The sequence below is a fragment of the Dasypus novemcinctus genome, chromosome 19, assembly GCF_030445035.2.
Source record: "Dasypus novemcinctus isolate mDasNov1 chromosome 19, mDasNov1.1.hap2, whole genome shotgun sequence".
Lineage (NCBI taxonomy): Eukaryota > Metazoa > Chordata > Mammalia > Cingulata > Dasypodidae > Dasypus > Dasypus novemcinctus.
This window is the reverse complement of record NC_080691.1, coordinates 24117075-24189163: the sequence shown is the minus strand read 5'-3', so window position 1 is coordinate 24189163 and position 72089 is coordinate 24117075. Positions and strand designations below refer to the sequence as shown.

Sequence of the window (72089 nt, the reverse complement as noted above, 5' to 3'; positions counted from 1 at the left end):
CCCCAACTTTCCACTAAGACGTTCTCGCAGGCAATTTATGGACGCTGAGACCAGTGTTTGGCAACTGCCTGTGCCTGCCTCGCTGGGTGCTGGGGAAATGGTGCTTTGTCTCATTCCTTGATAAACAAGCAGTTTCTGCACTGATTTTCGATGACATTAAATCCCTCCTGGCGTTGATTTCCCAATTTCTTTAGAAGTCTTAATCTCCTCTCAGGTGGGGCAGAGAGCTTACAACAGTTAGAGGGAACTGCAGTCAGCCAGCACTACCTCTTCGTTCCTTCTGGGAAAAAGTGTTCAAGCTACCTGTTTTGCAGAGCTCAGGGTACGAAGGGTACAGAAATTGAAGGATAAAAACCTCGGGGGCAGCTGTGCGCCCTCTTTAATAGGGTGTGCCTTTGCCGCCATCTTCTGGTTTGGTGAGGATGTGCAGGGGGTTTCTGCAAGACTGCAAGGGAACTGAGGCCCGTTCACTCACTCAATCAGCAATGCATGATTGCTGAGACCCACAGGTTTCATGCCAGTGCCCTGAAAGTGGGATACAGAGGGAGGGAGCATGGGGTCCAGGGGAAGACGGCTGGATTTGGAGGCAGAGGGTAGGTCTGGATTTCCTATTTTGCCATCTCCATGCTGGATATCCTTTAGGTGGCTTAATTTTTCTGGGCCTCAATTCCTCAGAAGGGAAAATGGGAGTAATGATACCTACAGACAAGGTTGTAGGGAAGCACGAAGGACATAGGACGTGCCCTGGCAAAGGGCCTGCTCCATCAATAGTTCCTATTCCCGTCCCCATTTGGAAGGACGCGACTGATTCCAGCAAAAGCACAGTTTATGTCATTGACTTTTCTTTCCTCTCAAATACCCTGGAAAATTCCTTTCTTAGTCCAACTGCAACAATCCCCAGCAATTTAATTCAACCGATATTGATCGAGTAGGACTTATGGGTAACTTTTCAAAGGCCTCCAGGATGAATGAAATGGCGTGGTCTTCTAGCTAACCGTCTCTGACCATTGTGCATCCTCTTCCTGGTCACACCCTAGCTGAGGCGCCTCCTGAACGCCTAGGCCAGTCCCCGTTAGCGTCATTCCCCACCTGTAGTTAACTTATTCCTCCTGGGCCCCCTAAGTCCGCTCCTGCCCCCCTCCCCCCAAATGCATTTTTCGTGCTGCAGCAGAAGAGATCCCATGCCACCCTTCTGCTTCGTCGTCCAGTGCCTAACTTCACCACGGCCTCCAGGGGCTTGCCTGAGCCAGCCCCAACCTCTCCCCGCAACCTCACCTTGCCTGATCCCTTGAGACCAAATGACCTTGGCCAAGTCACCATACTCCTTCTACCCAACTCAAGGCCTTTGCCGGGGTTTTCCAGCCCCGGCACCATTGCCATTTTGCACTGGGTAATTCTTGGTTTGGGGGGGGGGGGCATCCTGGGTATTGCAGGATATTTAGCAGCATTCCTGGCCTCTGCCCACTACCAGGTGCCAGCAGCACCCTCGCCACCAGCATGACCATCAGACATGCCTCCAAGACATTGCCAGCACCACCAGAGGGCAAAATCACCCCTGGTTGGGAACCATCGCCTTCCCGAGGTCCCTGGGTTTCGTTTCAGCATGTGTGTCAACGCCACTGCCGTAAAGCCTTTCCCGACCCCCTAGACTGGCTCAAGGGCCTCCCATCACAGGTTCTCACAGCCCCTAATACCTCTTCCCCCCAACAGATAAGAGCTATAATTTGATAACAAACTGTGTCATGAGATGTTTAGTAACTGTCTCTCCTAAGGGAAGAGGGCAGGGAGCTGGTTGGTTGCCTTCGTTGCCCGCTGAACTGCTTAGCTGCAGCCCTTGCAAATAGTCGGCAATAAAGGCTTCTTGCCTGGTTCTATGCCACTGATCCGGGCTACCCGGGATCCCTTTGCTTTAGCTGAGTTTCATCTGTTTTAGACGATGAGGACAATTGGGACCTCTCCCACCTGTCACTCCAGCCTTTCTCTGCTGTCCTTCACAGCCTTGATGGGTCTAAAAGCAGAGGTAGACAAACTACCACTGGCAGGCCAACCATTTCCATATGGCCTATGAGCTAAGAAAGGATTTTACGTTTTTAAATGGCTGGGGAAAAAATCAGCAGAAGAGAGATATTTAACGACATGTGGAAATTACACAATAGTCAAATTTTAGAGTTCATAAATAAAGTTTTATTGGAACCCGGGCATGCCCGTTCGTTTACATATTACCTGCAGCTGCTTTCATGCTACAATAACTGACTTGCATGGGTGCAGTAGAGACCTATGGCCCGCAAAGCTGAACACATTTACTGTTTGGTCTTTTGCTGAAAAAGTTGGCTGACACCCCCCCCCCCCCCTTCTAAGGGAAGATGTGGCTGCTATAGCCCTTTTGCAAAATGGGAAACTGTAATACAAGTCACCAGAAAGTTCTGGGGAAAGTTACTGTTCCATTAGAGAGAACAAAAAATGCAGAGTAGGAGTCCACTGGTGGTGGAATTACCACACCTCTCTGAACTTCCATTTCCAAACGAGGCTAGTAATAACAAAGTTGCTTTGAAATGGAAATGAGCGACATCGTGGAAAGACACCCAGCACTTAGTAGGTCCTCAGCGAATAGCCTTTGGTTCACAAAGGGTCACCTCCCAGGGGTAGAGTGGCCCTCGATCTTAGAGAAAGGCTGCTGGGCACAAGATGAAGGCAGTTTCCACGTTTCCATTTAAAATGACTCAGCCAAAGGTTAAAAATAACAGATTGTGGGAAACAAAGGAACTTGAATGGTGGAGCGTCCTGCAGACTCAAGGTGAAATCAGCTTTGTTTTAGATTCCTCTCCCGATGAAATAAAAGCAGAATGACTAAGGCGGAAAGACAAAAGCCGGGCTCCAGTGACTGTGATTTGTTTTTCTTTAGGCAGAATGGAGGAGACGTAAGGTCATGTTTATTCCTTTCTAATGCTTGCAGCAATTCAGTGCACACAAAAGAGGCCACAATGATTTTCCTCTTTCTTTCTCTCCCCCTCATTCTCCCTCCCTCGCTCTCTCCCTTCTTTCTTTTCTTCCTTTCTTTTCTATTCCAGATAACAGCCTCACTCTGAGGGCCAGCTCAGGAAACTGAGGCTCGGGGAAATGTAAGTGATTTGCCCAGGGTTCCCCATGGATGCGTGACCTGATCACAAAGCCTGGGGCCCCCCCTTCTGTGTCCCTCCAGGCCGCCTCTCGGCTTTGGCTTAAATGAGAGTCTCCTTATTTATCATTTTGAAGCGCTAGGATTTGCAAAACTCAAATCCAAGCTGAAAATGGAGGCAATTACCCAGATAATTTAGGTAAACGTTAGGGTTGTGTTGTGAGTGTTTTAACATCCACGTCTGAATTATTGGAGTAATTGTTTCCACTCTTACTTCTCATTGTGCTGTTGAAGAGGCCAATTCTCCCCTGACAGCCCCTGTTTGTTTTGTCCGGGTTGCACAAGGCCCAGTAGCTAAGGAGAAAGAGCTAGAACAAAACCCCTGGGGGAGGACGGCAAGCCCGCAAACTCTAGAGGGCCAAGCCAATTTGCTTGTGAGGTCACTAACCTTTGTGCTTCCATAAAAACTCTGTCCAGGAGGCACGCTCAACCCCTAGCAATCTCTGCTCTCTGAAAAAAAACGCTCCCGACCTATGCAATGTCAAAGCGGCAACGTTGTGTGTGTATAAGCGTACACGTGTTAAAAAAATAAAATCAAGCAAATGAAGCAGAATTTTGAAACCACAGCAATGTAAATTGACAATGTCTTCTATAATTTCTTAGAAAAAAAGAGTGAAGTTTGGAGTCCAATACTTCTGTCGCCCCACTTCCCCAGCCCTTCCAATTTGCTTATGAGCTGTGTGGCTGGGAAAGGGCCTGAGCTCCTTGCAGTCTTCACTTCCCTCCTCTTAAAACCGGGCTGATAATGATCCTTGCTTTATAGGGTGGTTGCAGATAATGGAGATCAAGCACAGAGCGCGGGGACTGGCACCTGGGAAGTTTGATGCACGTCTGCTATTATTGTTAGTTATGGGGTCTGGGACCCAATCTGCTAAAGTGAATGCAATCACATGCATGTCCAGAAACAAGGCAGCTACCCCCAGACCTTCCAGCCAGCTTCTTTCCTGGTCCACACACCATAGTGAAACAGGAAGGCTGGTGCCCCACGGATACCCGAACAATGGGAAATCCATGCATTAAAGTTTTATAGACTGCAGTAGCCCAGTTCAAAAGAAAAAGGCTTGGAAGAAAAGCAAACTGGTGTCCGATGACATCAAGTAGAACCAGGAGCCCAGAGTCCATCAGTTTCTTGCCTGTGCTCTTATTTATTTATTACCGTGGCTCATGCCTGGCAGGCCAGCAGGGAGTTGGCAGGCTTACCCCTGGTGTGAGATAAGGAAATGGAGGCCTAAAGGGTCAAGCCTTGATGTCAGGACTGAAGCAATTTCAAGGTCACTCAGCTTTCAGGAAACACAAGGCCAATCCAGCAAGCAAAAAGGAGTATAAAAATGTTGAGTGATGCTAAAAATCAAACATGTGTACGATCTGCAATCACTCAGTGCTCGTGCCAGCCTTCCACGCAAGAACAGCCATTCACAACCCCGCTGCACCTTAGGTTAACTGAGGGGGCTTTTAAAGAACCCCGGTGCCTGGGTTGTGCCCCAGTTGGATGGAATCCAAAATTGGGTGACAGCCCCTGGGCTCAGTATATTTTTAACTCTCCCCAGGTGATTCCAAACAACATCTAAACCCCTACTGGGTCCTTTTAATCTCACCAGTCAGCGGTTTGAAAGAGGGTAAAAGGGGAAGCTAATCTTTCTCACTTCTTGAAAAGAGCAAGACAGGAGTTGAACCCAGCCCTAAAATCTGCTTATCAGGCTTCTTACCTGAAGTCAGATCAGGGGTCCATGATCGCCAGAACTCTGATGCCACGTTTGCTGAGGATCCATAGATGTTCACTTTTTTCCTAGGGATGATGGTCCCTAGTTTTCATTGAAATGTCCAAGCAGGTGGAGAGCTAGGCACCCTCCTCCTGTCAGTTTAAAAGTCAGTGCTGGAAGTTTAAAAGTCAGTGCTCCAAGCTTAAGTCAAATTAAATTTATTCCAGTAAAGAGATTGTGGCAGGCTCAAGCTAAATCTCATGTCACTAAATCCACTGCTGTCCAACTTCCAGGACCAACACTGCACAAAAAGGGCTCACGATCATGGCCTTCTCTTCCTTGATTCTCCTGGCCTCATTGACCCTGGTGAAAAGGCCTCCTTAAAAGTTCTTTCTTTCCTTGGATCCTATGGCCCTGTGGTTCTCCCCCTACATTTCCAGCCATTTTCCTCCTCCGCTGAGTGCCCTTGCAGGTGCTTCTTCCTGTGCCCATCCTTAAATGAGTCTGTCTCTCCGTTTCTATCTTGAGTTCTCCTCTCATCTTGACCTGTGGCTCCCTAATCATCAGGCTGTTAACAGTTTCAAAATCTGGGCAGATCTTTCTCCTGCACTCCAGGCCCGTGGACCTAGCAGGTGTCTCTGCTTAGAGATTTCAATCTCTTCTCAAAGACAATATATTCAACCTGAATCCATTATCCCTTCTCCCCACTGCTGAAAACCAAGTAGTTCCCCTACTGCATTTCTTGTCTTATTGCCTGATAATCCATCTGTCCATCTATCCATTCCATCCCGTCCGCCACTATTTACTAAACTCAGTACCAGGCATTGTGCCAAGTGATGAGCTGGAGTTGAGTCTGTAGGAGGGGGCAGTCATCAAGCAAGAAAGCACAAATGAATGTAAACTTACATATTGTGAGAAATTCTCTGGAAGAAGAGAATCAGATTCCAGGTAAAAGAATCACTTGAGAAGTATATATTTTTAAGGGTAGTCTGGGAATATTTCCTTGAAAAAGTGTCACCTGAACTGAGACATGAATGACAAATTGGGGTTGACCAGGTGACCCGTAGCGCGATGACTGAGAGATGCCCAGAAAAGCAGAGCAGCAGTCTGTCCATCTCTGTATCCCAGCAGATTAGATGTCTATTAAAAAGGCACCTGAGAATCCAAATGTGTCCCGGGCCCAAGATGGAGAGGGAGAGTTTGACTGCAACCAAATAGTGTGGCCATACCATACTTACAGAAAGATAGGGCAAAGTTCATTTATTTATTCAGTAAGTACTTATTAAGAGGATGCCTCAGTCAGGGAGCTTAAGAAACTGACTTCCTTGGCAATTATAGGATTCCTCATAGATTCATAAATTGGATTTTTGATGGATACATCTGAATCCAGTGGGATGTGAATCAGTTCATTCCATGTAGGTATGTTGCTCATTTAAAACACTCCTTCCATGGCCCCATTTCACCCAAAGCTCCTGAATCAGAATCTCTTTGTAGGTGTCCTGAGGATCTGAATTTTGTACTAACATGTCTAGTGATTCTCCAAATGAGGGGTCTGCAGATTTCTTCTGTAAATGGCTAGAAAGTAAATGTTTTAGGCTTTGTGGGCCTTATGCTCTTGGTTGCAACTACTCAGCTCTGCTTTTTTCGTTACATAGACAATATGTGAACAAATGGGCATGACTGTGTTCCAACAAAATTTAATTTTAGACACTGAAATTTGGATTTCATATAACTGAAATATGATTTTCTTTTGATTGTTTCCAACCATTAAAAGATGCAAAAATCATTCTTACTTGCAGGCTGTATGAAATCAGGCAGTGGGCCTGATTTGGCCCCTGGGCTGTAGTTTGAAAACCCTTGCTCTAGAAAAATGCACATTTTGAGAATGCTCTTTTCTGCAAAACTCTGAAAGACAGATTTATGCTAATGTGATATGGGAGTGTCTCGAGAATAATTTAATTGTGGATCTTCCTAGGTAGGTGCTAGGTATATCTGTCATACAATATCAACCTTAATCTTTCCAATGACCTTGTGAAGTCAGTAAAGAGATCCTGTTTTATAGGGGGGAAGACAACAAATTTGCAAAAGTAGATTGGTTGTCTAAACTCATACAGGTAAGAAGAGCATTGAAACTTCAGTGCCATCACCCTGTCCTGAATCCCGGTGTGTCACCAATAGAGTAAAATCCTCTAATTGTTCTTCATTAAAAAACTTTTAAAAAATGCAGTGGAAAGCTTTGGCATAAGAAGGCCTGTAGTAGAAGCAAATGACATGTTTTGGGAGATGCTGATACATCTCCCAAGTGTTGCTCCATGGGAGCTAAAGTCATGACACTTCCTTTCCTCAAGTTCTTCCATTTTCATCACTGCAAAATGGGCGCCTTGAACCAGCGGACCCCCCGAGGTCCTTGGTCACAGTCTCGCAGCAAGATGCAAGGCCAGTGTCTTGCCCGCCTCGGCTGGCTTCTGTTTCTGGTAGATTCCTCCTGCTTAGAACCAAACTCTTGCCTCCCTCATGGAGCACCAATGTTCAATTGGCCGAAGGCCATGGGCTCTTGGAGAAAAAAAAAGGAAGACGCGCATTTATAGCCAACGAACCCCATAACCATCATCTGCTCTTTCCTCTCAACTTCAAAAGCACCCCCGTTCCATTTCCTCTCCCTGGCAGCGTTCCCTTTACGAGCTCCGAGGGCACCGAAGGCGTTCCCCTCCCTCGTCGGGAATGCCAGCATCTGCTTTGTTGTTGAACGTCAGGATGCGCGCCCACAGATGGGGGGCGTCTTTGGCAGCAGGTTTAATGAGTTTTCCGTCGTCAGGGTGGTGGGTGCTTCCTCCAGTCCACGCCCTCTTTCTCCCAGGCTTTGAGCGCCGTCCTCGGCCGGGCCGGGAGAACAATCTGTCCTTTCTGGGGCAGAGCTCAGTTAATGAGAGAGAGGAGGAAGAGCCCGGCAGCGGGGCGGGGGGCGGTGCTGCCGACACCACAGAGGCCACAAAGGCTGGCCCTCCAAAAAAGAGCCTTGTTTTCCTTCCCCTCTCCGAGGGTCACTGGGAGAGCGGGCTGGCGGAAGCGGGGTGAGAATGCAGAGAGCCATTGTCCGCGCCAGGGCGCTCAAGTGGGCCCCAGCCGGCCCCGCGAGGCCCTCGAGGGCCTCTTCAGACAGACCCCGCGTCTTCAGGATTAATGAAAGGCGAGTGGGAAGAGGGACGGGGCCCAGCTCCTCCAGCTCGGGGCTCCCGAGGGGGTACGGCACGAGGTTTTGACCCAGAAGCAACAAGAATCCACAGTGTGGGCGCTTTTTACAAAATGTCAACTTTGTTTTTGGAAAGGGTCCCCCCACCCCCACCCCACCTTTACATTCTCAAGTGGTGAAGGGCTGTAGCCAACGAGCAGACTTTTGGAAACGGGAGACGGCCAGGGTTGGAGACAGATTCGGTTTTCTGAATAGAAACAACTTAATGTGCTGTTCAAGATAATACCCTGAGATAACCTGTATTGGGGGGGGCGGGGGGCATGGCAGCCACAAATTTCTTCCCTCCCCCTAAAACCAATCTGGCAGTGCGAATGGAGGAGGTCAAGTGCGGTTGTTGAGGGAGGGATCTGGTGCACGTGTTCCCAGTGGAGGACCAAAAATCTTGCTCTTTTTACGTGTGAAGCACAGATAGGCTTATAGTACATAGACCGATATGCAGCAGATCTAAAAGGGCTCCAGGGTGGGGGTGGGGGGTAAAATGGAAAAATAAAAGGCTGAGAAACACTGATCTAGAAGTTTATAGATTCTGGAGCCAGAGGATCTGCACTCAAAGCCCAGCTTTTGCAGCTTTCTAACTGTGTTTCCTTTGGCCAGTTACTTAACGTCTCTGAGCTCAGTTTTTTCCCCCCGTAAAGTGGAGATTCTGATTCAATGATATCTACCCCCACAGGGCTGTGGATTTAAAGCTTCACCACAACTAAAGTGGTTAGGCGTCTCGCAAGCCTTCAGTCATTGTTAGCTGTTTTAATTATCAGAAATGTAGAGAATCAGCTTTATCCCTTTCTTTCTTTCCAGGGTTTGTAAGAGGGATTACTCTGGTTGAGCCACTAAACTTGAATCTTGTGTTGTCACTCCAGGAGCTCAATGCTCAGATCCCAGCGAAGAGAGGCAATCTTTGGACAACCTTAATCCAAGTGTTAATATCAGCTGTGCTGAACTCCAGGCACTCAGCTTTGTGGGACCTATGCTACTGCCCCAGTCTATCAAATTTTCCCTAAGAAGAGGATGCTGGCAAGGTCATAGCTAGAACACACAGTCCTGTTATCAATTGTATATCTTCATCATCCTTAGGAAGCATGTCCTGTTTCCAGCCCAAATTCAGGCAAAGCTCTTGGGCCACTTTTAGCTATGGTGAGGCTGCAACAGAACCTTCCATTCTACCATGTGCTGAGCCCTTTGGGAATGTTCTAATTTAAATATCACCACTTCCTGCCAACTGTCATCTCCATTTTGCAGATGAGGAAAGGGTCTTGTCAAACTTACACGACCTCCGTGTGGTCACAGAGCTAGTTAAGGCAAATGCGATTTGAACCCAGACTCCTTCATTTCAGAGCCGAGACGATGCCGTCTTCAGTAGCTAGCCTCTAATTCCCAGAGAAAACCAAAAATCACCTCTGTTGACTGCAGGAGGTGCCGTAAGCCAGGCATTATTCTGTGCCAGACACTGTGCTGAGCATTACTGGGCTTTAGAGTATTTAATCAGCCTAGCAACCATTTTATTCGTATTTTTCAGATGGAGAGACGGAGGCTCAGAAAATTAGTCATTTGTCTCTGATCACGTGAACGAGGACTTGGGAAAGATGGAGACTGAGTCCAGGCCTAGCATCAAAATGCCGCTCCCGACCCTTTCACTGTGTCTCGTTCATTCATTCATTCATTCGTTCATTCGTTCGTTCGTTCATTCTTCATTCAAGCAAATTGGTCCTGAGATTTACTGGACCCTGTGGTTGCCGCTCTCTTCCTAAGACTCCCTCTCGGAGGAGTTTCCATCCCGGCTCTTCGTGCCTGTGCTCCCCCCTCGCCCACACTCCTAGATATGAAGGGAAAGTGAAAAATCATGTTGCGGGAAGCGGACTTGGCCCAGTGGTTAGGGCGTCCGTCTACCACACGGGAGGTCCGTGGTTCAAACCCCAAGCCTCCTTGACCCCTGTGGAGCTGGCCCATGTGCAGTGCTGATGTGCGCGAGGAGTGCCCTTCCACGTAGGGGAGCCCCACGCGCAAGGAGTGCACCCCGTAAGGAGAGCCGCCCGGCGCGAAAGAAAGTGCAGCCTGCCCAGGAATGGCGCCGCACACACGGAGAGCTGACACAGCAAGATGACGCCACAAAAAGACACACAGATTCCCGTGCTGCTGACAACAACAGAAGTGGATAAAGAAGAACATGCAGCAAATGGACACAGAGAACAGACAACCGGGGTGGGGAAAGGGGGGAGGAATAAATAAATAAATAAATCTTTTAAAAAATCACATTGCAAGGGTCAGATGAGGCAGTGGTTGCAGGAATGCTGCTCCTTCTCTCTGAGAGGCATGCCAGGCATGGAGGGCGTTGGCTAGGTCTGTGAACTGGGACAGAGCTCTTCACTTCTCGGGGAGTCAGTTTCCTCATCGGCTAGAGCAGATATCACATGGGTCCCAAAGGGTCATAAAGACCAAAGGAAACCCTGTGTGCAGAACATTCATAAGGAGAGGTGCACATGGGGGGCCCTGCCTTGGAAATGGAGGTCCACTCCTGTTGACATTCCCGGAACCTTGAGCGGGGTCCGCTGTGAGAGAGGAGAGTGCTGGGGCTGGGCTTCCAGACTCTTCTAGCCAAGACTGTACATGGGGACCCTGTCTGGGAGTGACCTAGCCCAGCCATGCACAGAGAAGGTCCCTCCCTGGAGAGTCCAATTTCACTCATTCACGTATTCACTCACTCATTTGCTTACTTCATCGCTCATGCATTCACTTATTCAGTTGTGCATTTGCACACTCATTCATTCACTTGCTCACTCACTTACTCCATCACTCATTCACGTGCTCATCTGCTCACTCATTGACTCATTTGCTCACTCACTCGTGCACTTGGCCATTTATTCTGTAGTAGTTATTAGCAGAAGTGCGCTTGTCACAGTACACCTTTCGTAGAGTTGCCTGGGACTTGCAGCTGGAACCAAGCCAATCAAGGTCACTGCTCACATCCAAGGGGTGGGGTGGGGGGGAGGGGGGCCAGGAGAGCAGGAAGAGCCCCAATCAGGTAAAAATGCACCACCTGATAAATAGAGATTGTGATAAGTGTTATGAAAAAAAGTAAACAAGCTGATGTGAGAGACAGTGCCAGGGAGGGGCCAGTTTAGATAGAGCTGTCCAGAAAGGGCCTCTAAGAGGTGACATTTGTGGCAAAATCTCAGAGAAGCAGACTGGCAGGTGAAGAGCTCAAATCAGAACTCTTTCTCATCCTCTTCCCAATGGCTTCGCTGCTGTTGTCATTAAAATGTAATAAGGGAGGAGCTGATGCGGCTCAAGCAGTTGGGTTCCCATTGTCTCCTAAAGAAGACCAACTGACGCAATGAGCTGATGAACAAGCAGACAACGAGCAGGGAGCAGATATGGCTCAAGCGGTTGGGCACCCACCTTCCACATGGGAGGTCCCAGGTTCAGTTCCTTGTGCTCCTAAAGAAGAAGAGCAGACAACGAGCAGACAGATGAGGGAGCCATCTCAAGGGGAGGGAAATAAATACTTTAAAAAATAAAATATAATACTGGGGGACTAGATGTAGCGCAAGTGGTTGAGAACCTGCTTCCCATGTACAAGGTCCAGGGTTTGATCCCTGACACCTCCTAAAAACAAAGAAATTAAAAAGCCGACTTTCACTGGGGAGCTGATGTATCTCAGTCACTTGCTTCTCATGCATGAGGTCCTGGGCTCAATCCCTGGTACTTACAAAAAAAAAAAAAAAGTAATAAGGGCTCTTTGGTAACTGATTTTTTTCCTTAACAATATTAAGGACATCTTTTCTCATGTCCATACCCACAGTCTCCCCTCCCCCATCACTTGTATACTTGAAAAGCCAAAGCATTCTATGACTATCACTATTATATCTAGACAAATAGCCCACAATTTGCAATTTTTTTGCTCTTTATGCTCTTGTCCATCCACCTTAGCATGCCCATCTTCTAGATTCCCGGGGATAAATTCTTAGAGGTGGAAGGGCAGAAGATGAGCCTCTGTCTAAAACGTAGGATACCTTGCACCAAACTGGCCTTCACAGAGTCACACTTGTTTCAACCCTGAAGGAGCAGAGGGAGCCCTTCCTCCTTCCCTTCCCTCTCTCCTAAGGAGGAAGGAATAACGATCTTCCTAAGCAATCCCAGTCTGGCAGCCGGGAGGAGTTAATTAGGGCTAATGATTTCTCATCTTCATAAGGACAGCAAGACGCCACCGGGTCGGGAGTCCCAGCCTGGGAGGGAGACTTAGAAGACGTTGAAATGCAAACGCCTCTCTTTGAAAACAAGGGTGGGATGGCTTTTTAAGCAACTGGGGACAACAGGGCCTGAGTCTTAGAAAAACAAAGATAGGAGACCTCTGGAGCCAGCGGCTGCTTCTAGGGCCAACTCTGCAAAAGACCTAATTTATTCATTTACTGCCTCGTGCCTGCAGGAATTTTAAAGGAGGAGAAAACAAACATTGGTTTATTCATTCTTCTTGCCATCTCCAGAAATCTCAAACCACCTCTAGATCTAGGGACCTCGGGAATGGACTCAGTGACACAGTTTCTTAGAGGGAAGAATTGGTGAAGAAACGGTATTTGGAGGAATATGAGCATTTAGTTTTGTTACTGAAAACTTGGAACTTATACAGTATAATGAACCCTCCTGCGCCTATCACCCCGTTCCAAAAATTTTGGAGCAGAATCTTTTTAGGGTCTTCAAATATTTGGACTTTTGGGACCCTCCCCCCTCATCTTAAAATGCATGCTCATTACATAATAAATACAATTTTGATTTAACTCGAAGAATAAGCTGTTGGTGGGGTCGGCATAAAGTGACACTTGGCCAACATTTAAGCAGCTGTAAATTTTAACTTGGCAAGTTTTCCTCCTCTACCCTTGGATTGTCTTAGGAAAGAAGTCCGTGGCACTCGATGGTTAGATATGAAAAAATGAAGCCCAGATCACTAAAAAGACCAAATTCCACTAGCGACAAACCTCTTATGACAATGGGGCTTTGGGACAGGAGAAGGAATTGTCAAAGTTCCAGCCCCAATTTCTCCTACGGATGAAAAAATAAAGCGGCAAGAATTTTTTTCCCCTTTGATTTTGCTGTCGTACCCCGAGCACTCCCTCTGGCCCAGGCATCTGTGCTTAGACCTTTTCTAAGCAGGGATGACAACAATTGGGGCATAAATTAGAGTTGTCATGGACTCATCAAATGCAATGATGTACCACACTAATGAAAGAAGTTGTCGATGTGCGAGAAGTGGGGGTTGTGGGAAGTGGGGTATATGGGAACCTCTCATATTTTTTAATGTAACATTTTGTGTGATCCATGTATCTTTAAAAAAAAAAAAAGATAATAATAATAATAAAAAGATGGAATGAGGCCATTCACGTAGGCTGCTTGGCACTGCGTGCTGCAGTGCCTGACCTGGTGTGTGTCATCGACCCAGTGTTTTTCTTGTGTCTCGTTTCATAAGGAAACACAGGCTCAGAGAGTCCAGTCCATCTAAGGTCACGTAGCACCTGTTGGAGTCGGAATTCAAATTCTGGGCTTAACCACTAAATGATGGCCCCTGTTGCCAAAACCCCTGGATTCAGAATTTTGTCTCCACCACTTAACGGCTAAACCTGTCATTCCTTCCACCTCCTCTCAGCTTTACTGTTCCCTTTTGTTAAACAAAGATAACAGCTTGGATCTAGTAATGTGAGAAAATCGAGCACTGTCTTCCTTAGACGTTATTTTTCTACTTTGCCATTTTCACAAAGGAAGGCCAAAGTAGATTTTAAAAAAGGGGTGGTGGTGGAGCAAACCAGAAAAATGAGAACGCTTGAGTGCTAGGAGGTGACATCTTAGCATCTCCCTGTTATGTCTGCCTGGCACATAGTAGTAGCTCAATAAATAGTGAAAAAAAATAATGGGTTTTTTAATGAAAGCATGGGTTCCTAACTGGAGCCCCCCCCCCAGTGGGTCAATGGCTTGGTACCAGCAGTTGAAGGTGGGAGTGGGGCTCTGAGCTTCCATGAATGGGAGGCCACCCACTTTCTGGGTATGTGGACTTTCCTCAGGGTGGGGTGGGGTGGATGACAGGCCTTCCTGGTGTCTTCAAAGGGTCCGTGATTCACAGCAATGGGGGAGGAAGCATGCTCAGCCGCATTTGCGGACACACAGCATCTGTCCCCTGGCAAAGTTTTCCTCAAGGGCAAAGAGCAGCTGAACAGAGTTTGTGAAACATATATATATATATATTTCTCAATTTCATTTCTTGCAAAAACAATTTGAAGAGAGTCATTCTCCTGGAATACATAGAATCTTGGAATCCACTTATTATTTTCATTGTTATTACTTGATATAGTGTGAATATTTTCTATTTCACTAGATAGTTTTGATGGCCATCATTTGAATCGTTATGCAATTGTCCATACCCCTCTATAATAATTCATTTGACAACAGCTTGTGAAAATTGAGCTAAAGTAAGAAATGAGTTTGGAGTAGCGTTGGGTACAAAGAAGGACTCAATAGACATGAACATTTCTTTAATTCCATCCTCCCGGCAAGCTTGTGACGTGGGCAGTGTACTTAGCTCTGTTTCACAGCTGAGGAAACTAGGGCACAGAGAAGTTAGGCTACTTGGGTCACACAGCTCACAAAAGGCCAAGAAGTTACTGAATTAACAATTTCTGAACTCCTGCGTCTCCACTTTGGCCCCCCTCCCACTTTAGTGGGCGGGTCTATTTACAGTACAAAGAACATCCTCTTTGATGTGCTAATCCTATTTGCTTTCTTGGTGATCAGAAGGGGATAGTGGATTTCTTTCTGTAATTCCTGGCTCCTCTGGAGATTAGAGAGATTAGCTATTTAATTTTATTGTGGGGCGAGACTCTAGCCAAGGTCAAGACTCACCCTGATGGTTTTATGACTTTAGGCAACACGTTTAATCTCTCAACCTGGAATCTGTGTCTTCATCTCTAAAAAACAGTACTTTATTCCCTGAGGGGGCTTCCCTGGTATTAATGGGATAAAATCTGACTTGGGACTCCTGATCCCCTCCTTCCAACCACCCAACGTCCCGCAGTCCAAATTCACACCCCAGGAGGTCCATTCCTAATTCCCTTTGCGGTCCCTCCCTCCATTACTTAGGAACCGCGAAGACTCATCCTCTCCAGGAGCAAATCCACTTTTCCTCACCTGTAAATTGAGGAGAATAACACCACGCAAGTCCAAAGTTCTTATGAGGATTAAATGAGAAAATGCACTTAAATTACACTGTGTTGTACCTGGTCGCAACTCAGAATAAATGTACATTATTATCAGTCATTACTTTTGTCGTTAGAGAGTCAGTGACTTGTCCGGTCAATTAGAGCAAAAACTAGCACTAACTGGATCACAGTCTAGCAACTCTCGCATACAAGGATATTTACATCCAATACCAGTTTGGATTGGGATGGATTTTTCTCTGCTGAGAAATAAAAAGAGGGTTGGTGAGCAGCGATCAAAAAGTGAAATTCTAAAGCAGGCCACAAGATGGCGCTGCCGAGAGGCCTCGCTGGACTAAGGCCCCAGCCAGGGTTCTATCAACACCTTTTCTTTGCTGGGAAATGATAACACTGTTTAGGATACTGGGACTCCCTTAGCTCTGGGCTTCGCTTCCCACGACCGGGAGTCTCCTGGGAATGTTCTAGGTCCACTTTCTCTTCTTTGCCTCTCTTGAGTGCTCTGGCCCCACATTTTCGGGGAGCTGCCGTGGACGATCCGGTTTGGGCAGCTCTCTGGATTCCAGTGTGTGCATATGCAAAGAGAGGGTTCCAGATAAGAAATCTCATGCACCATCCCCTTCACAAGACAAAACCAAGGGGTCATCCAATCATCCCAAACCGCCAAAGCCCTTAAGCCCTGCAGATGAAAGCACGCCCTGGCGGGCTCTATTTTGGGTGTCCCCAGCATTCCTGGCCGATAAGGCGTCCCGCAGGCGAGCCTGTGAAGGTTCTTGGGCTATGCCTGGGGAACTGAAGGTGTGATAACGAGGGCCTCTGACACAGTCCCAGGCGTTTTTCAGAACCTTCTCACTTCCTTTTTCTGTCCAAGGGTCAGTAGTTAAGCAGTGTGCCCAAGGATGCAAACTCAACTTCGCACACCCCGATGCGGGGGTTCCAGCATCTGGAGTCAGGCCCCGAGTAACCCTCCATCCTCCCAACTCTCTCTTTTTTAAAATTTAAAGAAGCTTTAGATTACATAAATGTTACATTGAAAATATAGGGGATTCCCATATACCCACACCCTCCCCCCCTCCACTTTCCACCATTAACAACATCTCACATTAGTGTGCAAAGTTTGTCTCAATTGATGAACACATTGAAGCGTTGCCCCTGACCATGGTCTATGGTTTATGTTACTGTTTACACTTTGCACTGCACAATTACATAGGTTTTGACCAAATGTATAATGGCTTGTATTCCTCATTGCAGTGTCACGCAGAACAATTCCAGTGTCCTCAAAATGCCCCGTGTTACATCTGTTCTTACCTCTCCGTCCCCTCAGAACGTCTGGTGACCACTGCCTTTATATCAGTGTTACAAATTCCTCCACTGCTGGGGTAATAATAAGTCCACTTGGGTCCATAGTTGCATTCCCGCTTATGTGTTCCTTCCTCAGTCTCGAGGGTTTTGGATGGGGATGCCCGCTCTGCTTCCAACTGAGAGGGGGCTTGGATGGAACTCTCTTTCTTGCAGTCCTTCCAACGCTCTTATGTTTAGAATCTACTGTTGGAAACCAGGACTTTTAGGACAGACCTGCTCGGCTTTTGCTGGTTCTGAAACAGGTCACTAGCTGAGACTTTTGTGCCATGTTTTCACGGGGACCTCTTCAGCATTGTCATAAACGCAGGGATTCTGGAGTGATTGGGAAGTCTGAAGGATAAGCTCCCTGGTGGTTCACGTGCTTTGATGGTTGGCTTTTATTGACCAAATACAAGTTCAGAACCACCTAAAAGTGGCTTTCCTTGAAAAATAGATATATACTTTCCCCCCACCCCCCAATGTGTGTATTCAGTAACAGAAACCTCTAGCTTTTTTATTCTTAAATGACAGTACTGCAGTGTTGCTCTAAGACCTTTGTGAATGAGCCACGAATAGAGCACTCCGTGGAGAAAACCCCGGAAGTACAGCTCCAAATTTCTCTTTGAAATGAATAGCTAGTGGTCGGAAGAGTTAATATATGTGCGCGCCGCTGAACTGTTCAAGGATTGCTTTCTTTAACTGTGACCAAGTGTTTTTTAAAATAAGACTCTTCAGAGATTAAGTTATTTAATGTTTTATTTTGTATTGTATTTGTAATATATATTATTCTTCTTCTGTTTTGCCATTTAGAGGACCACCCCCCCCCCTAAAAATTATGTAATTGGAATTGCAAAAGAAGTTTGGAAAAAAATGAAATGTTTCCCAACTTTAAAAAATTCTCCCATACGCCATCTCCCGCAAGTAAACAAGTATGCATGCTTAAAGAGATTGTTTTCAAAAACCAGGTGAATTATCTTGAACATCAAATTTTGCAAACGCTCAAACCCCTGCAAGGCCTCAGCGGTGCAAACACAAGTCCTGACTCTGGGGCCCTCAAGGACACTGCCCCCACCTCTGAGATCACGGCCTCTGCATTTTTTTTTTTAGCCCCTAATATGTATCACTGCTTACTCTGCTCCGGGCCCAGCAGAGCTCATTGACCCAGTCTACCCTTCTCACGAGCCTATGAAGTAGGTACTACTATTCTCTCCCCATTGAAAAGAGAAGGAAACTGAGGCTCAGAGTGGCGAAGGGACGCCCCCTAAGTGCTTTGGTGAGGAAGTGGCCACCTGGGACCTGGTCCTGACTCTGCCTGCAGGAGCACCGCACCTGCACCGTACCTGCGCAGGCCTGGCATTCTCAGTTTCGGCACCAGTCATATCCTGGACCAGGAGGTTCTGTGTAGTGTTTGTCCCGCGCATTGTAGGATCCTGAGCAGCAGCCCCGCTCTCCACCCACTGATGCCAGGAGGAACCGCAACCCCCATTTGTGACCATCAAAAAGCCACCGTACATTGCCAAATGTCCCTTGGGGGGCAACATCACCCCCGGTGGGGACCCACTGCCTTGGGGTAACATATCATCCCCGAACTGCAGTGCATGACCCAAAAGTCCTCTGCCTGGGTGTATGGTAGAGGCTCATGACTTCTTTTTATTTTTCCATTAAAAACATTATTGAAGTACATCATTCATACACGAGCATACATAATAATAAGTGTATAGTAAAAGTTGTGAACCTACAAGATGCACAGGACTCCCATAGCTCAGCCGCCCACCAGCACCTTTCAGGCTCACGACTTCTTGAGTTGGCTCGTGACTTTTTCTCCCATTCCTACCAAGGACTTGCTCACCTTTCGCCTTCTCCAGAAAATCTCTCTGGATCCACGGATGGGCTCGCTCTTACAATACGATAAAGCACCTTATTTTTACCCTTTTCACATTTACTTCATCTCTCAGGGATTAAGGTCACTTTGTGACCTTGGCTCGACTGCGGGAAGGCCTGAAAGGCTAAGGCTGTGTCTTCTTACTCTTTTTACCCATCTTTGCTACCAATGCCAAGCACGGGGCCCGGCACAGAACAAGTTAAATAGCTGTTTGGCAAATTGAAATGAAGATCCGGGGGCAGTGAGTGAGGACATTGAGGCAGAGGCATTAGAGAAGAGTGAGTTTTCTCTTTCACCTGTACATATTTGTATATTCTTTGAATTAAAAATAGAAAACAAATATGAGTTGCTTTTATAGCATGAAAAATACACAAAAATATCCAATGAGGTTGAATATACAGTATGCCCCAAATTTATCATTTAAAGACCTTTAGACAAAGACACTGGGGAAAAACCCACCAAAATGTCAACAGGCTGAGCTGTTCTAGTTTTTTCTTTTATTCCTCTGTGCAGCTCTGGGATGGGGGGAGACCCAGCCTCACACCCCGGCCCCATCAGGGCTCACTAGCTATGTGACCTTGAACAAGCAAGGTCATCTTCTGCACCTCAGTGTGCTCACTGTGAAATGAGATGACAATAGCCTGACTCTCAGCGTAAGGATTTGGGAAGGTTAAAAGAGCTAAGGAATGCAAAAAAAACCCCAAAAACAAACAAACAAAAAAACCAAAGTGCTTCATAGGGGCTCAATAAATGGGAGCAATTATCTTTTCATCAAACATGTATTCTTTATTTCATTTCAGCATGAAAAGAAGATCAAAATCAATGCATATTATTAAAAAACAATCAAACAACAACGACAAAGCCAATCCAAAAAACAAATCCTGGGAGAGCAATCAGGACTTCTCCTCTGGCCTTCCCCCCCCCCCCCCCACCCAGTGCAGCTGGGGCAAGGAGGGCCCTGGAGAAGGAGCCTTGGGAGCAGTGCTGAGGACCTGCATGGCTCCAAGCTCAGAGGAGCGGCTTGTCACACGGGGGCTTCAGAATCCATCGCCCTCAGGGAGGAAAACAGCGCTGCAGAGAATCCCTAACCTGACATGAACTTATCCTTTGCCTTTGAGGTCGGTTGGATGGTAGTTTGCTTTCCTAATTACGGGGCTCAGGCTGCTGAGGAATCTGTCGCTCCCACTGGCCAACGCTGGCAGAACGGTGGGCGCAGCAGGGCAGAAGCCAGGGCTAGGACCCTGCGAGCCCATGAGCCACAACTCGGAGCTCCCATGGGTCAAGATCACGGCCTTTAACCCTCGCCGCAACCCTTGTGAACTCTGAACTCTGTCACCCAATCTGCAGCCTAGAAAGTTGGGGCCGGGGTGTGAGTCCAGCTTGGTCTTTCTTTTTCTGTGCTCAGGACACCTGTGGGGTGGGATCCACACAGCCTGGCCCAAAGACATTTAGCAACTAGCTGCTGCTCCAGGTGTGCCCTGGGCCCGGGCCGCGCACCTCTCACCCATAAACATGTGGGTTCTCAGCTTGCCCCTCTTACGGCCAGTTCTGAGTTAGGCTAGAACTGGCTTGCTTTGCTGCTTTCTGTGTCTCTCTCTCTGTGTTCACTGTCATGCTCTTAGCCCTGTGGCATGTGGCATCCTCGTGCCTGCCTTGCCTGTGGATTTTAAGCTCCCTGAGGGCAGACACCGTAGCACCGCACATAGCACATTCTGAGTCATGATTTGTTGAATTCACTTACGCAAACTCCAGTCCTGTCTCCTCTGCCTGGGCCATCGGCACCGTCGCTCCCATGTTACACATTCTCACAGTGCTGCAAGAAGGGTGATGGGCTACTGTCACCCTTTTGTTTTCTTTGGTGGCATGTTTGCCACGAAACTGTATAGGATATACACAGTTTAGCCAGTGTTTATAAAGGGAATGTCAGTTTTACCAGCAGGCAAAGCACAGCCTGCTCCCGAGGACTCCCCGAGGGCCCCTGCCATTTTTCCTACCAATCACCACTGACCTGGCTTTGGGAAAATCATTTCTTTGCTTGTCCGCATTGTTTGGCTCCCTAAGTAAGCATCCCTAAGCAGTGTGGGTTGGCCACTTTTCCTTTTGAATTCCCTGGGAATGGAATGATGCTCTATGATCGGGGACTCTGGCATCTTTCCTGCCCCGTGCCATTTGTGAGAGTCGTGGCAGGCAGCGATTCTCCTTGTTGCGTAGGGCTTTACTGTATGAGCATGCCCTGCCTCCATTCTGTGGTAGAAGAATGTCTGGGTCGTCTCTCCTCCGGAGCCATCACACATGACCACGTGTGAATGCCCTCCTCAGCCGCATCTCCTGGGGCACGTGCACCAGCGTTTGTCTGAGGACTGAACCCGGGCGGGGAGCTGCTGGGGCACAGGGCACGTGCCTGCTGGCCTTCACTAAGTGACGTTGTTGCAATGCCTTTACCGTTGGTCTCCTGGGGAAGAATTGCAGGCACCTGGAATTTTCTTCTTTATCTGTCTCATCTGTCCTCAAAAGTCCATTATAAAGGGGAAAAAATGTAAGAGCAAGACTTGTAGTCCATAATCTCAAATTGCCCGAGGGCCTTTCCTTTGACCTGCAAGCAGGAATGGAGATGCAGGGAGAGCAGGAAGATGACTATCTGCCGGCCGCCTGCATGACGACATTTGGACTTCTTGTGTGACCGAGCCAGGGCTCTTCCCAGCTAAGGTCTCTTGGCTCCTACCCCCTCCAGATGGCCCAAGGGAGGCAGAGGCGGGACAGCTCTTAGGACGAGGACAGGGTCCCCAGGGGGTGCAGGGGCTGGTGGCCACTTTCAGGCTAATGCTTTTTTTTCAATAGAGGCCCCATCAAGCCTCTGAGTTGCATTTTATCGTTTTCCTCAAATGAAAATAACTTAACGATTCTTTCTAACTGCAAAGATGATTTTTCTGTCCTCAAGGAGGAATATAAAATTCTAAAAAGTACAAAAAGAGAAAGAAAAATGATCTCCAATTAGAATATATATATATATATATATATATATATATATGTTTATAAATGTGTGTATGTATACATATATTTACAAACTTTCTTGGGCCAGTTGGTGAGATTTGCACGTGGTTGGTATGTTAGGTCATAGACTTACCTGTTCTCTGTTTAGGTAAGAGAATGTTCGTGCTCTTAGGAGATCCGTGACGAAGACCTTAGGGCCGAAGTTCCTGGCATCTGCAACTTCCTTTTAAATGGTTCTGTGAAAATAATAATAGCATATATATGTGTGTGTGTGTTTGGGTCTAAATATAGATGCTGTAGATGGTCTAGGTATAGCTATAGCTACAAGTAGATAGATAACAGGGATAAAGCAAATGTAGCAAAATACTGACCATGCCGAAGCTGGCCGAGGGGACTATGGGAGTTCATTGCACTATACCTGCAATTTCTTTGTCAACTTTGAACTTTTATTTTAGAAATAAAAAGTTAAAAGTCACCTCCAAATCCCACTACCCAAGGGATATACTATAGCTGATGACTCTCCTTTCAGACAACTCGTGAAGAATTCAAACACATATGCACATGCACACAGGTAAGTTTGCATGCATGGGATTGTGCCACACTTGCTAGGGCATAGCAGTTACTTTTTAAATGTATTTTTTAAAATTAGAGAAGTTGAAGGTTGCAGTAGCTTTTTCCCCAGTATAATCACAGAGTTGTGTATTCATCATTCCAATAAATTTTAGAACATTTTCTTTCCTCCGAAAAGGAAAACCCTATATCCTTTTTACCCCCCTATTATTGCCACTTAGCACTGGTGAGCCACCTTTGGTACAACTGATAAAGAGTGTTAAAATATTTCTATTGATTATATACCATAGTTTGCATTAGGTGTACTTTCCCCCATATATCACCCTCTTAATAACACCTTGTAATAGTGGCGTATATTTGTTCTAGTTCATGTAAGAATAGTCTTACATTTGTATAATTAACCACACTCATCATTACTTTTTATTCGACAATATATCCTTGCTCTCTCTCTCCATGTCAATGTCAAGGCACTCTACACCATGCTTAAAGGTTGCTTAGCACTCCTTGGTACAATTACCATTTAGCTTACTTAACCGATTCCCTATTGTTGGATTTTAAATCTTTCCAATTTTTCCACTATTTTAAAAAGCACCGCAGTAAACATCCTTTGCATAGACCATTGCTTACATTGTTCTGCCAAATCCTCAGTATAAATAGGTACTTTTTCATAAGTTTTTAACCCTTTTTATTAAAAAATCTCATGGAGTCCTTAATTATTTTTAACTGCTGTTTATTGTTTGCGGACCCATCCTCTTTGCCTGAAGCACTCCACTTTCCTTTAGTTTTTACAATACCGTGGGGTAGGTGCTGTTGTCATCCATATTTTAAAGATATGGAAACTAAGGCTTGGAAAGGTTAATGACTTATCCAAGGTCACACAGTCAGCTCTAAATTTGGCTCTAAAAATTGGCTTTGCCTAAAGCAAGGTGGCCTGCAATTTCCATCTTTGATCAAACCACACAAAGGAAAGGCTGATCAGATGAAGTCCGCAAAGGGGCGTGGCCAAACTTGGGCGGGGCGGCAGCTTCTGCTGGAGCTCTGCTGCCCCCTGGTGGCAAAGCTCTTTCATCGCCTCCATGGCAGTTCTGGGATAAATTCACACCTTTTAGGTAACAAGCGCAATAGCATTTAACAGTCATTACATAAATCCTTTCAAGGACCCTATATTGAGAGCCACATACACTCTCAGTGCAAGTCTTGTAGCAGGGCAATTATTCCCACTTCCTAGAGAAGAAACTGGGGCTCTGAGAGGTGGACCCCTCCAAGGTCATGTGGCTTACAAATGGCAAAAAGTGTTTGATCCCAGTTCTCACTGGCGCTTAAGCGTGTACCCTTTGCACGGCCCCACACTTTCTCCCAAGCCTGGACATTTCATCCGAGCCCAAGGCCGAGTGGTTGGAGAGTTCAGTGTGGTCTCCAGGATCTGACGGCCCTAAGTTCTCATCCTACCTCCACCACGTCCTCGTTCTACGACCTTGAGAAAGTCTCTTGACCTCTCAGCGGCTCCCGTTTGAAAACAGGGGTGAGATGAGTAGTTGGGTAGGGCCGAGCCCAGGGCCTGCCATAAAGAAGCAGTCGATAAATTGGAGCTTCAGGTCAAGACAGTGCCAGGAGCCCTGGATGCAAGTCCGAGCCCTGGACTGGGATCCTGCCCCTGCTACACCAGGGCAGGAGCAGGTCCCTTCGCCCTCTGGGGTTCTCCTTTGCCAAAGGCATTCTTTCACCTTCTGGGTTCTCCCCCAACCAGGTGCTGGACCTTGGTTTCCTCATCTCCAAAGTGGGAACAAAACATGCACAACTTTTCAAAGTACTCCTAGGGGCAGCAAATACGATGTTGCTATGGAATTGGCTCCTCTTAATAATAGAGGCATGTGAGGTCTGTCCCCAGCAGCCCAGGAGCTTGAGAGCTCCTGAGGGAGGAAGAAGAGGCAAACTGATGATCGACCTTCACCAACCACTTCACGTGGGCCAAGCACTCTTCTAATCTCTGGTGAATAGTAATTCGTTTAATGCCCACATCAACTTTAGGAGGGAGGCAATTTTATGGGTCCCATTTGATGGGTGCGGAGGGGGTCATGTGACTCAGACTTGCCTATCACAGCCCCCCTTATCCACAGGCTTGGCTCGGGGAGAGCCCTAAAACCCAAGGCTAACCAATGATATCCTTTCCTGACATTGTGTCTCTGGAAGCTGGAGGGAAAGATGTTTTTCTCTTAGCTTTGGAGAGTTGGCGTGATGTCAGCCTGAGGCCCTGGTACCCTGTGCTCCCACCCAAGAAACCTACTGAACGGTTAGAATGAGGCCAACCCAGAGAGAAGAGAAGAGGAGTTGAGGACAATTGAGTGAAATCTGCCAATATTCTTTGACCATCTCCACTTTTTCTCTTCCCCTTGACATGGACCAGTGAACTTCATGTTTTTAAACTTAAGCCAGTTTGAGTTGGGATTCTGTCATTTACCACTGAAAGAATCTTTACCCAGCCACATACATAAAAAATATCAATAATTATGGACACCTCTGTGGAGTGCTTCCTATGTCGTTGGCATTTGACTTGGACTTCAAGACTCAAACATCACCCCCTCTGTGAACCTTCTTGGCCTCCACCTGGGCAAAGGTAGTGACTTTAGAGTTACTGCATTTTACATCCTTGTCATCAGGGCTGTGCTCTTTGCTCCTTCGCATGATAAAGTCAGAGGCCCCTTGAGTTTATGTCTTCCTGCCTTGGTTCTCGCTATTCCATCCACCTGGTGTACTCTCCTCCCCATTTGCTGGGAGCCAGTCTTGCAGCTACAAACAGCAGATGCTTCCCAATCAGACAGGACTGGGTTCAAAGTCCACCTCTTCCACTTCCAGCTCTTTGACCTGGGTCAAAACTCTGACCTCCCTGAGCCTCAGTTTTCTCATGCAGAAAATCGCGCATGCTCCACCAGATTGATGTGATCATGGCACACGGTAAGTGACTCAATCATTGTAAGTGAATTCTTTAGTAATGCTTCTTCTGTTAGGCTGTTCTTGCTGGTGTTTGGGGTTGTGGTCAGGGTTTAGTGGAGAGGGCTGGGTTGGAGGAAATGCTTCTGTTTGAATTTTCCCATCATAAGCCTCCTCAATCTAGGTTAATCAGTGTATATATCAGGGCTCGGCTTAAGCCACCATCCATCCCCAGAGAGGAAGGAATTCCCATAAAACCATCAGCTTCCATACGACATCTTCCCACACTTAGCACATCCCATTCCCACAATCTTGGGCCTCTCCAAGGAATACAGCAGTGGGACATGCAGGAGCCCCATTGTGGCAGGACACTTTCCAAATGCTCCATGCTGGATTCTTACCTGGAAATATAAGTCTTAAATGCAGTGGAACGTCTACATCGATTAACATGGTTCTGGAGACTCACCTTTAGGAACTGTGGCTCTGCTGAGTGCTGAATACTTTCAGTTCTTCCCAGCCTCAACTGGAGTAGGTGTTCCTCATCAAAAGCATGTGCAACAGACCACCTTAAAACTTAGTCCCTTAGAACAGCAGTAACATTACCTTGCTCACAGGTTTGTGACCTAGGCAGGGCTCAGTGAGGACAGCAGTTCTCAGCTTTGCTCAGCACCAGCTGGGGTGGCTCAAGGGCGGGGGGGGGGGGCTGAGCGCCTCAGATGACCTGCTCGATCGCATGTCCGGTGGTTGGTGCTGGTGGTTGACTGGCGCTTTATTTGAGGCTTTTCGCCAGAATACCTCCACGTGGCCTCCCCGTGTGGCTTGGGCTCCCGCACAACATGGCGGCTGCTTCCGTGCGTGAGTGTCTCAGGAGAGGGCGGGCTAGAAGCCAGGCGCCTTTGATGATCTGATCTCAGAAGTCTCCAGCGTCACTTCTGTTCCATGTTCCATTCATTGACTTAGTTACAAAGACCTGCCCAGGTTCAAGGGGAGGGGAAATAGACCCCAGCGCTCGAGCGGGGTGGCGAGGTTCTAGAGGAGCCCGGAGGACCAGAACTCTTGCTATGGCCAGTTTTGGAAAGAACAAATTGCCACATCTAGTAAGTGCCCAAGAAAGCAGGTCTTAAGATCGCACTCTCTCTTTGAGCCATATAAATTCTTCCTGATCTGTAAGACAGGAAGAAATAGTATCTACTCTGTGGAGTAGTTGACAAAATTACAAATTGTCTAAGACAAGTTTCTGTGTAGGCGCAAATGGGTGATTATTCTAATAGCAACTAACACTTCTTGACTGTTGCCAGGTTCCAGGCACTACTTTTTAAGAACTTCAAGGAGTTTTGCCTCACTCAATCCTCACAGCAACCTGATAAAGTGGGTTGCATTATTATTCTTACTTTACAGATAAGGGGACTGTGGTTCAGAGAGGTGAAGGAACTTGCCTAAGGCCACACAGTTGGCTAGCCTGACCACAGGATTTAGACCCAGACAGCCTGGCTCTTAACCTGAATGTTTCAACACAGCGCCACACTTCCTCTTAGCGGTACTGTTTACCTGACAGCATGACAGTTTACAGTTGGACCCAGTGGAAATACTGAAAATACTAAATCCACAGTCAAGAAAGAGAAGCCAGTGAAGGAAAGGCTACTGAGTCTGAGTCTGGGTGGGAAATTGGTTCCAGGGCGGTGAGGCCTGGGCTTAATTGTGTGTGCTCCTCTCAGATAACACCCTGACTCTCAAACTATCCCTCTGCAGATGCAACATACTGGGAAGCCCTAAAAATTAAGACCTGGAAGGGAGACAGTGGTTTGCTTCAAAGGGATACAGACTTCCTTTGTTGGAGGGCCAAACTCAGTAGAAGTGAACGGGGACACAGAAGGAGAGAGAGCCTTCTAGTTCTCAGAGCTGCAAGAATGGGAACTGGACTTCCTTGGGAGACAGTGAGTTCCCTGTCAGTGGAGGCGATCAAGCCCTGGGGGATGGGTTGTGAATAATGTAGAGTTAGTACAGTGTTTTGTTGAGATGAAGCCTGCCTTGGGAGAAAGGCCTCTTCCAAGTCTGGTCTTCTAAGACTTTTATATTTATTTATTTTTTAAGGAGGTGAGTGAGTGAGTATAATTGCTGGAAAATTCCAAGTGCTTGGTGGATTGGATTGAAAACACAAGAGCAAAGGGAGGGGGCCACACCTTCGGTCCAGGGTTTTGGCTGAGCTCAGAGGGAAGGGATTGGAAATAAGGCCGCTTGATCTACTTTGGATATCCGCTCACGGGGCTCACCGAAATTTAATTACTTTACAAGAACTGTCCGCCTCATGTTTACCTGGTTCGTCTGGTTCTAAAATAAGCACGCAAATAACTAATGTGGAGTTGGGTTGCAGCCTCTGCGTTTTACAGGGTAGGTTACCTGATAGCTTAGCAGCATCCTCATAGCTTCCTGAAATTCTTCACAGCACTTAACACAAACCCAATTACTTAATTATTTGTGCAAATGTGTATCAATGTTCCCTTCCCGTATTAGAAGGAAGCTTCCTGAGGGCAGGGGACAGGTTTGCCTTGCTCCCCTTGGTAGTCCCAGTTTCTAGATGAGGATCTGGCACATGGTATGTGCTCAGAAAATTCTTGCTGAATAAAGAGAAAAATGCAACTGCAAGTCAGAGAGAAACTGGCAGCCAGCCATCCCTGGAACCCTTCAAACTCCAGCGATCCAGCAACACAAAAATGTGTCCATTCGGCTCGGGGAGGTAGTGTCCCACTGACGGGGTGCACCTGGGCAGGTGGCGGAGCCTTGGTCACCCGTGCGGCTGACCCTAGCTGGCCCTGGTGCTGGCCCTCCCTGGTCTCTTCTCTGCTCCCACCTTGCCCTGCCAAGGAGTTGAACTTTCATTACACATATAATTTTACGTTGGTTTTATTATGAAAATATATGGACTCATCATAAAAACGCAAAGGCAAAAGTGTGTACAGCAGAAAGCAAACATTTCCTCTGACCCCTATCCAATAATTTCAGTCTCCAGAGGAAACGATCCTCAGCAGTTAATGAGTAGCTTTTTTTATCTTCTAATGTGTTTTTTTTTTTTTTTAAAGATTTATTTATTTATTTAATTTCCCCCCCTCCCCTGGTTGTCTGTTCTTGGTGTCTATTTGCTGCGTCTTGTTTCTTTGTCTGCTTTTTTGTTTCTTTGTCCGCTTCTGTTGTCGTCAGCCGCACAGGAAGTGTGGGTGGCGCCATTCCTGGGCAGGCTGCACTTTCTTTTCACGCTGGGCGGCTCTCCTCACGGGCGCACTCCTTGCGCGTGGGGCTCCCCCACGCGGGGGACACCCTTGCGTGGCACGGCACTCCTTGCGTGCATCAGCACTGCGCATGGCCAGCTCCACACGGGTCAAGGAGGCCCGGGGTTTGAACCGCGGACCTCCCATATGGTAGACGGACGCCCTAACCACTGGGCCAAAGTCCGTTTCCCTCTAATGTGTTTTTTAAAAATAGTAAACATTAGATCATACTAACCCTATTTTCTTACAACTTGCTTTTTTTTTTCTTTTTCATTTAAAAATATATGATGAACTCATTTCCATGACAGTGCATTTAACCCCCTGGCTAACGTTCCATAATATAGTCATGCCGCAATTTATTTCGCAAATCCCCACTTGATGGACATGGAGATTGTTTCCATTTTTCCATTGTTTGGAAACAATGCTGCCTCTTACAGCCTTGTGTGCCTGTGTGAGTATTTCTGAAGGAAGGCTTACTAGACAAATAATTTCAAATAAGTTAATTATGCCACAAAGAATGTTCCCTTTCTCTATAAGTTCTTGCCGCCGTGCTGGGCATCTGGATTCTCTCCTCGCTGCGCTTAGATTTCTATGCTAGTAGCAGACACTCTTGGCGCCTGCCTCATATCCCCTTAGCACTCACTTTCTGTGCTTGCTGATGACTTCCTGCTGCAAGGACTTTCCACCTGAGCGCTTTCTTGGACATGCTTGGGCTGTGCATTGGGGCAAGTTGATGCCCTTCGGCCAATGACTGGCGAGAGCTGGAGCATCAGTACCCCAGCTTCCTTGTCCTTGGCTTGGCCAGCGCTGAGGTCCTGCTGGGATTCCACCTCAGACACCCACAGCAAAAGCTTGCTCCTGACTGCACCCTGCTCTGGGCTCCTGCCCCTCCCTGTTTCACGTTCCCTCCTGCCAGTGTTTTCTGAGGGCACCTCCCAAATAACCTTCTTACACTCACATCCTTGCCTCGGGATCTGCTCCCGGGGCAAGCCAACCTCAGAAGCAGTGCCTGCAATAGGTTCAATTATATAACTCTGTTTAGACATGTTCTTAATCCTTCCCCACAGATGGCTTCCTCATCTGTCTGCTTGCTGTGTCTGCTCGTTGTCTCTGCTCATTGTATTCACTCGTTTTCTTTAGGAGGTACCAGGAGCCGAACCTGGGACCTCCCATGTGGGAGGCAGGCACCCAACTGCTTGAGCCACATCTGCACCCTGTTCTTAATTCTTTTTAAAAAAGATTTATTTATTTATTTATTTCTCTCCCCTTCTCAACCGCCCCGGTTGTCTGTTCTCTGTGTCCATTGGCTGCGTGTTCTTCTTTGTCCGCTTCTGTTGTTGTCAGCGGCACAGGAATCTGTGTTTCTTTCTGTTGCGTCATCGTGTGTCAGCTCTCCGTGTGGGCGGCACCATTCTTAGGCAGGCTGCACTTTCTTTCATGCTGGGTGGCTCTCCTTACGGGGCACACTCCTTGCGCGTGGGGCTCCCCTACGCGGGGGACACCCCTGCGTGGCATGGCACTCCTCGCACGCAGCAGCACTGCGCATGGGCCAGCTCCACACGAGTCAAGGAGGCCCGGGGTTTGAACCGTGGACCTCCCATGTGGTAGACGGATGCTCTAACCATTGAGCCAAGTCCGCTTCCCTGTTCTTAATCTTAATCCACATCCCTCTGGGTATGAACCCATTGTAAATAGGACCTCTTGAAGATGGGCCTTATAAAGAGAGAGCCACAGGGAGAAGCAGAAAGCCAGTGGAATTAGGAATAGAGGACTTGGAGAGGAGGGGACATGCTGGGGGAAAGCCAAGGAACCCCCAGGATTGTCGGCAAGCCAAGATCAGTATGCCACAGATTTTGCAGAGAAAGCATAGTCTTGCCAATTAAAAAAAAAAAAAATTTAATTCCCGCCCTCATTGTCTGTTCTCTGTGTCCATTTGCTGTGTGTTCTTCTATTTCTTCTTGTCTTCTCATTAGGTGGCTCCAGGAACTTATCCTGGGACCTTCTGGAGTGGGAGAGAGATGATCGTTGTCATGTGTCACCTCAGCTCCCTGTTCTGCTGCATCTCTCATTGTCTCTCCTCCATGTCTTTTTTTGTTGTATCATCTTGCTGCGCCAGCTCTCTGCGTGGGCCAGCACTCCTGAGCAGTGCAGCACTCCACACAGGCCAGCTCACTACACGGGCCAGCTCGCCTTCACCAGGAGGCCCTGGGTATTGAACCCTGGATCTCCTGTATGGTAGACAGGAGCCCAATTGCTTGAGACACATCTGCCTCCCTTGCCAATGTTTTGATTTTGCACTTCTGGCATCTGAAATGGCGAACCTAGGACTTTCTGTTGTTTAAGCCAAACCATTGTGTGGTATTTGTCATAGCAGCCTGGCAAACTGACAGTGCTCTTCCTGGAAAGTGTCATGCTTTCTTCACCAACACAGAAGCAAGACGGATGTCTAATCCATGTCCTGTGCTTCAGTTTGACCCAACACCAATGCTGGCAGTGACCCGTCCAGTAACAAGAATGGACATTGAGACCTCTGTAGTGCAATAGAGAGAATAGTCTCAATTCTTGTTCTTTCCCCAACACCCTCGCCCCCATGACACATAAGTGGCTTTGTTTATAGTTCCAAGGCATTTACAAACAATCTGATGCCCATCAAGCTCCTGTGAAACAGTCATGCTCAAAGGACTACTTAAAGGCAATAGGTAGTAGTTTCACAAGGTGCTCTGAGAGTCTTAGTCTTAGTAAATCCCTACAGCGACCCTCTGAGTTTAATCCTATCATTACCCTCCTCTTATGGATGAGGAAGCAGCCTCAGAGAGCCCAGGGGCTTGCTCTTCAAGGGAAGATATGGGAAGCAAATCTGGTCTGCCACAACAGTCGCAGGCGAAGTACCGAGAGCACGTCTAGACCAGGGCCAGGGATGCCGTTGCTGGAAGCGAGGCAGGGACCGGGGCCAGGACAGGTGGATGTCAACCTGGGGGCATATCCGCTCCCCCGCCACTGTGAATGCATGCTTTGTGCATTTGCATTCTCCTTTGCTACTTTTGATGACTGGACTGCCTTTTATTTATTTATTTTTTTGGAGGTGCGGGGGTGAGTGGGGTGGGTGGGGAGGTTGGGGTGTGGCTGGAGATTGAACTCGGCTGGGACCTCGCATGTAGGAAGCTGGTGCTCTACCACTGAGTTACACCAACTCCCCGGACTGCCCTTTTAAAAGCTGTCATTTAATTCCTGCTTTTGGTTTTATTTCTCTCAGCTTCATGGGTTGCTTATTATATTTTAAGAGTCTAGGGAATCAAAATTATTTAAACTTTTTAAACTGGAAAATTTCAAACAAAGACCAAAGCAGAGAGAATAGTAAAATGAACCCCCCAGGTACCCAGTGCTTCTAAATGAACTCGTGGCCAATCTTGTATCCTATCGAACTCCACCTAAATTAACCCCCATGCGGATTACTTTGAAGGAAATCTCAGCAGCTATTAACTGCTGCCATAATGGAGACTTCAACCCCTGGCTACTGGCAGAGGACAGGAGAAGCCAGAGCTGGTCCCGTCGATCATTCTTGAGATACCCAGAAACGTGTGAGAGGATGGTGTAATCTCCAGGGGTGGGAGTCATGCTGAGACCTGAGAAGCTTCCAGAATCAAGCAGCAGATAGCTCTCATGGCCTGTGGCCTTGAGTTGAGCAGAAACTACTGGTCACCATGGCCTTTGGTGTCTCGGTCACCTGCTCTCTCACCTAAAGCTTTTTGCTCCGGGCCAAGTCTTGTTGGCTCTTCCATGGGACTGAAGCCTCAGCAGGGTGCCCACGGGTCCTCTCGCCATTTCCCAGTTGCCGAGCCATAAATTGCAGCAACGGAGCACTTCAGTTTGGTAGGCTTTGGGATGCGGCATGCCCTCCCTGCCCTGTGATGTTGAAAGTTGTTGCTTTGCTTCGTGTTCCAACTGTGGATGTAATTATTGCCAGGGGACTAGCAATTAACCTTCCCCTGGATGACCAGGAGGAACTCTGGCTGTGTGTCCTGGGGCAGAGGAGACGGTTTGTCCAGTTCCAGCAGAGTTGCCTGGAATGTCTGCTCTTAGGCAAGGGGGCAGCAGGCAGGGGACTTTGGGGCCATGGAAGGGTCAGCGTGTCCCTGGGTCTCATCAGAATGGGAGTGTGGGGGATAGGAAGGAGAATAATAATTGCATTCGCATTCTGAACCCGGTTCTTGTGGGAATGCACAAGAAATGTCCCTTTCCTAATTTTCTCTTAGTAAATTTCTTTACTCACTAACAGTCCCTGTCACATGGTAAACACACGAAAATTTTATTTTACTTTTCTTTTTATTGAAGTGCAACAGATAAAGCGATCAGATATGAAGTATACAACTTGAAGACCTTTTCCATGTATACACCCTTATAATTACCATCAAGCTCAGCACTCCAGTAAAGTCCTTCCCTTCCCCTTTGGCAAATTTCCTCCCCACAAAAGTAACCACTATTCTGACCTCTGGCACAATGGATTATTTGGCCTGTTTTTAAATTTTATGTAAATAGAACCACACAGCTTACTGTCTTTTGTGTCTGGTTTCTTTGGGTCATATTATGTGTGTTAATTTATCCATATTGTTGCTGTAGCAGTAGTTTGTTCTTTTTCATGGCTGTATAGTACTCCATGGCATGACACCCACATATTTTTTCATTCTTTCTGCCTTTGATGGACATTTGTTTGTTTCTTGTTTGGGGGCTATAACAAATAAATCTACTATCAACATTTTGTGCATGTCTTTGGTATACCTAAGCACTGACTTTTGGGCAGGTGGTTGTATACACCCAGAAGTGCATAAATCAACTTGATTTTATTAGATACCACCAAGCCGTTTTCCAAAGCGATAGTACCAATTTGCATTCCCAACAGCAGCATGTGGGGGGCCATTGCTCTCCAACCTCAGCAGCTCCCAGAGCTGACAAGGGTTTTAATTTTATACACTCTGGAGGGGCGTCACACAGTTATTTGAGCCCGAAAAGCTGACATGAGAATTGGAACTAGTATAATATACTGTGACAGACAAAAAGTATAAATGCCTTGTATTCATAACCATCAAGGAAACTTTTGGCTCAGGATTTCTCCCTCTACCCATTCTTTGACCTCGGATTTGGCTGTCACTTGAAAAAGGGTAAAGATGGAAGCAAGGAGAGGTTAGAAAGATTTACAGCTTTAAAAAGGCTGAAGAATGCCAAATGTTTAGAAAGAAAGATAGATAGATAGATGATAGATAGATGGATAGATAGATAGATAGATAGATAGATAGATAGATAGATAGATAGATAGATAGATAGATAGATAGATAGATAGATTGATAGAATGATATAACAAATAGGTAAAACGCTAATCGTTGGGAAATCTGGGTATCTGGGTGGGAGAGTACAATGGAGTTCTATGCATTGTTCCTATATTATTCTTGCAACCTTCCTGCAATCACTTTAAAATTAAAAGTCTTTTAGAAGGCTGAGCAAGAGGAAAGAGGTCACCGCCTTGAAATCCACCTCGGCACGGCGTCCGCCCGCTGGCCTCAGCGCGTCCCCGGAGGCCCCCGCAGTGACGCGCACGCTCTCCACGCCCGTGGAAATCCCGGTTGAGACCTGCAGGGAGCGCGCGGCCGCCTGGTCCAGTCGCGTCCTGAGCTCGTGGGAGCCTCGGCGGTGTGTCAGGAGCGCCGCGGCCTGCGCTGGCACGGTGGCCCTTTGGCACGCGGGCTAAAGCCGACAGAGGCCCCTCTGCCGCCGCGGCCTGCCCGGGCGGGCCACCGGGGGCCTCACCAGCATGACCTTCCCCGGGCACTAGCCACGTCCTGACCAGCCTGCTCCCGACAGGCCGGCCTCCCAGAGGCGCCCACTGCCCCGGCCGCGGGCGAGCCCTTCCTCCAGCCGGCCCCCTCGCATCGCCTGGGGCAGCATCCTTGCACACTGAATTTGCCCTGAGCTATCGCCCACGTGCCAAATACATTTAAGAATCGCTTTTTAAAATTAAATTTTTTCATAAAAATAGGTTTTGAAAAAATAATTTGGGTAGTATTATTTTGGGGAAAAAATTGGAACAAACCAGGGAATTTGGGGAGTGAAATGATTGGAATTTCCATCCATTGTCATCAGAGTGGCAGGGCGCTACCCGGGAGAATAATCGCCATATTTAGTTTCTGTGCTGATTCGTGTGTGTATGCGTATAATCACCCTTATAATTACCATCAAGCTCGGCACCCCGAGGTCAGGAACTAAATATACATGCGGTCTATCTATATAGATAAATCTATATAGATAAATAGTTATGTAATTGGCCTTTTTTAAAAAGATTTATTCATTCCCCACCCTACCTCCACCCCCCTTGCCTGCTCTCTATGTCCATTTGCTGTGTGTTTGTCTGTGTCTGCTTGCCTTCTCTTCAGGCGGCACCGGGAACCGATCTTGGGACCTTCTGGAGTGGGAGAGAAGTGCCACCTCAGCTCCCCGGTCTTCTGCATCTCTTATTGTCTCTCCTCTGTGTCTCTTTCTGTTGTGTCATCTTGCTGTGTCAGCTCTCTGCTCGGGCCTGCTTGCCTTGCGGGCCAGCCCTCCACTTGGGCCAGCGCTCCACGTGGGCCGGCACTCCATGTGGGCCAGCTCTCCTTCACCAGGAGGCCCCGGGAATCGAACCCTGGACCCAGATGGTAGACGGGAGCCCAATCGCGTGAGCCACATCCGCTTCCCTAATTGGCCTTTTCATTGTGACACTTAGTGATAGTGCGTTGACTGACAGGAGAGGCTAATGCCCTCTTGAAGGCCAGGAGGTGCCCAGCGGCCAGTCTAGAGCAGGTGAGGATGACACGTCAGCCCACCTCCACGTGGCCCGTGCCACGGTTCAAGTTGGCAGCGCAGTGCTGGGGCCCCGGGATCTGCTGCACTTGCGCCCCTCCCTAGCTGTAAAACGGGCATAGTAACACCACTCCTGGAGCCCAGCGAGCGGGAGGCGATGCCAACTGCCCTTCTCGTGTCGCCTCACGACCGAGGCTTCTCTTTGGCCCAGGCTGCTGTGTAGGAAGAGGGAGTGGGGCGCCGAGAGCCGCGGGGGCTGGAAAGCCCTGGCAGGGGCTGCTTGTGTGTGTGGGGGGGGGTAGGGAGTGGGAGATTTTTTCTGGCCCCTGGTGCCTAGAGGAAGACAGGAAGAAAATGGGGAGAATGATTCAGCATGATAAATAAAAGCTTCCTGTTTATGCCAATGTTTGCCTTCCTCCCGTGGGAGCAACCTCAGGGGCAGCGAGGCTCTTCATTATGTCACTATCAGGGGCCCTGAGCCTGCTGCGGGACGACCAGGAAATGGTAGGTTATGGCTAAATAATGACCCCTTCTCCCTCCTTCAGAAGTTAACAGGCCCCGACAGGTATCATCCCCTGCCTTCTCATGACCCCTTCATGACCTCCCAACTTTACGATGGGAATGAGCTCAGAAAGTGGGAGAAAACTTTCCAAGCTGACTGCGGGAGCCGTCCGTGGGGCCAGAGCCAAAGTCTTAATCCGTCCAATGTTTACATCCACGCCAAGTCTCTGCCACTCTGCCTGGCCTCCAGGAATTGCTCAGATATGGTATGTAGAGCAACAGCATTCATGAGTGACATAAAAAATAACCTAAATGTCCAGCGGGCGGGGATGGGTTGAAACATTATGATACGTTTATAAGGAATACTACACTGGCACCAAAAGCAATGTTCTGGATATGTATTATTGTACCTGGGAAGACAAGACACTGTATTGTTTTAAGTAAGAAAGTTGATTAGAAGACAGTACGTTGAATGTTGTTATAAAACCTGTCTGAAAGTCTAAATATCTAAATATTCCAAGTGTCTGTTTATGGGTGTGGGATTCCCGGTGAGGAGGGGGTGGCTTTTTTTTTTTTTTTAATCTGCCTGCTTCTCTGCATTTTCTATTTCTCCTACAATAAACTTTGCATTTCTTGTGAAATTAAATAATAACAGCAAATATGCAATTAACAGAAAAGTAAAACTAGGTTTGGTCCTCTTAAAAATATCTATATATCTGTATATTTAGGTTTGAAGAAGGCTGGGGTGGGGTGGAGAGGTAGTTGGTTTCCAGTTATGGCAGTTTAATGAGAAATCAAACCACATGGCTTGGGAAAGGCAAAGGAGTCGATTACTAGTAATAACAGCTACCAATTTTCCAACTCTCTAATATGCTTGGCAATTTATAGAGACAAAAAACAATCTCACTCTGAACTCGGGAAGATTCTAACGTGTTTAGTGCATACCCTCTGCCACGTGCTCTTCTAAACTCTCTCCTGCCATAATGAATTGAATCCTCTCCAGGTCCTTGGGGAATGTGCTGTTCTCATCACTGTCATCTAATAGACGAGGAAACTCAGGTTTAGGGACTTAAACAGACCTGCTCGAGGTACAGCCACCAACTGTGCTCCCAGGGGCGGAAGGCTTCTGCCCACTGATATACACCCACCCCATTCCACAGTCAGGAGGGTGGAGGTGGGCAGAGGGCAGCTCTCCGCCCATGACACGTTAGCAGGGAAATGATAAAGCTGAGTTCAGGTCTCCTTGTCTCCTTGTCTCTTCCCATGGTCCAGAAAAGGAGGATACGAGGACTGGAGGCAAAAGGAAGTCATGGGGCAATGGGGTGTATATTTTACAGTGGTGTGGACAAGCCCAAAGAGAGCATAATCCAAAAAAAACTTTGAATCGAGGAGAAGCAGTCAGACCCAGAGGCTGCCAGAGAAATGGCCGTGTTGGGAAGATATTTTTTTTTCTCATCAAGTTGTATTAAGTGTTATGGCTGGGGAAATTTCAGGCAGATGAGACAAGTTGTGAGTGGCCATCAGAAAACTCCAGGCCGGTCAAGCCTGAGACGTTTGCCATGGACTGAGATGGACCCCTTGCGCATTCTTGGAAAGCCCGGGGACTGCAGTCTCAGAACAGTGGTTTTTTTTTCAATGCATAAAGCACATAGGAAGGAAACTTATTATATCAAAATAAAAAACACAGTCACAGCAACCTAAAAGTAAATTGTGCACAGGAATATGTAAAAGAAAAGCTAATATATACTAGGACCTGCTATGTACCAGAACTTTCTCCATGTCGTTATTTAACCTTCATGATATTCTTTTGTGGAATAAGGAGTTATTTTATTAATATCATTATTATTGTCATCTGCTTCATAGATGAGAAAACGAGGGATGGGAGAGGTGAAGTGGCTTATGTAAGCCCACAAAACTAATGGGTAATAGGTGGAATTTGAACCTGTGTCTGTGTGACTCCCAAGCCTGGAAAAGAGCGGAAGAATTGGTGAAATTAAAGGTAGATCAGCAATGGCAACTGATAATGATAACAACAATGATAATAAAATAAGAGCAGCTGACACATATAGCCATTCTAAGAGCTTCCTATATTAACTAGTTTAATTTTCTTAACAACAGTGACACTGCTATCACCCCTATTTTACAGATGAGAAAACCGAGACACAGATGAACTTGCCCAAGGTCACAGAGTGAAGATTCAAACTCAAGCATGAGTACGCTCTACTGTGTCTCAGATTAACATCACCAACGGCCTGGAATGACTTTATTATTCACTTGCTTGCTTAGCAAGTCTCCTTCCCCATCAGAAAGGAAACTCCACTCAGGAAGCATCTCTGTCTTGGTGGCTGCTATATTCCAGGGCCTGTTGCATTGCCTGGCCAGTAACTTGGCACTCAATACGCATTCTAAAAAATGAATGGATAAAGGAATGGTAGCTGGGAAGAGGAATTAGAGAGGGAGAGAAGACACAGCGAGGGACTCTCGCCAGGCAGAGCTGTGAGTAAAACTGTGCAGTAGAGGCTTTCCGAAAATAATGAATCAGAGCTACAAAGGGACCATGGTCAGTAATTAATCCACCAAACTATTTCTAGGAGAGCAGCCCGCGGCCCCAGGTCATAGCAAATAGGGTCCAAGCTAGGTTTTCTCTCTTAGAAGCCACCAGCTTCCCCACTGAGTCACATTGTCAGATTCCCCGATTTCAAGGACCGGCCTCGTCACATCCACAAAACTTGTCTCAGTTCATCCCTCAGCAGGGGCCGTCTGAGGCTGGAACACGGAGCCCTTCCCAACAACAGCTGCCCCTGGGTGGATGTCTGCAGCCAGTCCAGTGGCGGTGAGAGCTGGGCGTGGGGCTGGGGGCTGGTGGGCGGGGCGAGCCTTCTCATTTTCATAGCTGCGCAGAGAAACGGGAGAACAAGGCCCATAAGCCGCACATGCCAAGGGTTTCATTTCCTTCCAAATAATTCTTTCAAGGGGAACTGATGTAGCTCAGTGGTTGAACATCAGCTTCCCACATATATGGTCCTGGGTTCAATCCCCGGTACCTTAAAAAAAAAAAACACACACAAAAAAATAATTCTTTCAAGCTGTATAAACCTTCTGCCTGAAGAATAAATGAACCCCCCTTTAAAATAAACATTTACGCCATCCCTGTAACTGTGTTCCCTGCCCAGGAATGAGGCTCGCCCAGGAAACCTGCAACCTTGTATTTTCCCCCGCGACCCTCAACCACACGTCCCAGGTACAAATCAAAGAAAACAGCGTGCTCAGGTGGAGGGCGTAATAACAGATCGGTGGGTGAGTAGAGGCTCGGCTCCATGAATTCTGATCCCAAGCCGCATTTCTACCTTGAAAGGAGGAATCTGAGAAAGGTGTGTAGGGCACAGCTCTTCTAATAGACAGCAGCCTTTGATGGTTTCTCGAGTGGGGTTTAAATAATTGGGCAATAAGAGAAATGAATGAAAAACCAATTGCCTGTAGATGTTAACCGTTTATGAATCCGTCATTAATTGAGCCTCTATTACACGGCAGACATTGTTTCAATCCAATGGGAAAATTGCAATTACGTCGTCCATGTGGTCAGATGCGCACAGCCTCTTCTAACAGCCAGTGGCTGCCACATGAGCACCCGAATCCCCATCGCAAGAGGACTTGCTGCGAGGCAGAGCCCTGTTCCAGCCTCTCTTCCCAAATGCCCTCGAGGAAGGTGGTGGCCTTGTCGTGGTCATCGATGTTTGTACCATTTTGCAGGGAAGAAAAAGCAAATCCAAAACGTGCATCGTGTGGAGGGGCCTGTATCCCTTTATTTAGCCAATCTTATGAATTGTTTGTTGATACAAAGTGTTCAGAGGAAAACAGGGTTTCATCCTTTACAAAAATTCAAATGAAGCAACTTTTAACATATCCATTTATTTGTTTGTTTGTTTGTTAGTTCATGCACTTATTTAACAGATATATATGGCCTGCTTTCCGTGCACCAAGCAATGCCTCATTATTTACTTATCTCGTCTTTTCTTTTTCCCTCTTTTTCCTCCCTCCCTCCTCCCGCCCCCTCTCTCTCTCCCTCCTTTCCTCCCTTCCATACTTCCATCCTTCCTAACCCCCAGGCCCCTCGGTCTCGCCCACGCCTCCTGGCTGTGGAAGAGCGGGCTGAGCTCTTCGGCACGTGGCAGTGGCTGCTCAGAGGGTACAGAAGACCGCGCAGTGCCCACTGCACCCACTAAGGCCCATTTGCAGACGCTCTGGGAGTCTACACGGAGGCGGGAGGGGTCCTGAGTTTAGACAGATGATCCAGGCGGCTCTGAGCTCCCTCTGCAGCCGCTGAACTGTGGTCACAGGTGCTCTCGGGGCTTCCACGTCCCCTGAACTGCCCGTGGCACCATCACTCCCCCCGCTGCTGCGGTGCACGCCCAGGCTCGTGCCGCCGTCACACTGTTGCACTAGGGCCAGCCTGGCTGTGGCCCCGATGCACACACCTCCAAGGCAGTTAGGACTTGCGGTGCTGCTGTGTGCCCCCCCTCCCCTGACCTCGCTCTAATTTCCTTTGTCTAATGACCTTTTCCTGCCATCCTTCCCATTCCCAGCTCTAATGGTGGCTGCCAAGGATGCATGGCCCAATGCGCTATTCCTTGGGAATTGTTTTTTTGAGGTACTGGGGCTAGGGATTGAACCCGGGGCCTCATAAATGGGGAGCTGGTGCTCAACCATTGTGCCACATTGGCTCCCTTAAGTTGGTTTCTTTGTTCATTTGCTGTTTGTTTCTGTTTTTAGGAGGCAGTGGAAACCCAACCCCGGACCTCCCACGTGGGAAGCAGGCACTCACACGCTTGAGCCACATCCACTCCCCTCCCTGGGATTTCATACAGACACCAGCACGTTGCTACTTGAGAGGACATCAGATTGGGGCTCTCTCTCATCACACTTGAAGACACAGGCTTGAGGAAGATGCTTCAGGGAAACCCAGAGCTGGACGAGAATGAGAGAGAACCCTTCACGTCCTCAGCTGAGTCCAACAGCCACCAGTTCTTGCTTCAACTTTCCAGTAATGTGACCTAATAAATAACTACTTTTGCCCGGGCTAATTAGTGCTGGATTTCTTTTGCTTACTGCAAGAGGACTGGCAAGTACAGACTTGAGAAAAATACCTTTTTCCCTTGTATCCTTTTAGATGCACGCCACTGCAGCTTTATCTTTTTTTGTTTGTTTTTAAAGATTTATTTTGTTTATTTCTCTCCCCTTCCTGTACCCCCCTTTTGTCTGCTCTCTTGTGTCCATTCTCTGTGAGTTCTGTGTCTGCTTGCATTCTCGGTGGCACCAGGAATCCTGTCTTTTTGTTGCGTCATTTGCTGTGTCAGCTCTCCATGCGTGTGGCGCCCCACCTGGGCAGGCTGCACTTTTTTCGCATGGGGTGGCTCTCCTTGAGGGGCTCATTTCTTGTGCATGAGACTCCCCTATGCAGGGGACACCCCCATGTGGTACGGCACTCCTTGCACGTGGCAGCACTGTGCATGGGCCAGGAGGCCCTGGTTTCGAACCCTGGACCTCCTATATTGTAGGTGGACATTCTATCAGTTGAGCCACTTCCATGTCCCTGCTGCTATATCTTGGTCATTTATTTTGTATTTACTGCCCAGCAGAGTGACTTGGGCTATGATAGATATCTTTTATTTTTGCCACTGGTGTCTCTTTCCCAGGACATGCCGGTGTTATAGATAAAGGGAGACTGAGTCAGGGAGTGTGCAAGCCCCACTCCGTATCCTACTCATGGCCACTGCTACCCTCCCAACATGCAGACCCTGTGGGAAACACACCAGGCTTCTCCCTCATGCAAGGAAACCTTCTTCCAAGGTCCCTGATGTCCTCTGGAGAATCTGGCTTCTCTCATTTTCCTCCCCTACTCAAGCCTATTGGACATGCCTGCACGTACATCAATCCAATTTTTAATAACAACAATGACTTTCATTTATGGAGGGCTGACAGTGTCTCAGTGACCTAAATCCTTCATATGGGATAATTCAGTTGATCCTCATAAAATCCTATGGCCGGGGAGCTGAGGTGGCGCAAGCAATTGAGTGCCTCTTTCCCATGTTGGAAGTTCCCGGGATCAGTTCCCAATTCCTCCTAAAGAGAAGATAAGAAGACAAGCAGACACAGAAGAACGAGCAGCAGATGGACACTGACCATGAGCAGCAAGGGGGGGGGGGGTGGCAATAAATAAATAAAATAAATCTTTTTTAAAAAATCCTATGAGATAAGCAATAGGATTATTTACATCACAGTGGTGAGAAACAGCAAACTGAGAGAAGTACCGTATCTAAGTTCAGCTATAAGAGGTCACAGCCAGGCAGGGTGACTGCAGAGTTCCTGACACTGTTTCTTTCCTTTTACATTTTAAGCCTTTATTATGATAATTTTCAAGTTCATGCAAAAACAGAAAGAATAGTATCATGAACCTCAGGTACCAGTCACTTGGTGTTGACAATTATCGACATCTTACCATGCTTGTTTTTATCTATGTCTCTCACTTTTAAATTTAGAGAATTTTAAAGAAACTCCAGATAGCTTAATATTTCACCCATAATTTCAGTTCTGTAAATATCTCTAATCATCAGCACACTAATGAAATTAGCAATCATTCCTTAATGTCAATAAAAGTATTTTAATGCTATTTTTATTAAGATATAATTTATTGTCAGTAAAACCCTTTTTTCGTGTACAGTTCTGTAAGTTTGGACAAAAGCATATAGTCAAGTAACCACCACTGCAATGAAGATACAGGATATTTCCATCACCCCCCAAACTCCCTCATATCCCTTTGTAGTCAAGCTCTCCCCCTAGCTCTAGCTCCTGGCACCCCCTGGTGTATTTCTGCACCTATAGTCTTGCCTCTTCTAGAATTTCCTATAAATGGGATCATATATGATGCAGCACTTTGGGTCTGGCTTCCTCCACTTAGCGTACTGCTTTGTGATTGACCCGTGATATTGCATTTATCAGTAGTTTGTTCCTCTTCGTTGCTGGTGACAATTCCATGGTGGCTGTAGCAGAGATCTGTTGAGGGACATCTAGATAGTTTCCATTTTGCCAAGTATGAAAAAGACCATTGTAAACACTCATATACAGGCTTCTGAGTGAACATTTTCATTTCTCTTTGATAAATACCCAGGAAGGGCCTTGCTGGTTTGCAGGTACTGTATGTTTAACTCTGTAAGACTCTACCAATTGTTTTCCCAAGTGGCTGAACCATTCCAGATCTCATACTGGAATCATGGCCAATCTTTCTTTCTAAACCATCTTTGCTCGGGGAGCTTCCTGGGGTCACCGGGAAATGAATTAATTGCCTCCAAATCCTTGTCTCTGGCTCAGGGTGAGCCCGGCCTATGAAAATGGCAAATCTAACGTACAAGATGTTTTTATCTTTTAAAATCTTTTTTTTAACAAAGCAAACAAGACATATACCAATTAGGAAAACCACCACTTCTAATATTGGCACTGTAACCTGGACTTAATTATTTATTTATTTAAAATAGAAAACAAATGCCCAAGCCTAAGAGAATTTTTGAAATAATTTTAATTATTTATTTATCCCCCTGCCTTGTTGTTTCGTGTTCGCTGCCTGTTCTCTGTGTCTGTTTGTTGCGTGCTCTCTGTAGCTGTTAGTCTTTTTTTAAGAATCTGGGACCTCCCACGTGGGAGAGAGGCACCCAATTGCTTGACCCACCTCCACTCCCTGCTTCTTGTGTTTCTCATTGTGTTTCCTCATTGTGTCTCATTGTGTCTCCTCATTGCATCATTTTGTTGCATCATCTCATCACGCCAGCCTATTTTGTCAGCTTTCTGTCTTCTTTAGGAGTCACCAGAAATGGAACCCAGGACCTCCCATGTGGTGGGTGGGCACCCAAATTCTTACACAACATCTGCTTCCCAACCTGGATTTATTACTGCTACATTTGTTCTTCTTTCTTCCTGGTGATGATTTTACCTGCTTAATCTCAGGAGTCAGACCGATCTCAGACTTACCACAGTGGAAGATCAGGTGTTGGCTGAAAATGGAGGACTGGGACTTGAGGCTTGGCTAAACTTTCTGAAAGGTCTATCTGGTTGGACGGTTGCCCCCAACTTTAGAGTCACTCCTGGTTCTTCACATGCAGAGCTGTCTGAATTCTTGGTTCCAACCAAGCCAGATAAATCTGACTCTTTTGTAATCCACTGTCAACCTGTGTTGCTTATTTAGATTGGGACCTTGCTGTCTAGATTCATTTTTAATAATTTCACAGTTAAACCAGTGGTTCTCAGCCCAGGTGATTTTGTTCTGCAGGAGACCCTTGGCAATGTCTAGAGAGATTTGGGGTTGTCACACATGGAGGTGGGGTGCTAACTGGCAGGTAGTGGGTGGTAGTCAGGAATGGTGATAAACGTCCTACAATATATGACGACTTCCCATAACAAAGAATTATCCAGTCCCAGATGTCATTAGTGCCAACGGTGAGAAACCCTGAAGTAAAACTACAATCTTTGGTCAATTTTGTCCAGGAAAACCATTTTTCCTTCTCTGGCTACCATTGAAATCCACAGTGTGCTTTCTCTCGGAAAGCAAGAAACTCTCCAATCACCCATATCGATCCCTCCTGAAACCCTCTGGGCATTTGCCCACCCTTGGGTTGATCTGTCAGTGCTCAAGGGGTGGACAGTTCCATCAGAATCGCCTTGAGTGCAGTTTCCAAAAGAACAGACCAGATTCTGTTAGGAGAAGGAGGGGGAAGGGCATGAGCAAGGAAAGGCAGTAGGTGGGGATGACAGTCTGCACCTGACAGATGGGGAAGCTGAGGCCAGGAGAGTGAAGACACCTGCTCAGCACCACACCGTTCCCACCCAGAAGAGCTGTTTTTCCCCGCTTCTGGCTTTCTGCCATTCCACACTGTTCCTTGGGTCCCTGGTTCTTTCTCTTGCAGTGTTTGCTAAGTAGATATGGGAGGAATGACGACCTGGCCCTCCTGCCACCCATTAACAGGCACGGCAGATGGACTCCGTTGCATTTTATTTCCTGCTGGCACATGGCAGTGGCCCAGCAAGGGGGTGAGAGGGCCTCCGTTTGTGATGTCATGCTACTCGAGGGCGGCCTTAACAACAAGATTTCGCAAATAGGTCAGTGTTGTCAAATAGGATTGTTACTGGCAAGGCAGAAGGTGCTCAACTCTATCTGGAACTAACAAAATGCCTTGCTACCCATAAAGAGCACGTAAATTGACTCTCGGAGGATACAGCTCTCTCATTCTAGATCCTCAGAGCTGAGACGATTCTCTCTCCCTTAGAAAGACTGCCCTTTGCAGACAAGGTCCTTATCTCACCCTAGGATATTTCGGATACTCTGTGAGTACTACTGCTAAATACAGATCAAATGTACACTTTTTTTTTTTTTTAATATACCAGGGCCAGGCACTGAACCCAGGACCTCGTACATGGGAAGGTGGTGCTCAACCACTGAGCCACATCAGCACCCCCAAATGTATACTAATACTAATGCTTTTGCTTTACATTTATTTTTGTAGCTTTGTTACATGACTAATACTGTTTCATTGCAAACTTTTAGAAACATCGTGTATTCATAGAGAATATAATAAAAATGTAACCATAATCCAACAACCCAGAGATAAAAACTAGTTACGTTTTGTTATATATCTGGGGTGGCTTGGAGCTACATATTCCAGAAAAACCTGTTCTTAAACTTAATCCGTTCCATGGATGTGAGCCCATTGTAAATAAGACCTTTTGATGAGGGGTGTGGCCCAACGGGCTCAGGATGGGTCTTGGTCCCATTGCTGAAAGCCTTTCAGGGAGAGAAAGCCACAGGGTGGGGGCAACCAGAAGCTGACCTGGAAGAGAAGGGAGAGGCCACTCTCCTGCCACATGTGACAGAGGCACCAAGGACCAGCCTTCAGTGGCAGCCTGCCCCAGACTGCCAGTCTTCGGGAAGAAAGGATTGTCTTGATGATGCCCTGATTTGAACTTCTCCTAGCCTCAAAATCTTGAGCCAAGAAATTCCCTTTGTTTAGGCCAACCCACTGCATAGTATTTGCTGTAGCAACAAGGAAGCTAAAACACCCTTCTAGATGTGCCGTATCTACGTGTATCTTTCCATTCTTGAATAATTTACATATGCAATGTTTATTCTTTAATAATTTAAAACCACACAAATAATATACAAATCTATTATTGCAAAAATTAATGCAGATAGTCTTCCTTCCTCACTACCTGGTCACTCTTTTTAACTCACACGTCTCTTCAGAGGATACAGGTGTTACCAGTTTGGAGAGACTCCTAATAGATCGTATGTACATGCACTATGTTTTTTTTATAAAACTAGGATCATACTCTGAATGCAGCTTTGTAAACTGTCCTTTTCACTTAACATTGTAGGCATCTTTTCATGAGTTAGACATACATATGCATATGTACACATACACACACAGCAGGGGTTCTCAAACTGTGCCTCACAAACCAGCAGTGTCTGCATCTCCTGGGAACTTGTTTAAAACGTGAACTAATGCATCCTGTCTCTGGCATCATTTCAAAGTCTGAAGGGCACATTCTTTTGTAGCTGTACCATAAGTCATTTAAGCATTTGCTTACTCATAGATAATTTTTTTTAAAGATTTATTTTTATTTATTTCTCTCCCCTTTCCCCCCGCCCCAGTTGTCTGTTCTCCATGTCTATTTGCTGCGTGTTCTTCTTTGTCCGCTTCTGTTGTTGTCAGAGGCATGGGAATCTGTGTTTCTTTTTGTTGCGTCATCTTGTGCGTCAGTTCTCCGTGTGTGTGACACCGTTCTTGGGCAGGCTGAACTTTTTTTGCACTGGGCAGCTCTCCTTACCGGGTGCACACCTTGCACGTGGGGCTCCCCTACGTGAGGACACCCACGTAATTATCTTTGAGTGGGAAGCGGACTTGGCCCAGTGGTTAGGGCGTCCGTCTACCACATGGGAGGTCAGCGGTTCAAACCCCGGGCCTCCTTGACCCACGTGCAGCTGGCCCATGCGCAGTGCTGATGCACACAAGGAGTGCCGTGCCATGCACGGGTGTCCCTGCATAGGGAAGCCCCACGCACAAGGAGTGCGCCCCATAAGGAGAGCTGCCCAGCGTGAAACAAAGTGCAGCCACACACACGGAGAGCTGACACAACAAGATGATGCAACAAAAAGAAACACAGATTCCCATGCTGCTGACAACAATAGAAGCAGACAAAGAAGAGGACGCAGCAAATAGACACAGAGAACAGACAACTGGGGTGGGGGGGAAGGGGAGAGAAGTAAATAAATGAATAAATCTTTAAAAAAAAAAATTCTGTTTTTGAAACCTACTCTTGGTTCCTGCTACAGTGACCTGCCTGAGTAATGTGAAGATAAGGGGTAACTGTGTCTCTCTGTGTGCTTCCAGAAGAGCTGGAGGTGGTTCCCAATCCCAAGGTGGGCAGAGGCATACCTGACCCTCTTTTTGGCTTCTTGCCCTAAGAATGAATGGTTCAATTAGAGGTTGCATCCCAGGAGCTTCTCCAGGTATGTGTTGTTACTGATATAGATATATGTAGAGATAAATAAATGTTTGTGTTTATATATTCTGCAACTCTCCATTTCCTCTTATTTGGGTGTTTTTTATTTTTTTAAAGAATTTTTATTTTTTATTTCTTTTATTTTCCCCTCCTCCTCTCCTCCTACCCTGCTGTTTTTGCTGTCTGTGTTGTCTTCTCTCTCTCTCTTTTTTTTAAGATTTATTTCTCTCCCCTTCCCCTCCCCCCACGTTGTCTGTTCTCTGTCCATTCACTATGTGTTCTTCTTCGTGCACTTGGATTCTTGTCAGGAAGCACCGGGAATCTGTGTCTCTTTTTGTTGTGTCATCTTACTGCATCAACTTTCCGTGTGTGCGGTGCCACTCCTGGGTGGGCTGCATTTTTGCATGGGGCAGCTCTCCTTGTGGGTGCACTCCTTGCATGTGGGGCACCCCTATGTGGGGGACACCCCTGCATGGCACCGCACTCCTTGTGCACGGCAACACTGCACATGGGCCAGCTCACCACATGGGCCAGGAGGCCCTGGGTACTGAACCCTGGACCTTCTATATGGTAGGTAGATGCTCTATCAGTTGAGCCACATCTGCTTCCCATGTGTTGTCTTCTCTTCTCATTTTCTCTCCTCTAGGATTCACCGGGATTCAATCTTGGAGACCTCTGTTGGGGAGAGAGGTTCCCTGTCAATTGCACACCTCAGTTCCTGGTTTCTGCTGTGCTTCACTTTGATTCTCCCCTTGGCTCTCTTTTTCTGATGAGTCATCATCTTACTGCAAGACTCACTTGCATGGGGCATTGGCTCACCACGTGGGCACTGGCTCACCAAGCAGGCACTTGCATGGGCACTGGCTTGCTGTGTGGGCACACCTTCTCTTCTTCTTCTTCACCAGGAGACCCCAGGAATCAAACCCAGGTCCTCCCATATGGTAGGCAGAAGCTCCATCACTTGAGCCACATCTACTTCCCACCTGGATGTTTCACGTGTTTAACCTACATTTATAACATTTGTCAAAATCATCTTGGGTGGACACTCAGGCATTTGAAATCTGAAAATTCAAAATGAAAGGAATGCCAGAAAACCATAAAATATGCAGCACAGTATATTTTTAATTCTTTATAGAATTTTTTTTCAATCACATCACCCAAGATGGCTCTCTTGTCTGTTTGTTGTCTCCTCACTGTGTCTGCTTGCTGTCTGTCCACCTTCCTTAAGAGGCACTGGAAACTGAATCTGGGAATTCCCATGTGAAGGGTGGGTGCCCAACTGCTCGAGCCACATCTACCCCCACCATTTTTCATTCTTATACATCTCTTTTCTCTGTGATCACCAGCTGGAGTCTGCAGTGGAGAAAATGAGCAAGAGTAACTTGATCTTCATCCCGGGATTTTTGTTAAGGGTTGTCCCGTATGGACTTTCATCCCCTCTTATGGAACAGCCCAAGATTTCTTTTTGCCATGACATTTCTACTTTCCATTTATGGAGTCCTGTCTTATTCACCCGCTCCCCTTTGTCATCAATCTCTTTACTAGTAATTTGTCTGTTGACGTCTTCTATTTCTTCTTGAGTCACTGTGATAGTCTGTGTGTTTCTAGGAAGTTGTCCATTTCACCTGGGTTAACTAATGTATTGGCATATCGTTCACAGTATCCTCTTGTTTTAGTTTGCTAAGGTGCTCAAAGTAGATATCATAAAAAGTGTTGGCTTTAACAGTGGGATTTATTAGCTTACAACTTACAGGTTTTTTTTTAAGGATTTATTTTATTTGTTTTTCTCTCCTTCCCCCCCCATCCCGGTTGTCTGTTCTCTGTGTCTATTTGCTGCGTGTTCTTCTTTGTCCATGGCACAGGAATTTGTGTTTCTTTTTGTTGCAACATCTTGCTGCGTCAACTCTCCGCGTGTGCAGCGCCATTCCTGGGCAGGCTGCACTTTCTTTCATGCTGGGCGGCTCTCCTTACAGGGCGCACTCCTTATGCGTGGGGCCCCCCTCTGCGGGGGGCACCCCTGCATGGCACGGCACTCCTTGCACACATCAGCACTGCATATGGGCCAGCTCCACATGAGTCAAGGAGGCCCGGGGTTTGAACTGCGGACCTCCCATGAGGTAGACGGACGCCCTATCCACTGGGCCAAGTCTGACTCCCACAACTTACAGTTTTGAGGCTGAGAAAAATGTCCAAATCAAGGCATCATCAAGGCAATACTTCATTTCTGAAGACGGGCTGCTGGGATCCTTGACTCCTCTGCCACATGGCAAGGCACCTGGAGGCATCTGTAGCCTCTCTCTTCTATTCTGGAAAGAGTTGCGTTCAGCTTCTTGCTTCTGTGACTTTCTCTTTTTTTCTTTGTACTCATCCCATTTATAAAAGATTCCAGTAAGAGAATTAAGAACCACCCTGGGCCATGCCTTAACTGAAGCAACCTATTCAAAAGGTTCAACTTTAATAGGTTATACCTACAGGAATGGATTAGCTCTAAGGACACGATTTTCTGGGGGCACATACAGTCCCAAACCATCATAACTCTTATAATTCTTTTTATTTCTGTGGGGTCAGTGGTAATGTCTCCCTTTTCATTTCTGATTTTAGTCATTTGTGTCCTTTCTTCTTTTAAAATCTGTCTAGCTAAAGGTTTGTCACTTTTATTGGTCTTCTTAGAGAAAAAGGTTTTGGTTTTGTTGATTTTTTTCTATTTTTTAAAAATTCTCTATTTCATTTATCTCCTCTGTAATCTTTTTTATTTCCTTTCTTCTGTTGGCTGTAGGTTTAGTTTGCTCTTCTTTTTCTAGATCCTCTGGTTTTGATATTAGATTTCTGATTTGAAATGGGATTCCCCATTTTTGGGAATTTGAATGTCCCCTCTACTTGCTATGAAATAGATTTTCACCCCCTTTATTGTATGGCTTAACACAGGTTATCCTTTGCCCAAGGTTGCTTTGAATTAATTATTTCTTATACTGCTTTAGCTCTACAAGTGCTCTCCTGCAGTGCTGGGAGAGTGAGCCCAAGACCGTTTTCTGAGTCAGTCTCTCAGGCTTCACCCAGTAGATTGGCACTGACCTACAGGCACCCACTGTGTGCATACAGGTTACACTGCTTCCCCTGGAATAGTGCCAGGGACTCAAAATGGGAATGCAGGCTGGGTCCACACCATGCCAGGGAGGGTTGGGCGAGTGGCAAGCAAAGGCGCTATGAGCTTTGTCTGCTGCTTTCTTGATAAAGCACTTGCCCAGTTACTGCAATCCTTTAACTGTTTCCCAGAGTTTTAAAGAAGATGGCTCGACTAGTTTTTGCAAGTTGTTCAAAGATTCTGTGGGGAATTTGCACTGTTCAGCATCATAAGATGCACCTCTATCTTGGTCCAGGAGTCTCCAGAATTATTTTTTTTATTAGAGCAGTTGTAGGTTTATGAAAAATCCCTCAGAAAGTACAGAGTTCCCATATACATCCCTCCTCCCACAGTTTTCCCTATTAACAGCTTACATTAATGTGGTAACATTATTACAATTGAGAAAACAATATTATTTTAATTACACTATTAATTATAGTCCATAGTTAAAATTAGGGCTCACTATTTGTACAGTTGTACAGTTCTATGTTTTCTTAAAAATGTATTCTGGTACCATATATACAGCCTCAATGTTTCCATTTTATCCATTTTCTGACATACAATTCATTGGCATTAATTACATTTGCAATGTTATGCCACCATCCATTACCAAAACTTTTTTCATCACCCCAAACAGAAACTCTATACCAGTTGTGCATTAACTCCCCACTTCTGGTCCCTGATAACCAAAATTCCAGTTTCTTACTCTATGAATTTGCATATTCCACTTATTTCCTATAGGTGAGATCATACAACATTTGTCCTTTCATGTCTGTCTTACTTCATTCAGCATGATGCCTTTAAGGTTCATGCATGCCGTAGTATGTACCAGCACTTCATTCCTTTTAACGACTGGATAATATTTCATTGTGTGTATACTTATACCACATTTTTAAAATCCATTCATCCATTGATGACTACTTGGATTGCTTCCATTCCACTGTTTGGCTATTGTGAATAATGCTGCTATGAATATCAGTGTTCAAGTATCTGTCCGTATCTCTGCTTTCAGTTCTTTTGGTTGTATTCCTAGGAGTGGCATTGGCATGTCCTGTGGTAACTCTACGTTGAACTTTCTGAAGAACCACCAAACTGTTTTCCACCGTGGCTGAACCATTTTACATTCCCACCAGCAGCGCATGAGGGTGCCAAGGTTCCAGTTTCTTCACATCGTTGTCATTATTTGTTATCTTCATTTTTAAAAATAATAGCAATCCTGGTAGGTATGATGTAGTATCTCACTGTGTGTGTGTGTTTTTTTTCATTCTAAAAACAATTTATTGAAGCTTATCATTCATACATAAACAGTAAGTATATAGTAGAAGTTGTGGACTTATAAAACAAACATGCATCACATCATACAGGGCTCCCATATATCGCCCTACCACAAATACCTTTCATTGTTGTAAAACATTTGTAACAAATTATGAAAGAGCATTGTCAAAGTATTGCTGCTAACTACAGTCTGTGTCTTACATTCAGTGTGTTTTCCCCCGACCAACACTATTATTTTTTTTTGTTCATAAACCATATGATATACTTAAAGTATACAATCAACGGCATTTGATATAATCACCAAATCGCACATTCATCACTTCAATCAATATTAGAACATTTTCATTACAAAAAAAAAAAAAAAGAACAACAACATAAAACAAACCAGGGGCGCGGATGTGGCTCAAGCAGTTGAGCGCCCACTGCCCACATGGGAGGTCCTGGGTTTGGTTCCCAGTGCCTCCTAAAAAAAACAAAACAAACCAACAAAAACCTAGAAACAAACAACAAGCAGAACATAGGGGGAAACCAGCTTGGGAGATGATGTGGCTCAGTGGTTGAGCCCTGGCTCCTCACAGGAGGTCTCAGGTTCAATTCCCATACCCCTGGTACCTCAAAAACAAAACAAACAAAAATCCACCCATACATTAGCACTACCAATTACAAATCCTACGATGTGCTTTTACCATTTCTATTCATTTCCAAAATTTATAAACAAATTTTTACCAATTCTGCAGCTTAAACCTCAGCTTTCCATTCTCTAGTCATATTCTTTTCTCTGGTGACTTATATTCTAGCTATTAACTCCATGACTTGCTCATTATATTTAGTTCAAAAGAGCAAAATCATGCAATATTTGTCCTTTTGTGCCTGGCTTGCTTCACTCAACATAATGTCCTCCAGGATCATCCGAGTCGCCAAATATTTCACAACTTCACTTCTGCTTACAGCTGCATAATATCCCATTGTATATAAACACCATTGTTTGTGTATCCATTCATTGGTTGATGGACACCTGGGTTGTTTCCATCTTTTGGCGATTGTGAATAATGCTGCTATGAATATCAGTGAGTAGATGTCTGTTCCTGCCACTCTTCTCAGTTTTTCTGGATATATTCTTAGCAGCAGTGTTGCCCCATCACATGGTAGATCTATATCTAACTTCCTTAGGAACTGCCAAACGGACTTCCACGGTGGCTGTACCATTCTACATTCCCACTAACAGCGATCAAGCATTCCTACCTCTCCACATCCTCTCCAACACTTTCAGTTTTCTGTTTTGTTAATAGTGGCCATTCTAGTAGGTGTGAGATATCCTCTCATTGTAGTTTTGATTTGCATTTCCCTAATAGCCAAGTGATGTTGAACATTGTTTCATGTGTTTTTTTAAATTATTATTTATTTTATACAAGATAAATTTTCCCATTTAAACCACTTTCAAGCATACAATTTAGGGCATCAACTATGTTCACAATGTTGTGCTATCATCACTACCATCCATTACCAAAAGTTTTCCATCATCCCATACAGAAACCCCCTACCCACCAAGAACTGATTCTCCATTCCCTTCTTTTCCAAGTCCCTTGTAACCTGTAAATCTACTTTCTGTCTCTATGAATCTGCATATTCTAGTTATGTCATATCAGTGAGACCATACAATATTTGCCCTTTTGTGTCTGTCTTATTTTACCCAGTATGATGTCTTTAAGGTTTATTCATGTTGTAGCCTGTATCAAAACTTCATTCTTCATAAGAATTTCTTATCTTAGAGTAATTTTTAAAATGAAAGCAATGTTTTGTGAAACAAAACAGTATAGTGGAACCACTGATGAAGAAGCTGCTTTAACTGGAATTTTAAAAACAATTATTAGGTGAACTTTGCAGAAATTCATGTGTTTTTTGGTTATTGTATTTCTTCTTTAGAAAAATGTCTGTTCAGGTCTTTTGCCCATTTAAAAAAAAAACAAAACTTCTCCCCCTCCCCTCCATTGTCTGCTCTGTCTCCATTTGCTGTGTGTTCTTCTGTGTCTGCTTGTATACTCGTTAGGTGGCTCCGGGAACTGATCCTTGGACCTTCTGGAGTGGGAGAGAGGTGATCATTATCTGTGCCTCCTCTGAGCAATGAACCCTGGACCTCCTATATGATAGATGGGAGCTCAATTGCTTGAGCCACATCAGCTTCCCATCTTTTGCCCATTTTTACAATTGGGTCAATTGTCATTTTACTGTTGAGTTGCAGGATCTTTTTATATATCATGGATATTAGACCCTTGTCAGATGTGATTTCTCAATATTTTCTCCAACTGAGTGGGCTCCTTTTTACCTCTTCACAAAGTCCTTTGAGATGTAGAGGTGTTTAATTTTGAGGAGGCTTCATTTATCTATTTTTTCTTCTTTTGCTTGTGCTTTGGGTGTAAGGTTTAAGAGACTGCCACCTACTACAAATCTTGTAGATATCTCCCTACATTATCTTCTAGGAGTTTTATGGTCTTGGCTTTTATGTTAGAAAGGTGATCCAGTTCGAATTGATTCCTATATAGGGAATGAGATAGGGTCCTCTTGCATTCTTTCAGTTATAGATATCCAGTTCTCCCAGCACCGTTTGTTAAGAGACTGTTCTGTCTCAGAAAAGTGGACTTGGCAGACTTATGAATCAAAAATCAGTTGTCCAAAGACATGAGGGTTTATTTTGGAACTTTCAATTTAATTCCACTGATCGATGTGTCTATCTTTATGCCAATACCATGCTGTTTTGACCATTGTAGCTTTATAATACACTTCAAGGTCAGGAAATGTGAGTCCTCTGACTTCACTCTTCTTTTTTTTTTTTAAAGATTTATTTTTTAATTTATTTCTCTCCCCTCCCCCCCCAAGTTGTCTGCTCTCTGTGTCCATTTGCTATATGTTCTTCTGTGACCACTTCTATCCTTATCAGCGGCACCAGGAATCTGTGTTTCTTTTTGTTGTGTCAGCTCTTTGTGTGTGTGGCACCATTCTTGGGCAGGCTGCACTTTCTTTCATGCTGGGTGTCTCTCCTTATGGGGCGCACTCCTTGCACGTGGGGCTCCCCTACATGGGGGACACCTCTGTGTGGCAGGGCACTTCCTTGCATGCATCAGCACTATGCATGGGCCAGCTCCACATGGGTCAAGGAGGCCTGGAGTTTGAACTGCGGACCTCCCATGTGGTAGGCGGACGCCCTATCCATTTGGGCCAAGTCTGCTTCCCTCGTTCTTCTTTTATAGAATGCCTTTGGCTATTTGGGACCCCTTTCCCTTCCAAATAAATTTGATAATTGCTTTTCTATTTCTGTAAAGTAGGTTGTTGGAATTTTGATCGGTATTGCATAAAATTATAAATCAGTTTGGGTAGAATTGTCATCTTAATGATGTTTAGTCTTCTAATCCATAAACATGGAATGTCCTTTCATTTCTTTAGGTCTTCTTTGATTTCTTTTAGCAGTGTTTTATAGTTTTCTGAACACATATACTTTACATTCCTGGTTAAATTAATTCTTAGATATACGCATAGATATCTTTGTTGCTATTGTAAATGGATTTTTTTCTTGATTTCCTCCTCAACTTACTCACTACTAGTGTATAGAAATGCTACTGATTTTTGCATGTTGACTTTGCATCCTGCCACTTTGCTGAACTTATTTTTTTTAATCACCCCCTCGTGACTTTTTTTTTTTTTTTGCATGCTGTTTGCTCTCTATGTCCATTTTCTGCAGGATCTTTTGTGTTCTCACTTGTCTCCTTTCTTTTTTTGTCGCATCACCTTGCTGAGTTGGCTCTCTGCAGCATCTGCAGGCTGGGTGGTGCTCCACAGCGTGTGGGCGAGGCTGTCTTCACAAGGAGGCCTTGGGATGCGAGCTGAGGACCTCCCATATGGTAGACGGGAGCCCATTTGATTGAGCCACAGCTGCTTCCCTGCTGAACTTATTTTTTAGCTGTAATAGCTTTGTTGTAGATATTTCAGGATTTTCTTAATATAGGATCATGTCATCTGGGAAAAGTGACAGTTTTATTTCCTCTTTTCCAATTTGGATGCATTTCATTTTCTTTTCTTGCCTAGTTGCTCTAGCTAGAACTTCAAGCACAATTTTGAATAACAGTGATGACAGTGGGCATCCTTGTCTTGTTCCTGATCTTAGAGGGAAAATTTTCAGCCTCTCCCTAGTAAGCACAATGTTGGCTGTGGGATTTTCATATATGCCCTTTGTTATGTTGAGGAACTTTCCTTCTCTGTATTTTGAATTTTTTTAATCAAGAAAGGATGCTGGATTTTGTCAAATGCCTTTTGGGGAGCAGGTGTGACGAGTGGTTGAGCACCTGCTTCCCACATTGGAGCTCCCAGGTTTCATCCCTCGTGCCTCCTAAAAACCAAAAAACCAACAACAAGGAAACAAACAAAAAACCTACTGAGGGGAGCTGACGTGGCTCAGATTTTGAGGTCTGGCTTCCCCATACGAGGTCCTGGTCCAATTCCTGGCCCTGGTACCTCAAAAAAAAAAAAAAAAAAAGCCTTTTCTGCATCAATCAAGATTATCATGTGTTTTTTTTCCCCTTTGATTAGTTAATGTGATGTATTATGTTAACTGATTTTCTTATGTTGAACCACCCTTGCGTACCAGGAATAAAATCCACTTATCACAGAGTATAATTCTTTTAATATACTGTTGTATTCAATTTGCAAGTGTTTTCTTGAGACATTTTGCATCTGTGTTCATTATAGTGATTGGTCTGTGAGCTTCTTATTTTGTGGTATCTTTTTCTGGCTTTAGTAATTGGTAATGCTGGCTTCATAAAATGTGTTAGATAATTTTCCTTCCTTTTCAATTTTTGGAAGAGTTTTAAACAAGATTGGTATTATTCTTCTCAAAATACTTGGTAGAATTCACCTGTGGAGCTATCTGGTCCTGGACTTTTGTTTGTTGGAAGATTTTTGATGATGGATTCAGTTTCTTGTGATTGGTTTGTTGAGTTCCTGTACTTCTTGGATAGCGAATGCAGGTTGTTTGTGCATTTCTAGGAATTTGTCCATTTCCTCCAGTTTGTCTAATTTGTTGGCATACTGGTCCTCATAATATCCTCTTGTGATCCTTCTTATTTCTGTTATTCAGTCATAATATCCCCCTTTTCATTCCTGATTTTATTTATTTGCATCTTCTCTCTTTTTTTCTTTGTTAGTCTTGCTAAGAGTTTGTCGATTTTATTGATTTTCTTAAAGAATTAGCTTTTGGTTTTGTTGATTCTCTATTGGTTTTGTTGTTCTCAATTTCATTTATTTCTGCTTTAATCTTTATTATTTCTTTCTTCATGCTTGCTTTGGGATTGGCTTGCTATTCTTTTTCTAGTTTCTCCAATTGTTCAGTTAGATCTTTGATTTTAGCTCTTTCTTCTTTTTAAAATATAGGCATTTAGGGATATAAATTTCCCTCTCAGCACTCCTTTGCTGTATCCTGTAAGTTTTGATAACTTGTGTTCTCATGTACATTGGTCTCAAGATAGCTACTAATTTTTCTTGCAACTTCTTTTTTGACCCACTGATTGTTTGGGAGTGTGTGGTTTAGTTTCCATATATTTGCAAATTCCCCCTTTTCTGCCTGTTATTGATTTCCAGTTGCATTCCATTATGATCAGAGAAGGTGCTTTATATAATTACAATCTTGTTGAATTTATTGGGAGCTGTGTTTTGGCCCAACATGTAGCCTATTCTGGAGGAAGCTCCATGAGCACTTGAGAAGAATGTATAACCAGCTGATTTGGGGTGCAATGTTCTGTATATGTCTGTCAGGTCCAGTTTGTTTATCATATTCTTCAAGTTCTCTGTTTCCTTGATCTTCTGTATAGTTGTTCTGCCTATTGATGTGAGTGGTATGTTGAAGTCTCTAGCAATAATTGTAGAGATATCTTTTTCTCTACTCAGTTTTGCTAGAGTTTGCCTCATGTATTTTGGGGCATCCTGGTAAGGTGCATAGATAATTATGACTGTTACTCCTTCCTCATGGATGGTCCCTTTTATTGATATATAATGGACTTTATATTTCTTACCACTTTTTTTTGCATTTAAAGTCTGTTTTGTCTGACACCAGTAATATAGCTACCCCTGCTCTATTTTGGTTACTATTTGCATATAACATCTTTTTCCAACCTTTCATTCACAGTCTGTTTGCATCTTTGGGTGTAAGATGAGTCTCCTGCACACAGCATATGGATATCTCATATTTTCTTATCCATTTTGCCAGCCTATTTATTTATTTATTTATTTTCAAGGTACTGGAGGCTAGGGATTGAATCCAGGGCCTTGTATGTGGCAAGCAGACACTCAACCATTTGAGACACATCTGCTCCCCCAGCCTATGTCTTTTGATTGGGGAGTTTAATCCATTAACATTCAATGTTATTACTGTAAAAGCATTACTTACTTCAACCATTTAATCCTTTGGCTTTCATATGTCACATCTTATTTTTGTCTGTCTTTTTACCCTTCAAGTAACCCTTTCTGATAGACTTTTACTTCTACCCTTTCCTCCAAGCCTCTCTCTCTCTTGTCCTTCCTTTTTTGGCTGCATAACTCCCTTTAGGGAAGAAGATCACAACTCTATAAAAATATGTAGTATGGGTTGTGTGGGGTGTTCCCAAACCCTGAGAGGGCTCTTTCGGGGGCTTGTAGGGCAGAAAGTTGCCTGGATGTCGATTTGGTGAGACAGTGACAGAAGAGATTCTTGCAAGAGGTGGAACTTTCAGTTTCTGACATGGAGGTCAGAAGTTGTAGGTGGAACCTCTCCCCCTAGGGCTGGCAGCCCATCTGTGGCAAAAATTGAAGAACTAACTGCACATTTGGAGGAATTAGTAAAAAACACAACAAAGTAACCCCACAGGAAGAAGAAAGAAAGAAAGAAAGAACAAAGATAAGAGCAGAACTAAATGAAATAGAAAATAAGAAAGCACTTGAAAAGATAAACAAAACCAAGAGCTGGTTCTTTGAGAAGATCAATAAAATTGACAAACCCTTAGCTAGACTAACAAAGAAAAAAAGAGAGAAGAGGCAAATACACAAAATAAGAAATGAGAAAGGAGATATCACCACTGACCCCACAGAAATAAAGACTATGATAAGAGGATACTTTGAAAAACTATATTCCAACAAAAATGACAATTCAGAGGAAATGGACAAATTCCTAGAAACACATAAGCAGCCTATATTGATGAAAGAAGAAATGGATGATCTCAACAAACCTATCACAAGTAAAGAGAATCAGTCATTAAAAACTTCCCAACTAAGAAGAGCCCAGGGCTAGATGGCTTCACAGGTGAATTCTACAAAACATTCCAGAAAGAACTAACACAATCCTGCTGAAACTCTTCCAAAAAATCGAAACAGAAGGAACATTACCTAACTCATTCTATGATGCCAACATTCCCTTAGTACCAAAGCCAAACAAAGACAGCACAAGAAAAGAAAATTACAGACCAATTTCTCTAATGAACCTTGACACAAAAATCCTCAACAAAATACTTGCTAACCATATTCAACAACACATTAAACAAATTATACACCATGACCAAGTGGGATTCATTCCTGGTATGCAAGGATGGTTCAACATAAGAAAATCAATCAATGTAATACACCATATAAACAGATTGAAGGGAAAAAACAACATGATTATATCTACAGATGCAGGAAAAACATTTGACAAAATACAGCACCCTTTCTTGATAAAAACACTCCAAAATATTGGAATACAAGGAAATTTTTTGAACACGATAAAGAGTATATATGAAAAACCCACAGCCAACATTGTTTACAATGGTGAAATCCTAAAATCCTTCCTTCTAAGATCAGGAACAAGACAAGGATGCCCACTCTCACCTCTTCTATTTAACATTGTCTTAGAAGTACTTGCTCAAGCACTGAGGCAAGAACCAGATATAAAAGGCATTCCAATTGGAAAGGAAGAAGTCAAAATTTCATTATTTGCAGATGACATGATCCTATAATAGAAAACCCTGAGAGGTCTACAACAAAGCTTCTAGAACTCATAAATGAGTTTAGCAAAGTCTCAGGTTATAAGATCAATGTGCAAAAATCAGTAGCATTTCTGTACACCAATAATGAGCAAGCTCAGGAGGAAATCAAGAAACAAATACCTATATACTTACCAATAGATCTCTTTTAGACATTTATAGATTGTTCATAATCTGTGGTTATATTTGATCTGTTTAGAATCTTTTTTTTTTTTTTCTTTTCAAATTTTTTTTTTAATTTTTTTATTTTTTATTGACTTTGTAATAATATTACATTAAAAATATATATGTGAGGTCCCATTCAACCCCACCCCCCCACCCCCCCTCTCCCCCCTGTTTAGAATCTTTAGTAAGATTCAAACCAAATGTAATGACACCAAGATTTCATTAGCATTATTAAAAACTTATTAAAGCATAGAGAGATTGAGACATCAAAAAAAAAAAAGAAAGAAAGAAACAAATACCATTTACAATAGTCACTAAAAAAATCAAATCCCTAGGAATAAATTTAACTAAAGATGTAAAAAAAACTTATACACAGAGAACTACACAAGACTGTTCAAGGAAATCAAAGAAGACCTAAATAAATGGAAGAATATTCCCTGTTCATGCATAGGAAGACTAAATATTATTAAGATGTCTATCCTACCAAAACTGATATATACATTCAATGCAATCCCAATAAAAAATCAACACAGCATTCTTTAAGGAACTAGAAAAACTAGCTATGAAATTTATTTGGAAAGGAAAGAGGCCCCAAATAGCCAAAGACATATTGAAAAAGAAAAACAAAATTGGAGGAATCACACTACCTGACTTCAAAACATACTACAAAGCTGCAGTAGTGAAAACAGCATGGTATTGGAACAAGGAGAGACACACAGGCCAATGGAACTGAATTGAGAGTTCTGATATAGATCCTCATATATATAGTCATATAATATTTGATAAAACCACCAAACCCTCTCAACTGGGAGAGAATAGCCTATTCAACAAATGGTGCCTGGAGAACTGGATATCCATATGTAAAAGAATGAAAGAGGATTACCATCTCACACCTTATACAAAAATCAACTCAAGATGGATCAAAGACCTACATATAAGAGCCAAGACCATAAAGACTTTGGAAAGCAGTGTAGGGAAGCATATACAAGACCTTGTAATAGGAAATGGCTTCACGAACTTCACACCAAAAGCATGAGCAGCAAAAGAACAAACAGATAAATGGGACTTCCTCAAAATTAAAGCCTTCTGCACCTCAAAGGAACTTGTCAAGAAAGTGAAAAGAGAGCCTACACAATGGGAGAAAATATTTGGTAACCATATATCTGATAGGAGACTTATAACCTGAATATATAAAGAACTCCTATATCTTGAAAATAAAAAGACAACCCATTTAAAAAATGGGAAGAAGATTTAAACAGACACATCTCCAAAGAAGAAATACAAATGGCTAAAAAGCACATGAAAAATGCTCCAAATCTCTAGCTATCAGGGAAATGCAAATCAAAACTACAATGAGATACCATCTGACTTCCATAAGATTGGCAGCTCTGAAAAAACAAAAGACTACAAATGCTGGAGAGGATGTGGAGGAATGGGAACACTCATCCACTGCTGGTGGGAATGCAGAAGGATCCAGCCATTCTGGCGGACAGTTTGGTGGTTTCTCAAAAAACTATAGATTTGCCATATGACCGAGCAATTCCACTGCTGGGTATATACCCAGTAGAACTGAAAACAAGGACACAAACGGATATATGCACACCAATGTTCATAGCAGCATTGTTCACTATCGCCAAAAGTTGGAATCAACCCAAATGCCCACCAACAGATGAATGGATAAATAAAATGTGGTATATACATACAATGAAATACTACTCAGCTTTAAGAACAAATACACTACAAACACACGTGATAACATGGATGAATATTGAGAACCTTATGTTGAGTGAAGCAACCCGGGCATTGAAGAACAAATACTACATGACCTCAATGATATGAAATAAGTAAACCAAGCTGCCTCAGAGAGCTAGAGACTGGATGATAGGCTTAAAGGAAATTGGGGGATAGAGGAAGGATATAAGCTGATAACTCCATGGGAGAAATCTATGATAAGCTGGAGGTAAGTATTTGTACAAGGAAGGGATAAAATGGGAGAATAGGGTTACCTTTGGGTGGGGCTTTGTGGGCTTGAGGGGGGCTAGGGATGGGAGGATGGGTAATATTGCCCAAGAAATTGGGGGGAGGGTGGGGCAACATCAAACATAAGAGATTGTCAGGTATTTGGTTGAGAGTATAATGCTGAGAAAACTTTTTCAAAAATATAATAAGGAAGGTTACCTGTTTAAGATCCTTAAAGGGGATAATCTGACGCAGGACAGGCTCCTAGGGAGTGTGTGAGTGCTCATTTTGCCAAATGTTATATCATTGGATAGAGACCCATATAATGAGAGTGAAGGTATACCCACATTCTGGGGAGGACTGATGCCCTCAAATAGAGGGAATTGTATCTCTCAAGAGAAATGTTGGCTCCCAGTGCATTAGGGCAGTTGAGCATGTCAAGCCCTCAACACTGTTGCAAGTATCTAAGAACATGGCCCTTCAAGCAATGAAGATGACTGTCACTGTGGGCCCTAAGGGGAGGGGGAAAGAGGTATTGAATAGATGAAACCAATGTAACTGTGTGGGCAATAGAAGTGTTCTACAAGATTATGCAAGGATGGATATAAGACATGTAAAATTACACCAAAAATATATAGGGGATGATAGGCTAAAATGTAAATCATAATGTAAGACATAAGATAACTAAAAATCGTATAGTCTAAAATATAAACCACAATGTAAACGCAAATGTTACCTTGTTTGAAAGCTATTGTCTCAATATCTGTACATCAGTTTCAGTATATATAGTATGAATATGTAAAAACATTATTGCTGTGGAAGGGAAAATATTTTATGTTGGATATGTGGGAGTGCTGTATATTGTATATATGAATTACTGTGATCTAAAACTCTTGTGAAGATAAGCTTAATAATTAGAAAAAAGAAAAGAAAAAGATAGGACGTAGACACTGAGGAAAAGATGGAAGTAGTTGCCTTGCCAATTTGCATACAGAGCAACACTTATTACAGTGATGGAAGGCAAAACATCAAAAACAAAGCTTTTGCATTTTTAAATTTTTTGATACCCCAATTAATTTTTACCATAGTTTTTCTAAATTAATATGTATTCTATATATAACCTTTAACTCATCACTATATTCCATTTTACTATTAATGGAACCTGGTAATATATTGGGCTTCAGGTTTGAAGAAGTTTTGGATCACAGAGAGGTTCAACAATGGCAGGGGAGGAATACTGGTGTGGAATGTTATTGGCAGGGGACGCATGGTTGGCAGGGAGTTCTCCAGGGCATATATCCAGAGTACATAAAAATGTTTGGATATTTTTATAGTGGATACAATTAAAAACAACTGAGGGAGTACTGAGTTCCTAGCCAGGGGAGCTCTATCACAGTCCCTATAGGAACAGCAACAATCCCCCAAGTGCAATGGCAAAGACCAAAAAAGAAGGAGGGCCCAACAATGAACCCTTGATACTAATGACTATGCTTGTAAGCCTGTGCACCTGAAATAAGAACAAGGCCTAGAGCTGCAGGGTGCCTAAGAGTTACCTCCTGAGAGCCTCCGTGTTGCTCAGTGTGGCCAGTCTCGAAGCCAAACTCAGCATGTAAATGTGTTGCCTTGCCCTCAGTGTGGGGCATGACTCCCAGGGATGAGCCTCCCTGGTGTTGAGAGATTACTACCAAGTACCAGCTGATGATGTAACTAGAAAATGACCTTGAATAAAAGGGTCAACTTAGACCAGCAGAATATCTCAGTCTACATATAATACCAGGAGTTAAAAATGCTTTTTGACCTGAATCAAAGGGGGAAATGGAAAGGACAAATGAGTTTATATGGCTATGAATCTCCAAAAAGAGCCAGGAGGTTATCAGAGGGGTTGCCCTTATACACACCTCAGCAGAGTCCCAGAGACAGATAAAGTAGATACAACCCCGGGTATTTGTTCTTCTGAGGGCTACAGAGATCCACAGGTTCTATGGTCATGGCAGATAGACTTCAGTGCCATGTCAATTGGCCCTACTTTGGAGTTTATGTTTCTGTGTGATGGAGCTGGACTCAGATGTGATCTTTTTTCACAAGCCTCTCCTGTTACTTTTACCGGAACCGTAGTTGGTGCTGGGGTTTAATGTATACCCAGGGGACCTGAATCTTTGGACTGACCATGTGATAGCCAGGCCCTGAGCCTCAACAGACTTGCAATTCCTACACTCTGGTTTATTGAACTTACCCCACTCAGCTAACATGGAGATGAAGAAGGTCAACCACCACACCATGGAGCCAAGAGTGCCTACAACTGAAAGCAGGAGGATTGCATCCAGCATCTATGTGAAATCTAAGCCCCCTCTTGATATAGATGTGGAGTGTACACAACCATTCTAAGGTCCATGGGATGGAGGAATAGAGCACGGATTAAAGTGGACTTAGTGATATTCTATTCATGAACTATTGTGATTGGTGATCAGGCAGGATGTGGCATTGGTGTAGAGAGGGTGGCCATGATGGCTGCTGAGGGTAGGGAGTAGGAGGAAGAGATGAGATGTGGGGGCATTTTTGGGGATTGGAGTTGTCCTGGGTGGTGCTGCAGGGACAGTTGCCAGACATTGCATGTCCTCCCATGGCCCACTGGGTGGAGTGTGGGAGAGTGTGGGCTCTGGTGTGGACCATTGACCATGAGGTGCAGCGGTGCTCAGAGATGTATTCACCAAGTGCAATGAGTGTCTCATGATGATGGAGGAGTTTGTTGTTGTGGGAGAGGGGATTAGGGGGGTGGTGGGATATATGGGGACCTCATTTTTTTAAATGTAATATTGAAAAAATAAAGACAAAAAAAAAGAGAAAAAAAATGTAGTATGAAAAAAAAAGCTGAAAGGAAGTGGCAGTATATCAGTGACTGTTATTTCCAGGAGTTGGGGACATGTCTTTTATCATAATGCAACAAAGGGAGTATCTTAGAATCAGATGGCTGCAAGGAAGTTCAAGTCTCTAGTCTGTTTCCCTTTTGGGGCGGGAGGGGGGTGGAGATGGGGATGCCTGGCAGCCCCAGCTGTGAGAAGCTGTTACAGACCGTGGGTGGTTCCCCCCAGCTAAAGGGCTGGTTGGTTCTGGATTTTTGCAGCTGCGAGAAGTGGAAGGTGAGACAGGGGAATCGGGCTGCCTGTCTCCACCTGGGTTGGTGCCTGCACTGGGAAATGCTGCCTCCCTGAACGGCCACCACGGCCCAGGGTGCCCCCCTAATGGGGTCAGCCCCGCTTTGGCCTGGAAAGCGCCTCTGAAAACATACTCTATAAATGTGGACTAATTAAGACTCACACGCCTCTCCACCATCCTGGAGAGTGGTTCTTGTCTGTCCACAGAGAGCAGGTGGGTGGCAGAGAACACCAGTCTCTCCCTTTCCAGAAGATTCTGGGCTTCTCAGGCAGTGCGTCCTACAGGAATAAGCTATTCCAAGTTATTCCCATTTAGGGCTTGTCCTTTGTTTTCTTTCTTTAAAGCTTTAGTCACAAATCACTGAAAGTTCTAACACAGCTGAACATGTGATCAAGAACACTCATCTAGCAGAGCATCTAGCAGAGCTGAATTGGCAACTGATTTAAAGAGGGGACTGAGTGAATATTAACTGTCATTAGCCCTCCAAATTATTCAGACCCTCCATTGTGGTTCAAATTCTAGCTATCCCACTTCCTCATTTTGCGATCTCTGACGGGATTAATTGACAAACATATATCACACACACATTCTGGTGCAGGGCATGGCACACAGTGGGTGCTGGATAAATGATAGTACTAACTACCAATTATTGAATGCTTCCTGTTTGCCACATACTTAACACATGCTCTCAAATAATCCTCACAGCCGTCCTTGGTGGCAGCTATTTGACTAAAATCGTGCCACCATGTAGAAGAGAAAACAAAGGCTTAAAGAGCGCAAATAACTCCCTCAAGATCAAACAGAAAATTGCCCAAACCCAGGATGAGAAAACAGACCTTTATGTGTCTAAGATTTTTAGTAAATAGTTTCTACCCGAGGTATCCCTCCTACCCTGCTGCTACCTTGTGGTCTACGCAGGGACACCTGTTGGTCAATTAGAAACCAAATCTCTTACTGAAACTTACAGAAACCCGACCTCCCTGTTCTGTCACCCCGAAGTCCCCACCAGTTACGTGTGCTATACAATGACCTCACACAGACGTTCCTAAGGTTTTTTTTTTACAAGGTGTGGCATATACACCCCTCCAAGGTCTATGATTGGCCAGGGTTGCTTACTCAGCATAAAACCAAGTCAGGATCCTGTTACAGCTACTGGTGTTTTCCTGCCGGGTGCGCGCCAGCCACCTGGAGAGGCAGCTCCCGGAAGCAGCACGCCCAAGCCACAGACTAATCCCAGCAGCCCAGGGCACCTGGCGTTCCCCTCCCTGTTCACTGGTTCTTCTACCAGCTCTGCCCAATCTTTAACTAATTTGATTAGGTCGAACCATATAACATTGCTGACATTTGATTGTTTTTACCCTACAAAACCAGCAGTTTTATATGTAGCTCAGTCTAATTCTTACATAGGAGATTTTCTCGGAGAAAATTAAATTCCTACTACCACTAATTACTGGGTGGTTCTAATGGCTGGTGCTGGGCTGAGCACACCGCTTCAGCTCATCTAATGCTCTCAAAAAACATAGGAGTTATGCATTATGAACTGAGTTTCAGAGAGGTTGTATTTCTCACCCACAGTCACAGAGCTGTCTGATTTGAGAGACCTGGCTCATAAACCCTAAGCCATATCCACTTCTCCCTCCACGTTGATCCTTTCCTTGTAGCATCTGGCAAATCTGACCTTTGACCCATCAGATCCACTGCTAGTTCATGAGTTTCTTGAGAGCTCAGGACCTGTCTGATTTTTCTGTGAATTTCCGTAGATGTTCAGTTTAGGAGGTATGCCTATGATAATTCTGTGAGGTTATATTGGGGTAGACTGTTATGAGTTCAAGTATAGGAAAGAAAACAATGATTAGTATTACCTTGATATTGGCTGCATACAGTCTTTGATATCTAAGCAAAGCACTGACTAGATATTGTCACTTACAAAGTCTGTAAGTTGAGATCTCTGCCTACTAGTAAGGGACAACTTCTGAGAGTTACGGTTTCCTCATTGGGGAGAGGATAGACATTCCTACCTTAAGAAAGTGCTGGAAGGAGCAGATGAGAATATCTTATATTAAGTTAAATGAGAATAATATATATAAAATAGAACACCAAAAATACTCCTACTCATCTTAGTTAGCTTAACTTTTTCCATTATTTATAGTGCATGGCAGGTAGAATGTACTCAAACATATATGTTTGAGAAATGATGGATCTTTCTTTAAGAGGTATTTTTTTTTCATGCCAGATGCATTCTTTCAAAAATCTATATGTTCAGTAAATTTATTCAATATTTACAAAATAAGTATTTCATGAGTGCGTATTACATACCAGGCACCAATCTAAGCACTGAAAATAAAGCAGGAAACAAAAAGGCAAACATCCCTGCTCTCGTGGGGCCAACAGTTAAATCTATCTAAATTTAGAGAAATGTAGGGAAATTTTAAACTCACAAATGTGGCTCCACATTGAAAATCTCATAAAAAAGCAGCTAAGCCCATTGAAGTTTGTTGCCCCTGGGGAACAAAGAGAGAGCGGGGTGGGAGAATTGGGCAGGAGGCTGCCTCTTTTGATTTTTCCATTATGACGCTTGTGGTACTGTGGTTGGCTTTTTAAACTTTATAGATATGCTACTCTACTTTAAAAAAAAAAGAACTTACAGGATCAGATATGGCTTGAGCAGTTGACTGCCTGCTTCCCACATGGGAGTTCCCGGCTTCAGTCCCTGGTGCCTCCTTAAAAAAAAACAAAAAACAAAAGTGAAAACAAGCAAACAAGCGAAAGAACCAGCTCAGCGGAGCTGGTGTGGCTCAGAGGTTGAGCACTGGCTTCCCACATACAAGAGCACAGGTTCAATCCCCAGCCATGGTACCTTAAAAAAAAAGTGTATAGGCTTTGGAAAAAGTTTACCTACTTTCACATTCCATTTCTGTCACTTCCTATCTCTGGGACCTTGAGAAATTAAAGTCTCCTTAGCGGGTGTGGAGTCTTTCTTTTTGGAGTAATGAAATAGTTCTAAAATTTTTGAGGTAATGAACATACAACATTGTATATTATTATACGCTTTGGACAGAATAGCCAGAAACAGCAACTATGTACAGTGGGGGAAGCACAGAGAGATTGAGAGGTGAGGAATTTTCTTGTTTGTTTGCCTGGTTTTGTTTATTATTATTATTACCAAAATAATGAAAATGCTCTAATAATGACTGAAGTGATGAACACACAAATTATGTGATTATAGCAAATACCATTGACTGTACACTGTGGATGAATTATATGTTTATTAATATGTATCAATAAAATTGATTTCTTAAGAAAAAAGCCCCCTTAGCCTCAGTTTTTAAAATCCGTGAAAAGGGGATAATATCAATATCTCCTTGGAAAGGAGTAGAGATGGAAATTCTCTCCTAACTGCTGAAATCATCACATCTCCTTTTAAAGGCTTTAGCTGCTTGGATGAGCCACCACTCATTGCCAAAGGCAATCTCTGCAGGTCATTGTAAATGTCATCAGCCATAGCTGCAACCGATTTGCTACTGATTTATGGACATGCAATGTTTTCACTGTAACAATTAGGCCAGTGCTTGCTTGACCATCACCTGGCCAAGCTGACACATGAACCTAACCTCTACACCACGCTACTATTAATACCTTGCCTTGCTGTGGCACACTTGTTACAATTAATGGGAGCACTTTTCTATAACTGTGCTATTAACTATAGTCCATGGTTTAACTTAGGGTTCTCTGCTTGTCTTGTGCCCCTCCTCCCAGAATTTGCCCTACAGACAACTCTGCTTCAGCCAGCCAGATTCTCCTGGAGAATTCACCGAAAGCCTTACTGGACTTCCCAGCTTGCAGCCTGCCCTGTGGAACTTGGACCTGTGTATCCCCACAGTTGGGTGAGATGATATTATAAAATCTCAGACTATTTACAGATATATACCTGCCGTTGGTTCTGTTTCCCTAGAGAACCTTGACTAATACAGCTGACTGCTTTGTTTTCTGCATGATTTTTCTGTAAACCCACAACTTCTCTAATAAAAAAAAAATACATTCAATATTTACAAAAAATAATGGGAGGCATCTGACAGGCCTGGTAGAACAAATAAATAAGTAAAAAGATATTTAAATTGATAGGGAAAAAAGCAATTATTAACTCCAGGAAAAATGAAAAAGTAACCAAGAAAGATGCATCATTAGAAAATAGTATTTATGTCAAGTCAAGGAAAATTTATAGAGTTGTAGAAATGCGAGCATTGAATATTGATTTTTCCAAATAGTAGGAGTACTGGGAGGAGGGAGATAGAAGGGAGCTAAATCCACAACTACCATAACAAGAAATCAATGGATCATGAGTAAAGTTGATTTTAAAAAAGTAGTTTAGCTATATGCAGGTCAACCCCAGAAGAAAGTGGGTACTTCTGGGGAGTGGGATGAGGTTAGAAAAGACTGTGACAGGGTTGGCTATTTTTAATATATAAACCTTTTACCGCTCTTTGAGTTCACAAATTACGTGCACTCATTTCTTTGACTAAAACGAGGATTTCTGAAAAGTGTCTCTCTGGCTGCTGTGTGCAATCCTAACGTGCAATCAGGCGGATAAAAGTGGTGGACGGCAGTGAGGAGCCTCCTGTCCTCCTCAGGCGAGGGGCGAGGCTGGGGTGAGGTGGTGCACGCAAAGGGATACAGGAGCTATTTGGAAGTAAACGCTTAGGACTGAAATTGATTCAGCCTTCATCTTCTGTATTATTCTGTGTCAGCGATCCAGCGGATCATCATTCTATTCTATCCCCAAAGAAACAACCTTGGCAGAATGCCTGACCCAAGTTGGTTTTAGGGTTTCCTCCTCAAACCCAGCGGCTGGATGTTTACCCCAACGCATAATCTGGGGTGGGGGGATCCGAGAGGCTCAGATCCCTCTCCCACGAAGCCAGCCTTTGATAACGCGTCAGAGGATTAGCTGATTGTGAATTAATGATGGGAATGCCTATGGGCAAGACGTAGCTTCTGCTGAGCAAAGCCAGTGAGATGTGGAGATGTGCCTTATCTGAAGAGCCGCCCCAAGAGGCAGCGCTCTCCCTCTGATCTGGCCTCACGGCGCTGTGGCAGCTGTCCTCCAGAGAAGGGTTCCCCAGCCTCAGCACTGCTGCCGTGGGCGCTGGGTAATTCCTTGGGATGGGTGGTCTCGCGGATGTAGGGTGTTGAGTGGCACCCCTCAGTTGTGACCACCGCACGTCTCCAGGCATCGCCAAGGTCACCTGGAGGCAAAATCAGCCTTGGTGGAGACCCCCTGCTCCAGACCCACTTGTATCCATTTCTGGGATTCTTTGCTTAATGCCTGGCTCTCTTAGAAGATAAGCCCCGCAGGGCAGGGGTCGGTTTTAGTTTCTGAAGGGTGTGCGGGTCAGAGCAGCGGGACAGCGCTCGCTGCACTGAGCTCCGCCAACGAGCGCGCCCACGTCTTCTGTCCCTCCCAGGGGCATCCCTGTACCGGCTATCTTTATTCAGTTAGACGGGACGGAAGAGGCCTTGGCATTCGCTTGCGTCGTTCCCTCCCATCAGATTACTCGCCTCGGAGCCGGTCTCTTCCCCTGCCCCCTGTCTATAATTTCCACACGCCCTCTGTGGAGCGCACCATCTGCTGCCAACTCGGGCTATTTTGGGGGAGAGGAGGTTAGGGGATTTCAAGGCGCTCACGCTCTCTCTCCATGAGATATTTCTGCATGCTTTGATTTTACAATGAGCACATATAAATTTTTAATCAGGATATAGCTTAAAAAGAAAAGAAAATCACCCCAATTGTGATGGCTATCTAACCTTTTAGTGAGGAATGTTAACTTAATCGACCACAGAGTTAAGAAGGAAAACATCTTTACAATCAGACTATACTTTAGACAAATGTTGGCAGCATATTTGTGTGTGTGAGCGTGTGTGTGTTTATACACATGTGCCCCAACCTCCATCTGTGCTTGCCCTCGAAACCCTTCCAGCCAAGGGTTCATCAGCTTCCCAGGACAGACTAAACAAGACATGAAAATCACTAGCAGTAGCATTTTGACATAAGTTGACATAAGTTGAAACAAAATGTTCCAGTAGAAGAAAGAATTGTTTCACTTTAAGGAACTTTGATTTGTCAAACAAGTTACTATCACAAATCTCCATTCCCATTGCTGACTCTTTTTGAAGCACCTGGTAACATGCTTAGAGATCGCTTCTAGTTATCCTGCTCATTTTCCAGACTTAGAGAGGGTGAGTAACTTGCCCAAGTCCGCACAGCCAGGAGTTGGTCGACCCTTTAATGGTTATGTTTTATATCTCTCACTGCTCCAACTCTCCCAGGGGTGTGAGAATAGACTTAGAAATCTCACAGACCTAGGTCCAAGCATTACTGTGTGACCCTGAACAATTTACTAAACCTCTCTGAGCCTTATTTATTCACCTGTAAAATGGAGATCAAAATTTCTACTTGAAATAAGACATTCAACTCTACCTTGCTCATTGCCTCATTGGTTTTAATATGAGGATTAAATAAGGTGATGATGCAATTACTAATCACAGAACCTGATGAGCAGTAAGCACTCAATAAGTGTTCCCGTGATGATGATAACAATAATTTTATTAGGATTTGTAACAATCTTCTTGAAAATGTTTTGAGCAATTACGATATATAAAGCATGTTGTAAGGGCTTTACCTCTATTAAGTCACTTAACCTTCAAAATAACAGAAAGGTATTATTACCATTGAATGGGAAAGGAAACAGGTTCAGAGAGGCTAAGTCACCTGCTCAAAGTCACACAGCCAAGAAGGGGCAGTGATGATATAACATGCCTAGCATAGCACCTGGCACTTCGGTGCTCAATCAGTGCCAGCCTCCTTCCCCTTTGATGATTTTGTTCAAACTTCTGGGTCTCTTGCATTCCTGGGGGTGGGCTTGGGGTTTGCTGGGCAATGAGAAAGCAAAGGGAACTGCCGGAGTGACAGGTACGTTTGACCACATGCCGTCTATCAGACAACTGTGTTTTCTCAAGGTGGTAAAACGCTGCCACCAGCAACAGGTTCTAAGAAAAACTGGTGACAGTCCTTGTTTACTGCAGAATCTCCAGACTCCAGCAACAGGTTATTGGACTAAAGAAGGCAGATCCCTGAAGCAGTTCTGCTGGGGCACCAAAATTCTTTATGACCCACCGACGGTGCTTCATTTTGAGCAGGTTGACAGTGCCGGGAGTGGCAGCTC

At 44.8% G+C, this 72089-nt stretch overlaps 2 long non-coding RNA genes across 3 annotated transcripts; both read left to right on the top strand.

Moving 5' to 3' along the window:
• The first annotated feature begins 24954 nt into the window (after nt 1-24954).
• On the top strand, nt 24955-40787 carry LOC111764957 (uncharacterized). 2 transcript variants are annotated; one of them, XR_002797429.2, is made up of 5 exons: nt 24955-25051; nt 35664-35885; nt 37766-38115; nt 38358-38452; nt 40390-40787. It is a non-coding gene; the product is annotated as an uncharacterized lncRNA (long non-coding RNA). The 2 variants fall into 2 exon arrangements; XR_002797428.2 differs by having other exon boundaries at nt 37766-38452.
• Nucleotides 40788-44585: 3798 nt separating this feature from the next.
• On the top strand, nt 44586-51520 carry LOC131274511 (uncharacterized). Its single transcript, XR_009181737.2, has 3 exons — nt 44586-44988; nt 47052-47170; nt 51318-51520. It is a non-coding gene; the product is annotated as an uncharacterized lncRNA (long non-coding RNA).
• The last annotated feature ends 20569 nt before the right edge of the window (nt 51521-72089 follow it).